This window comes from Notamacropus eugenii, chromosome 1 (genome assembly GCF_028372415.1).
Source record: "Notamacropus eugenii isolate mMacEug1 chromosome 1, mMacEug1.pri_v2, whole genome shotgun sequence".
In the NCBI taxonomy this organism is placed as follows: domain Eukaryota; kingdom Metazoa; phylum Chordata; class Mammalia; order Diprotodontia; family Macropodidae; genus Notamacropus; species Notamacropus eugenii.
This window is the reverse complement of record NC_092872.1, coordinates 193,609,095-193,681,183: the sequence shown is the minus strand read 5'-3', so window position 1 is coordinate 193,681,183 and position 72,089 is coordinate 193,609,095. Positions and strand designations below refer to the sequence as shown.

Sequence of the window (72,089 nt, the reverse complement as noted above, 5' to 3'; positions counted from 1 at the left end):
AACATCTGCTCTTCAAATTAATAGCTATTTATTGATCATCTACCATAAGCCAGATGCTATACCTAAAGAGAATCTCACTATTCTACAAGGAATGTTTTCATTATTATAATATATATACCGTATTGATTTTTCTTCTATTTTATAACTTAGTGGGGGAGGGGAGGAGACCAAGTATTTATGAAATGTCTACTGTGTGCCAGCACTGTGGTAAATGCTTTAAATACAATCTCCTTTGATCTTCACAACACCTTTCTGAGGGAGGGGCTATTTCTTATCTTCAATTTACAGCTGAGGAAACCGAGATAGGCATAGGACAGTGTCACACAGCTAGTAGGTGTCTGGGGCTTGAATTTTATCTCAGGTCTTCCTGAATACAGGGTCCATGCTTTATTCCCTGTACCACCTAGTTATCATGCTCTTGTCTCCCTGTTTATATTCTCTCACTGTGGACACAAACTTTCTCACAGGATTATAGACCTAGAGTAGGAAGGATCTCAGAGGTCATCCAGTTCATCCTTTTCTTCTTACAGATATGGAAACTTAAGGAAACTAAGGTCCAGAGGTGGTAGCAAGAGTGGAATTCAAACTCAGTTCTTCTCATTTCAAATCCAGTGTTACTTCTATTATGCCATACTGTTGTGTTACAGATTCATAAAAATGCCAGAGTGGAAAGAGCTAAAAGGCACCTGAACACTTAAGTCATCACAGAGATGAGAGAGAGAGAGGGAGAGAGAGAGGGGGGGGGATAGAGAGAGAGAGAGAGAGAGAAACTTCCTGTAGGACCCCCAGTTCTTAAAAAAAGTTATTATTCAGCATCCTGGAGAAAAAGCCCTAGGCTTCTGACTTTTGGAAGGGAAATAAACAAAAGTGGCCACCCAACTTGGAAAAGCCTTGCTATCTCTTCAAAGTCAACATGGCTCCGGCTAGATTCCTGCCAAGTGCCTTCTGAGAGCCCTGTGCTATAGCTCCAAAAGTCAACCTTTTAAGGAGGTTAAAGACTAATGACTAAAGAAGGAAGCCAATATATTCATAGCAGTGCTTTGTTACAAAATTACAGAATTAAGGAATTGGAAGGGTCTTTAACAGCCATTCTAGTCCAACCTATATTCCAAAGTAATCCTCACTATAACATAGATTAGAAATAGTCATCTAGTCTCTGCTTGAAGACCTCCAATGTAGGAGCATGGGGAAGGAAGGAACCCTACCCCCAACTCTGAAGATAGCCCATTCTGCTTTGGGCATATCTAATTATTAAGAACTTTTTCTTGACAGAAAGCTTACCTTTTTTTCTTTTCAATTTGCACACATTATTCATGGTTTTGCCCTCTGGGGCCAAACAGAGTAAGCCTAATCCATTTTTTCACATAATAGCTCTTCAAATAATTGATTATGGCTATCAGGGTCCAATCATTCTTCTCCTCTCCAGACTAAAAATCCCCAGTTTCTTTAACTGCTCCTAAGATGAACTCAAAACCCATCACCATCCTTATATTCTTCTCTGAAATCTTTCAGCAAATCAGTGTCCTTGAACTGTATCACCCAGAGCTGAAGGAAGGAGCTCCTGATGAAGGCAGAGAGTATAGAGAAATTGTTTCATTACTGGAAAATCATATTGCTGAGGCAAACCCTTCTAACACTCCTGATCTCATTCTATCCCATCTTCTCGAAATTGCCCTCTCCACCATCCCCAGTCTCTCTCAAGCCTTCAGTGTCTCCATAATTACTGTTGACTTCATGTTTATGAACCATATCTGCCCTATCCTTTAAAAAAAAAGACCTGCCCAACAATTGGGGAATGGCTGAACAAGTTGTAGTATATGAATGTAATCACTATTACTATTGTGCTATAACACACACTATTAACTATTGTGCTGTGAGAAACGATGAACAGAAAGACTTCAGAGAGGCCTGAAAAGACTTATGTGAACTGATGCTGAGTGAAAGGAGCAGAACCAGGAGAACTTTGTACACAGCAACAACCACAGTGTGTGAGGAATTTTTCTGGTAGACTTAGTACTTCATTGCAATGCAAGGACTTAAAAAATTTCCAATGGACTCAAGGCAAAAATGCCTTCCACATCCAGAGAGAGAACTATGGAATTGGATTGCAGATAAAAGCAGATCATTTTCTTTTGTATTATGTTTTGTTTTGTTTTATGGTTTCTCCCACTCATTTTAATTCTTCTGTGCAACATGTATTTAATAGGAATGTATGTGTAGAACCTATATAAGATTGTATGCCCTCAGGGAGGGAGTGGGGAGGGAGGGGGGAATGAAGGAGAGAGAGAGGGAAAAAATCGAAGACATATGGAACTGAAAACAAATAAAATAATTTAATATATAATAAAAAAAAAAGGCCTTACTTGATCCCACCATTTATCCAATATCTTTTTTTCTTTTGTGGCTAAACTCCTTGAGAAAGTCATCAACAATGGGTGCTTCCCCCTTTCCTCTCACTTGCTTTTAAACTCTTATCATTCTATCTTATAATCTTATGATTCAGCTAAAACTCTTTCCAAAGTTAAGTGATTCTTTAATTGCTAAATGCAATGACCTTTTCTCAGTTCTCTTCCTCTTGACCTCTTTGAAGCCTTTGACACTCCCAATACTCTCCTTGTAGGGGTTTTTCTCCTCCTCTTCCTCTTCCTCCTTCCTCCTCCTATCTGCTCCTTCTCTGGTTACTTTGCTGCATCTTCATATAGCTCACTTCTCCTAACTGTGGGTATTCCCTAAGGGTCTTTTCTGAACCCACTCCTCTTTTCCCTCCATATTATCTTTCTTGTTGACCTCATTGACTTCATGCATTCACCCATCATCTCTATACAGATGCATCCCAGATCTACATATCCAGACCTAACTTCCCTCCTGAACTCCAATCTTGAATCGCCTCTTGTACATCTCAAATGGGATGTTCTGTTAACATCTCAAACTCAAAATTACATTCTAATAAGAGTTAATAAAATAGAAGAGTAGCAGCCAGTTTGGAAATTAAATTGAGTTAGGTGGAGGAGTAGATTGGCAACCCCTTTCAAGTAGCACTGCCAGTATCAATTTGATTATGGTTCTAGAACTGGAGAACAAGGGGAGCTGGCAGAGAGGAAAGAGAAAAGGACTAGGAGAGTATGAGGCAAGGCAATTGGCAAAAAGATGGTCAGGGAGGAAAGTGAAGGTTGGCTGGAACCGGTCTGGATGTAGGATATATCAGACCACCTGAGGCACTCCCCAATTAGAACAATGAAAGCAGGAGTTCAGACACTCAACACTCCAATGTATGATCTCTGGTCTAGGCAGCAGAAAGATTTCTGGTGAGTAAGTACTCTAACCATGCACAGTAGTAGCTACACCTTGGGCTCCCCTTGGGTACTTGGTCCTTCCCTTATCCCTTCACAACTTAACTGAATTCGCCCCCAGTGTTAGAATTCCTAGGTATATTTCAGAAAAGCCTTCCCTTGGCTAAACAAGTTTGTGGTATATGATTATGATGGAATCCTATTGTACTATAAGAAATGATGAGCAGGATGCTCTCAGAAAAACCTGGAAAGACTTGTTTGGATTGGTACGAAGTGAAATGTAATGGATACAAAGTAACAGGACTATTGTAAGATGATCAGCCATGAATGACTTAGCTCTTCTCAGCAATCCAACGATCTAAGACAACTCTGAAGGGTTTATGGTGAAAAATGCTATCTCTCTCCAGAGAAAGAACTAATGGTACCTGAATACAGCATACTTTTTAAAACTTTCTCCTTTTTTGAGGCTTTTTTGTCTATATTTTCTTTCACAGCATGACTATTTTGAATACGTTTTGCATGACTATGCATGTATAACCTGTATCAAATTGCTTACCTTCTCAATGAGGGGAAGTGAGGAGGGAGGAAGGGAGAGAGTTTGGAATTAAGTTTTAAAAAACAAAAGTTTAAAGTTGTTTTTATACGGAACCAGGGAAAAATTTAAAATAAATAAATGAAAAAGAAAACACCTTCCCCCTCTGATTTCTCCTAGAACTTTATTTTCCACTTTCTAGTGAACTTCTTGTGTATTTTTTTTAACGGATATCTGTGATTGTCTTATCTCCCTACTAGGCAGGATATTATGTCCTTCTTAAACTTTTACTAGTGCCTAGTGCAGTGCCATGAACAGAATAAAAGCCTAAAAACTGTTGGTTGATATATTGTATCATGTAGTGTGATACCACCCCTTTAAGAGATTTAGCCATTTGGGGTCTGAAGGAGACTGCTCTGCCTTTTAGAGAGAGTCATCCATTCGATCCAGGGACACGGACCCAAGCGTTCTTTTCTGAGATTTTTTGTATTTCAGGGAAGCGAACCCTGACAGGTTTTATTAAATAGCTAACATTCAACAGGATAATTGCTAATTACAATGTTACACTAATTCGAGACTAAGTTTTTAAGTAGTCAATCTTCTAACAGTAAATAAATAACAACTTTCATAAACAGCCATACAATTTGGCTAATTCATGGTATGGCATCAATACAGGACTTTGTAGTTATAAGACCTGTATTTGACTCCTGGCCTAAATACTTAGCTAGGTGAATGAACTTGAACAAGGAGCACTTTAAATAGCCTTGAATCTCAATTTCCTAGCTGAAGTAATAGTAGTTGGAAGTTGATAGTGGAAAGAAAACTGGATTTAGAATCAAAGACACTGGATTTGAATTCTAATTACCTTACTTATTACTTTTTATTTATTACTTACATGACCTTGGACAAATCACTTAGCCCCTCTAACCTCGGTTTCTCAAATCTGTTAAGTGAATAGGCCAGAAAAAGTGTTGGATTTACTGCCAGAGGATCTATGTTCAAATCCTAACTCATTAAGCAATTCATTTAACCTGTCTAAGCATCAATATCCTCATTGGTAACATGATCTCTAAGGTCCTTTATAATGCTAATTTTGCAGCCTCACTCTCAGGAATGTTCCATTTTTCACCAGGAATCTTATCCTTGCAAGAAGGTGTCAATCCTTTCCTTGCCAATTCTCCTTTATATTTTTTCTTCATCTATTAGAGGAATGTAAGTTCTTTGAAGTAGGGGTCATCCTATTTTAATTGCATCCCATGTTTAGCATAGTGCCTAGAACTTAGTATGTGCTTGATAAATGCTTTATCTACCTAAATCTGATGACACTATAATGAGATAGTCTCTAAACTTCTTTTAGCTCTAAAATCCTATATTAGTATAAAAATTTGATTGTTGCAAATTGTTATGATTTCATTTAATATTCATTACCTTCAATGACAACCGTTAATATCTGACTCTTGGATCCAATAAATCACTACATTGTTTATTCTTCTTTAGAAATGGCTCTTATATTCATCTCTTTCCATTACTACCCATACTCTCCTATTTTAGGGTTTATCACCTCATGATGATTACTTCATTAATCTCCTGCATCTGGACACTCCCTTCGTCAATCTATATGACATATCACTTCAAGTTATACTTTCTAAAATGCCACTTCCATCACTTTGCTTTTTGTTGTTTAGTCATTTCATTCATGTCTAACTCTTCATTATCCCATTTTGGGTTTTCTTGGCAAAGATACCGGAGTGGTTTGCCATTTTCTTCTCCAGCTTTTAAAAAGTTTTTAAGATGAGGAAACTGAGGCCAACAGGATCAAGTGACTTGCCCAAGGTCATGCAGCTGGTAAGTGTCTGAGACCACATTTGAACTCAGGAAGATCAGGTCCAGCATTCATATCTACTATACCACCTCAGTTGTAGAGTATATAGGTATGTAAAGTCCCCAATTACATTGTAAGCAATTTGATATCAGGACCCTTTTAATTTTACTAGACCTAGAATAATTATTTGTATTTTGTAGGTACTTAATAACCATTTGATTGCAATATCTGAATCTGAATATCTGAAGAAAACAACCATTTGTACCACTTTCATGAGCTGTGACAATAAGAACTTGGAATATCTGAGATCCAATCTTGGCTCTGCTAATACTTTGCTCAGATTTTCTACGCTTGAATTTCCTTATCTAAATGCTGAATTTTTTTTTTAAATAAGCTTTTACATTTATTAGCTTGGCTGCAGCATTTTCTTAGCCTGAAAAACTAAATGTACTTGACCAGTTCAAATGAATCAACTGAATTTATCTACCATAACTACTTTTTTTTTTTAATGAAATAATCTTTAGGAAAGGAGTCTAAGTTAGAACATGGCAGCTAAATGGTGCAGACAGTAGAGTTCAGTAACTGGAGTCAGTAAGACTCTGAGTTTGAATTTTCCATCAGAAATTTACCAGTTGCGTGACCCTGGGCAAGTCACTAAACTGTACTATGCCCTTTTCTTCATCAGTAAAATGCGGATAATAATAGCACCTATAAAAATAACTCACAGGGTTGTAGATCAAATAAGTTAAGATATATATAAGATATATATAACATATAAAGCTCTTTGCAAACCTAAAAGAGCTATATAAATGGTAGCTATTATTATTACAACATCTGATTAGATATCCCTAGATGTCTCTGAATGATGTTTTCCAGTGGGATGCTTCTGATATACCTTCTTCTCAGGATATTTGGCACTTAGTGGAGACAAAGAGGGAGATGGAAAGAAAGTCTAACATGGCTGTGAACATGTGCCTCCCCCTCCGGGGCCAGGGTGCAATTGGCAGGAATCTCTGCAGTACTGCAAGGCACGACATTCAGGAAGAGCTTCATTCTCATCCTTCTGAGCCAGAGCAATCAATGATCAGTGTAGCATGAGGAGTCAGCATATCCTGGGAGCTGCTGCCAGCTTCCCTAGCCACTTCCGGAAGAGACTCAACTATTATTCCCTTTTCCTGCTGTGGTGGCAGACAAGCAAATTTAAGAGGTAAAGAAATTGCCTGCCCTCCACTCCCGTGGATGCATGAAGCAGAGGTAGGGGGAAATGAGACTCTAGTCTAAGGGGTGGGTGAGATCATATTGGATTGAAATGAAAACATTACGTTATCATTGTTTGATGCTTTTTGACATTACCACACTTCCTCTAACCTAATTAAACTGTGCTGCTTTATTATGATATGAGATTTGTTAGTTTCAAAAGCTGAATCTAATTAGGAGTTTCCAGTGAGTGGGTACTGAACTGAGAACAGAATCAGCTCACACACACTTACCAATTACACAACCTGCTGCAATTAAAAATCTTCAACTTAAAAAAAAAATAAAATGTCAATTTCCACTATTTCAAGTGACATCTAGGAATTATTTGTTTTTAAGTAATTTAACTCAGAAAATTAAAATGTGGTTCACCAAGTACGCTTATTGTTAGCAAGGCAAACTGGATCTACCATTAAAACCTAACTTAAAAGTAGCTTCAGGACAACCCTATTAAACTATAGTCATTATAATAATTTCAGTATATAAAACCCTTATCTGTTATGATATTCTTTTGAAATTGTTCAGTTATAGGTCTGACTTTTCACAACCTTGTATGAGGTTTTCTTGGCAAAGGCACTGGAGTTTGCCATTTCCTCCTTCAGCTCATTTTACAGATGAAGAAACTAAGACAAACAGGGTTAAGTGACTTGGCCAGGGTCACATGGCTAGGAAGTGCCTCAGGCCAGATTTGAACTCAGGAAGATGAATCCTCCTGACTCCAGGCCTGGAACTCTTATCCCCTGCACCACCTAGCAGCCCTGACTTGACCAGAAGACAAAAGGCATGGTATGCCTGAAATAAAGTATCTTTTACCTTGTAGTGACTCATTCATTACTGTTCCATCTGGCTCAAAACGTATGTTTATCTGAATAGAAAATTCAAGATTATACCCTAAATTCTCACTAATTCAGATAGAGAAGTGATATGAATTAGTGGAAAAAATCTAAATTGAAAAATAAATGTTAAAGAAATGAAAGTATAATTATTTATGCAAACTCACTACAACTAGGCTAACAAACTGTTGTCCAAAATCCCTAGAAGGTAGCTAATAAATAGATCAGAAAGATTTGTCATTGGTACACTAATATAAAAATGGATATTTCTGAAGTCTTTAACAAGGGGTAGTCTCTTAGGCATTTTAAATACCCTTCCTCCAAGTCTCATGGCACAAACGATACAAGATTATAAGCAAACTTCTCTTGACGGGTATCATGGACCTGGAGAATAGATTAGTCAGGGAGGATATAGTTGTCTTTAAATATTTGAAAACTATCACAAGAGAAAAGGATTAGACTTGGCCCCAGAGTGCAGAACCAGGAACACTGGGCTGCAACACTGGGTTGCAAGGAGGCAAACAGGCTTGATGTCAGGAAAAGATTCCTAACAACTAAAGTTACCCCAGAGTGGAATGGGATGCCTGAAGGGATGATGGGTTCTCCATTGTACACAGTAACAGCAACATTGTACAATGATCAACTAAGAATGGTTAGCTCTTCTCAGATATACAGTAATCCAAGGCAGTCTCAAAGAACTGATGATGGAAAATGCTATCCACATCCAGAGAAAGGTGAGAGTCTGAACACAGATCAAAGCATACTACTTCCACTCTAGTTTTTTCATGTTTTCCCCCATTAGTTTGTTTTTTCTTTCACAACATAACTAATAAGGAATTGTTTTACATGACTGAACACATATAACATATCAAATTGCTTACTATTTTAGGGAGAGAGGAGGGAGAATGAAAAATTTGGAACTCAAAACTTTTTTAAATGAATGTTAAAATTTATCTTTATATGTAATTGGAAAAAATAAAATACTATTTTTTAAAAAAGAGGTGAGGAATTCTAAGTCTTCATGAAAATGCTATATAGTGGGGGTTCATTTTGTGTTTAGGTTGAATTAGATGGCCACTCTGACCTTTTCTATGTGATTGATTTCACTTGTATTTAACTGCTTTCTTATGAATATATGCAACAAGGTATTGGTGTAGATAGATCAAGGCAAGCTCTTCACATTAGGAAAGAAGGATAATCTAATTATTGTCAACCAATGACATCAAAGCTTCATTTATTAATTGGCCCCATGAAGAAAGGCCTCTAGAACCTAGTGAAACAAGGTCACATGGGATAGTTAATTCCCTAAGCAACAACATAAATAGAAGATTTGAAGTTGGTCAAAATTCAGACCACAGAAATTTTAAATGTCTTTATAGAAGCCTGAAAATAGAATCATGGATAGAGGGCTGGGCTAGGCTATGCTGCTTAGTGAAAGGCCAACTCAAGTTTAGCAATTATTTATGCAAACAGATAAACCCCAAAGTATTGCCCACAGATGAGTAAAGTACATAGACATGCAAAGGAATAGAGCAAAAGAAAAATACTGGGCCCTCATGCAATGTGAATGACAATTATTGACTAGACCTGAAATCTAGGAGTTCAGAAGTCAAATTTCACTGTTTTCCTTATGTTCAATTCAATAAAAATATATTAAGCATCTAACAATATGTTCAAGGTATTATGGTAGGTGCCAGAGATGCAAGAACAAATTGAAAAGACTAGGGTTAGAAATTCAATAGGCAGTGACTTTGAACTTAAAGAAGTTGGGCTTTTGTTTCCCCCAGTCTCTTTTCCCTTATCTTAGAGAAGCAGCTTAGTTGCATTAAAGAACTTGGTATCTTAGTTAAGATATCTTTGTAATAGATAAGGTAAATTATCCTTTTGGTATGAAGTACTAACCATCTCCATGATATTCACAACCCAAATGGAGAACAGACAACTTCAAGGGTAACCCTGTTATAAAACTTTGCCCACTTTGGGATATGCCCGTAGTAAATAACAATAAAATTTTAGCCCCACTTTCTCTTAAAATAATTTGGCACAACTTCAGTAAACTTTGGATTTCTTCAGGTATCCTCTATTAGGGGGCTCCTTAAAGACAGAGACAGTTTCATTTTTGTCCCTGTATCCCCAGCACTTTACAAACAGTGGACATTAAATGTTAGTTAAATTGAGTTTTAAATGAAGGAAGTAAAAAATTGTTGAAGTTTTACTATATAATCAATCTGAAACATGAGTATAGATTCCTTGGCATCACTTTTTATAATTCTCAAAACAAAGTGAGACAAACTTTTTAGGAAGGGAAGAAATTAAAAATGCAAAAATAAAATGATGTGAGATTTTTCCTTTAGGAATGTATTTGGAAAAACATTACATATAGTAGTAAATGGAGGAATTTGCTGAAGGAGATTTCAAGTTTAAGGAAAACCTTAATAAACACTTATCTAAAAATGAAAAGGACTGAGTTCAAGGGAATGCTGGATGGCCATTCGAGGGAATGTCCAGAATGTTGTAGCAGGTAGTCCGACTCACAACACAGTGACTAAATGACCTCTGAGATCCCTTTTTCAGCTTTAAGAGTCTATGGATATAAGGTAAATATAAAAGAATCCTTTACCATTTTTACTCAGCATAAATTTAAAATCTTTTTTTAAAGGACAAAGTTGAAAATATATTACTGAAATATATACAGGAAATTCAAACTACTGAATTAATGTTGGTTCACTTTTGCAAATTAACCAGAAGAATATAAAACAATTAAATATCATTTTGTACACTAGAATTTAGAAAATATAAGTGCTCAATTACCTGTTACCTCGGCATCAGGAAAAAAAACAATTTGAACTGTCAGTCACTACATGAATTGACACTACAATGTCGTTAAAATATATACTTCTACTAGTTTTCACAAGTTGTAGGGTATTAAATTAAATTCAAATTACAAACTTTTAATTTTGAAGTTCAAAAATTATTTTTCTATTACAATTAAAGCACCATTAAAAATCACTTCTTTGTGATTGTGTATGTCCCATCAAGTAGTAATAAAAACTTCTCATTAACTCTGATCAATTCAATGATCAAGATTCCTGGAGACCAATGATAAGGAATGCTACCCACCTGTTGACAAAAAGGAGAAGACTAAATATGTAGAATGAGACACAATTTTCCAACACAGCCTAAGTGAGAAATGTTTTTGACTATGCATACTCATTTAAAAAGGGTTTGTTTGCTTGTTTCTCTTGTGGAGAGTGGGGAGGGAAAAGAAAGGCTTAACTGAAAAAAATTTTAAAAGCTTCTAATTAAATGTATTATATTACACTCTGCATATCTTGATATAGTCTCTACCAAAACAATGATGTCTATTTTGTAGCAGATGTTAGATTACCTAAAATTAAAGTCAATTTATTTTGTATTTTTTAATGTGGAATTGTAATCAAATGTTTTAGAGGACAAAACTTAAAATTATTATTTCAAGAAATTTTTAATGGTCTTGCTTTTGAACTATAAGAATCTGAGAGACTATATTAAAGACAGAATAATAAATTACTTTCCTATAAAATAAAATATGAAGCCCCTAGAACCCACAAATTTGATTAATGGTTAGTGACTGTACTTTCTAAATTATGCAATTGGCATGGTACAAAGAGTTGGGGGCTTTCAGTATAACTCAATGAAGAAAGCATTATAATCAAGACATTATTTAAAGCAGAAGTCTATCTAGAATGTAATGAAGCCATTTTGGTCAAAACCAGTAAGCATCACCTGAAACAATAACTGGTTTAAAAAAATGTCAAGAGTAGGGATAAAGTTATTTTGTTGTTTTTTTAAGAAAAAGATAAATATTTTAGGGAAAAAAAAAGACCAATCTTCCCTATTCCTGGACCCAAATTCCCAATGTAAAAGGAAAATATGAAAGGAATGTTACATTAGGTAATGACTTGGAGCAGGTCAAAAGTCTACTGTATCACTGATCTTGCATTGATTAATACAAGAGTCCCTTTGCTACCTACCAATTAATAAGTCTTAATTGCTTTATCTTTTATTTTCATGGAGCAATCATCTGAGTTGATAAATATAAAGACTAAATTATAGATTTTAATCCTATTAATGAGGGCAATAAGTAATTATAATTAGAGTTCATTTACAGATATTTACTGCATCTGGTTGGTCCCTAGCCTTAAACTAACAAATGTATTGCTAGGTAGATACAGTCTTATCTAAGCTATGTTTCTTTAAGCAAATGAGTTACATAAAGGACCTTTTAAAGTTCTGTTGAAAAAATAATTCAGCATGATATTGTCTTCAGTGGATTATCAACAAAATTTCTCAGGGTGGTCCAATAAATAAATCTGAATTTCTGAAAAAGTACAATAACCAATTTTCTTTTCATTAGACTAGAAAATGCATTTAATTTATTTACTGGAGTAGGTTCTGATGAGTGACTAAATTCAGAAAATTAAGTTTTCTGAAATTTTGACTTCAAATTTTTATTGTCAACATGGTAACACAAAAACATTCTAAAAGATCATTTAAAGATACAGCAAAGAATTTAGATTACTGACAAACCCACTTATAATGCAATGTATCAGATGAACAGCATGTTGTAGAAATAAGAAATTATGGACTTTTTCTCCATGCAGAGAGAGAGAGAGAGAGAGAGAGAGTGAAGAAAGAATTCTTTCTTTTCTTTTTTTTAAACAAGGCAGCTTGTCATTTTGCACATTAAAGATTATAAATTTAACCAGGAAAACATAACAATCCCAGTCCAATCTTAAGATGTTCCTTCTTTTTCCTTAACCTGACTTATTTTTTTGTCTTCAGAGCTCACAGCTTGTACTTTAGAATCTTCCGTTTTTAATTTTTTAACAGAAGGTTCTACTGAGAGAAGAGGCATGCAATGCTCTAGGGATTGTGCTATTCCATCAATTGTCCATTTGTCTTCACGAAGGGCGTGTTCCTCTAGTGTAAATGGCCCCTGTTTAGTCCGGGTCAGTTCTTGCACAGTGGCACAGGAAGAAAGTTCTACAGCAGAAAAAAGGGAAAAAAACAATCCATAAGACAAGTTTCTTGTTTCACATTTTATAGTTTCCTATAAAACGTAAAAATAAAAATGGAACAAACCAGAAAAACAAATCACAACAAAATCACTTGGGATTAAAAAATAACATTTTCTTTCTCAGGGATAAAAGTCTTTCCCCCCTTCATTGGAGAAAGCGAGAATATAAATATTTTTTCTGCTTGTACAGAAGATTTTGATTTTATACCTTTTAAAAATGGATCCAAACAACAACTTTTTAAAGGATAATTTCATACTTACACACATTTATATGCACATGTACACATGTATATATTTGTGTATTTATGTGTGAGCGTGTGTATGTTTATTTCCCCCACTGAACCTTAACTGTAGTCAGGTACTCTTAATTCACATCTTAAAAACTGTTTGCAGCCTGGTCTTGACTAAAGAATTAGCCTGGCTCCCAAGTGTGAGCCTTGAGTTTTGGATCACAGCTGACTCATTAAGGATTCAGTTGAGTTCAAATCACCCAGGTGTACTGGGTTGTGTAAAAATAAAAAAAATAAAAAAGCAAAATCACTGCCGATTTTCATCTATTCTGGACAATAAAAATGAATTGAAAATTACTATTAAAAAAACTGTTTACCCTCATATTTTCTATTCCCTTCTTTACTTCTGTGTTCACTTTTTATCTTCCTCTCCTTATCTTATCACAAGCATTTCAATGCCACTGTTGATGTTTAGAAATTGCAGGCCATAAATGTAACAGTACTGTGATAGAAGCAAGCAAGGGAGTCCAGAACATAGGGCTGGTACTCAGAAACGTAGAAAAATTGAATACTGAAAAAAGAATATAGCTCCCCAAGTAGTAATTCTTTTTCATCCATCCTTACCTTTGCCAATGTCACTGACCAAGCTTCTGATATAAAAACCTCCTCCACATTCAACATCTGGAATGTTAACAGTGACATGGTAAATTGCAAACGCCCCATGAAATCTACTTTACATAGAAATGATGCCTCTAAACAAATGTAAAAAATGCACTATGCAAACAATCAAGTGATGAAATATTTATAGGATACAAGATAAATTATTCATCCTGAAGCATATGTGTGTAAGAGATTGCAAAGTCAGAGTACTGGGAAAGCAAACAGAGGCAACCCAAAAAACACATTTTAAATTAACTAGCAAGTCAAGGCATTTTAATAAACGTTGCAGCCTAATTCATTTAAAAGGTTTTAAAAGGTTAAATATCTTACTTTGCAGTGCTGAAAGTGGGCATTTTTTAATGCAAATATTTCAGACTTATAGACTCCAAACACGTCAAGATGTTTTCCCAAATGATCATGGTTATATTCTGGACAACACACTATAGCTAAAGAAATGACATTTTAAAAGTTTCTTTTTGTGACTAGCTGATAATTGTTTAACAAGTAATCATAAAATAACCAATCAAATCAGAGAAACCCTGAGACTCAAGCACAGACCCAAACTTTTTTTCCTAAACACTGATGGCCTTATGGGTTGAAGAGAAGGCTAGAGATCAATCAGTATCTGATTATGGAGTTCACAATTATTCTTGTAAGTTTCATCTGTCAACAGAGCTTATCTTGTAAATGGTCCCTATGTTTCAAATAGAAAAGGTTACTTATTTTGTTTCTGCTAGGCAATCAGGGTTAAATGACTTGCCCAGGGTCACACAGCTAGTAAGCTTCAAGTATCTGAGGTCATACTGAACTTGGTTCCTCCTGAATCCAGGGCCAGTGCTCTACCCACTGTACCACCCAGCTGCCCAAAAGTTACTTTCTTTTCTAGTCTTAAACATACAATATTCCTGTCATGTGAAGAGTAAATCAAAACAATTTTAATATTTTTGTTTTACAATAAATTGTTAATATGTTCTAGAGTCATAAAAGGTCATTTATTTCCATACAACTATTAACTTTAGTACTCCTAGGACCAAAAATGATCCTGAAGACCAAAGAAAAGTGATGGAATTCTAAAATCGCATTTGTACTCTCATAGGCAGTCAGTCTGGTTATATCTTTTCTTCTATAAAAATCATTAAAACAAACGCAAGTAACAAAAAAAATCTAGGTTTTCAATCATGTTCAAATACGTCATTTTCAAAGATAATATCCTTTCCTCCAGTCATATCTGTTGCATTTCCATGGAATAATTATTTTAAAACTATTCATATTTGTGTTTCTAATGTATTTCTCAAATAGTTTAGGATCAGAGCTTCTTAAAGACAAAAGAAATTTCTGTTAGGTACAGCACCCTGTAAAGCACACAGGTTATATAATAATGCTAATGGGAAAGGAAATGAAATTTAGAAACCAAAACCAATTAGGAAAACATTTCTTACAGCATCTTTTCGAATATGCCCTGTGAACTGACTTAATAAAATTAAAGAGGGCCTAGAGACTAACTAAATCCTTGGCTCTCTGAAAATCAAGTATGTTTCAAGTTTCATACATTAATTTTATTGTAAGCAGGAAGATTATGAAATGTGCATAAATTTCTCAGGAAAAAAATAAATATTATCCTTCCCCCCCCAAAAAATCTAAAGTCTAGATCAGGGGTGGCCTCAGTCAAGGGGTCACACGTGAGGACTTAGAGAGTGACATGAGGCCATAGGTTCTCCACCCCTAGTCTAGACAACACAAATTTTATGAATTATTATTTTTCAGGGAGAGGCAAACATGGTAAGGAAAAGCTAAAAAATGTCATAACCTAAATACAAATCAGGTATGTTCCTACGTAGATATACTCCTTTCCATTTACTTCCAGATTACCAAGGATCTTCAATTGTAAATTATCTTCATTCTGCCGAATTACCCATAGGATCATAGATTCAGAGCAAAAAAGGATGTTCTAGGTCAATTAATCCAATCCCCTTATTTTCTTGATGAGACAACTCAAGCTCAGAGAGGTGCCAAAGGTCACATGGGTAGTATGTGGCAGAGCCAGGACTCAAACCCAGTTTTTCAGATTCCAAAACCAGCAAATATTACACTGTACCATTCTCAGAAAGTCTTTTGCCCCCAAGAGAAATTTCATACCAATTAACTATAACACTGGTACAGAACTAGTTGGTACAAATAAAAAGAGGAGAGGGTTATAAAATACTGTTATATGAAAATAAAATATATGACCAATAATTCCAACTTTTTATGTTCATACTCTGACACATGAAAATCACAGCCTATTTAGAAAAGCAGTTAGGAGTCTCCACGTAATTGTGGTCACCTCTTAGACTGTGTTATCAAGAGAGCAAAGAAATTAGGAAATTTTTGCCTAGTAAAAATTTTCTAATAATCACACACATACATCTTCACTGTATTCCACAGATCATTTTGAACTGCATCTAAACAATAAAATAAAATGCATGAAAACTGAATCACTAGCATTTTAAGCTTCTTCCCTTACCTAATGTAAATAAAGGTGGCTGGAATTTTTGAAGAGAGAGGCTATACACTGTGACTGGTCTGGCAGGTTTTGCCTCTACTACTTCACCTTTCTTCATCAAAGTTGAAAGTCTTTGTCCATCTTTCTTTAAAGCAGAATAGCTAACCAAAGTTGAAAAAAATCCATCAGATATTAACATAGTACACAAATAACTGATTGCCCTGAATTAAATCTATCATTAACTGAAGCAAATCATTCCAGCCTGTCAAAACTAAATTTCACCATTGATAAAATGGATTAATATTTTCTGTGTGACAATGATATCAGAGATAATGAAAATTCCTTAAACATCTTTGAAGCTAATGTATCTTATCCTGACATTTGGCAATGGTGCCAATTCCAATCTTCAGTCAATTCCCCTGGAAGATTCGGTTCAGTTCTCTACAGTCCCTGGCACCACCACCCCAAACTTCAGAATTCTGCAGAATGAAATGAAGGAGAATGGGGTAGACTGGAGGGAAAGAATGAGGTAAGATTTCTCAGGGAATCATGACCAAATTCTACTAAAATTATGTGATTATTCTTGATTTCTCAAATAACGAAAAGGCTTCATTTTCATGTGAAAGAAGTTTTCATGTTTTAGGATTTCTGACTGAATGTCATTAAAAAACAAATAAATGAAATCTTGTGTGGTCAAGCATTATGATTATAACAGGAAAGCTTTGAAGCAACTACTATAAATATTAAAAACAAACTTAAGTAAATTTTAAAAAATAAATATTTAATTATTGGGCTAAACTACAATTCACAGTGCTCTTGTCTATTAAAGCCATTTATATTTCAGCCAACTTTTACTATTTTTCAAGTCAAATGTGACTCCCAACATTACAGTATAGCAGATCATAGTTTTCTTCCCTTCCAAATAAGGGAAACCAATTTAATTAGTGTCTATTTCAGGACTAAACCCTGTTCGGGTACATTTTTATTTTGTTACTTATGAACATTTTAATGATCTAAATGAAATAAAATACTGTTAAGTTATTGTGAATTTAGTGTTTAAAAATATTCAGAATACTTCTCACAGGAATTCAATTGTCCTTCTGAAAACTAGCCAACACAAGAATGAGTAACGTGCCCAAACTTATGCTAGTAAACAGAATAATTAATCAATGTCCATTCAATCTCATCCCTCTATGTCCATATATCCAACAAATATATTTAACAAATATGGAAACATCTCTGTGCCTGCCAGAAGACACATCCCTGGTCTTTTTTGTTTTAGCAATACGAGGAAATGCAAGCTGCTCATCCCTGAAAGCCAAGTCCATAGTCTGTTACTCAGTCACACTAGCGCATATCAGGTTCTCAGATACCTCTGACACATATCACTGAATCAGTGCAGATTAGACAAGAACAGCAAGCTCTGAGGAAGTTCTTTGCTGACAAGATGATCTGATGTTAGAAAAGAGGCCTAGGTAATAGTAAATATTGTCAATATAATCTCAAAGCTTAGTGTTCACTCATATAACATGCTATGGTGACACCTAGGCCTGGATGATACTGCTGTGTCCTCTACGACATGACAGCATTTCTTAGAGATTATCAGAATGTTCACAGAATCCTGTCTACATTAATATCATATACATCTGATCATTCACTGTCACATTTAAGGGATGCTTCGCTGAACTGTATTGCATAAAAATGGAACAAGTGATTTTTTTTTACTACAGAAGGCATTAAAAGTTTACTATTATTAATTATTAACTTACAGAGGGGGAACTTGCATTATATTTCCTGTGAATTTCTGAAGAATACCTTCAATATCTTCTTGCTTTATCTGATCTGCCAAATGTGAAAAAAAACAAATATTAACTATACATGACAAAAGAAATATGTCATTTTCATAACACTGACACAGCTCTAAAAATGTATTCATTTTATTTATAAAGGGGAACTGTAATGTACACACTACCCACCAATATCTTACTTCTGGAAACAGGAAATAGCTAAAATAAATCTTGCTGTGAGAAACAGGAAGCAAAAGGTACAATATATCTTTTTTTAAAGATTAGATTTCTTTTGTCCTAGTTTCCATGAAAAAAACAAATGGGCCAATGACCTTCTATGTGCTTACTTACTAAGGGTTTGGAAAAAGATCCTGCAATTTGTCTCACAGTGATCAATATCTTAAAAATAAAAAAGGTAAACACACTGCAACATAAATCAGGAAATGTGGCATTAAAAACTGTTAGGGGCCAAATATTTCATGTCTCACTGAAATGATTATGCTGTACCTTACGTCAACTGTCACCTGCCAGGTTGAGAAAACTACTAACATGGCATAAACTTTCTATTCTTAGATTTAGTTTTGTTTAAACAAATAAGTACAGTCTTTGTTCTTCCTTACCTCACCTTCTCCAAACTGCCTCAAAAAAACAACAACAAAATCTATCTGGTGGGGAAGCAGGGAGAGGAATACAGTCATCATTAGATAATTTACACTTTGAGACAGAGAATATACAACTTCTAAAACCTTTGACGTTGGCTTTCAGTTCTTTTTGGTTCTATCCTTTTTCTTCTAAAATAGTACAGATTATATTTCTGTATCTAAAGAGCTTCAAAAGTTCAATATAAACTGTAGTTTAATAGTTACTGTTATTAATTTTGGAGATCTTCATAATGGCTGAGATCTGAGGTTTTGGAACTAGTTAATTAGTTGATTAGCAATCAAAATCACAGAAAGATTATGTAATTTGTGAGCACAGTCAGCAACATCACATGTTCACAATACTCCAACTAATCTCCTTTCCTACTTTTTCTTCTACCTTGTGGGAATCATATCTGAATAATTTTTATTCTAGTACAGATTTTTTACAACAGACATTATATGGCAAATGGCAAACAAAAATCTTATGATTAATCTCTAAGTTGTATGCAAGCCTTTGTCATACCAAGGGCTCCACAGACTGATTAAATTAAAAAGAAAAAAAAGAAAAAGAAAAACAGGACATCCCATCTTCAAACTTTTAATATTAACATATCAAGAAACAGACTGACCTTAGTTTGACCTCAGTCCTTGAAAGCTACACAGGAAGGAGTAGCTAAAGTTTACTAAATTCAAATAAGAACAGAAAAAATGCAAAGCCCAAGACATACTAACACCAAGTACTTTGGCGACATTCAAGTGCTTTCAAATAGTTCTATGTCTATAATCTCTTCTATTAGGGGAGTCCAAGAATAGTAGATCACTTAATATGGGAGTTATGAATTGCAGCAGGGCTAAAACAGATTAGGTGGCCACCCTAAGTCTAGACCAATATGGTGAGTCCGTAAGGGTATAAGGCCTTTAGGCTGCCTAAAACTGGGCAAACCAACCCAAATTCTAAAATTGGAACAGGGTTAGATCTTCCATAATGATCAGTATCTCGACTGGGTCCAGAAGTGGTCACTGTACTTCCAGCCTAAGCAAGACAGGGAGATCCAATCTCAAAAATGAAAAAAGGAAAGTTTCATATCATCATCATATAAAGGCAAGTTTCACTAGAAATAAATTTTTATTGAGCAGGCTTTATTCTATGTTCTTTAAGTGTTCCCTCTCTTGATTCTAATTCTTCTCTGACATCTCATAGTACAAAAGAGAATTTATTCCATGAAGAAAAATTTTACCTCCACTGCAACATCCGATCCTAATTACTACTGATACCTTAAGTTATACCAAAGGTATATTTCTAAAACACAGATGGCAAATGCTTACCACAATGCCCAGCAGCTGTTTAAAGAAGTGCCATTAATGGTAACGCTGCAATGACTCATAAATCAGTCAAGGCCACAAGAAAAAAATGCACATTGGAGGTTTTTATGTCAAAACCTTTTCATGGGAAGTATAAAATAATAAAAGAACTCAATTAAAGGGAACTTTTAAGTAAGCCTATGTTATCAGAAACCTTCTGATATGTTCTGTACTCTTCACTGTTGCTTCAAGCCCAATATTATTGACCTTGTATTCAAAGTCTTGCATAGTCTCCCACTCCTTAACTATATTAATGTATATCCCGCTACTACCTATTATAAACTATGTTACATAAATACAAATTACAATAAGAAATATTTTGGGGACAGGGACAGGTGAATTAAATATAAATATTCTAGTTAACCAAGAACTGATTTTACTTATTTTCTGAAACCTTCTGAAAAATTTTCAAATAAATATTACTGTTATTATTGCCTAAGTAAAGCATAGGCTGTAGTACTTTATGATCATAATAATGAATATCTGTATATCAACTCTCATTACAGTTATTATAGATGTCTATGAAGGAGACTGTGTTGAATGTTCATGGAAGCAGAGCATAGTAGGAAATTAATTTTCTTTTTAAGAAATTCTTGAGATGAGCATATTTACATGGCATTCACCCTTTCCACCTGGAAAAAAAAAGATTTCTAATTGGGTTTCAATTAATTGGAACTTTTTCATATTTTCAAAATATATGTACAAAATAACTTTTTAAATACTTGAATTGCAATATAATTCAAAAGCTCTGTTTTAAAAGAAAGCCTAAGAAAACATATATGCATTTTAAATTTTGCTGATTGATTAAACAAGGTACAAAAGAAACTGCAGAACTGAAGTTCTGCTAGCTAGGATGGATGGTAAATGAGTTCCAGCAGCTACCTAAACTCTCTCCTACTGGGACAATGTTGTAACTCAACACAAGAACACAGGAAGACTAGGTAAGCATTCATCTCCTGCAATTGAGTCAAGTGGGAAAAATATCAACCACAGGCAAGAGTTAAAAAAAAAAAAAGAAACCCTACAAATAATTCACACTTTGTGACAGAATAATGGGGGTGAACTTACTGTATAAACCTACTGTTGTTATAAATAGAATGAGCACTGTGCAGGTTGCTAGGAGACCATTTCATTTATCTTTTTTTTTAGAGTAGTGAAAAAAAGGGAATGGTAGATAAATTAAGATGGGCCCCAATTAGTTCTGTTTTACTTCCAAGAGAAAACACTCTTTCTCTGCCTTATATTTACATGTTCCAAAAGCAAGCGGAAAGAATTAGTTTTAAAACAGTGGCCTTATATACAAAAACTAATGGGTCCTCTTATTTAAATAGTACAAAGCAGTCTGTAAAACAGAGATTGTAAGGCAGATAAAAAGTGAAAAAAATTTCAAAACTAACTACAAAAGCATTTGGGGTAAGAAGTTGGAATGAAGGAGGAAAGGAAAGTAGAGGAGTCGTTTTAAAATCTTCTCCCTCAGGATTTGTTTCAAATGAAGCAATTATAATGAAAAATGCTAATGAATGTAATCCAATCCAATTCGTTCATTAAAATATTTATTAAGGGCCTAGATATATTTTAACAATAGCTGAAATTTATGTAGTACATGGTTTAAAAAGATCTATATGTGTTATTTCATCTGATTATTAAATACAAAGGCACTGAGCTTAGCACTGGAGATAAAAACATGTTTCTCTGTTCTCAAGAAATTAGCAATCTAAAATGTAGCAAACATCCACTGACACGCTAATTTCAAACTTCTTTCTTTTATGTACGTTGTTTATAAAACTGAAATCACTAAGATTGGTTTTAAATTTAAAACAGAGTTCAGAGTAGCCTTTCCTCCTCTTCTACTTATTAAAACCAAAGCAATTTAGATTTTACTATTATAAAGCTCAGTTCTTACCGTAAGGTTTTTCTTCTGTAATTTTCCCTGTTGAATCCAGTGTATCAGTAGCTTTCCCCAATTCTCCAGTAGCAATATACTTCTATAGGAAGAGGAAACAAGCAAACCATATAATGAAAAGTACTCATGAGCATGTCAGGGTTCATACAAAATTGTATTTCGGTTTAAACTGATATGATTAATCTGATACAAAATTAGAGTAATAATAACTTCCCACTATTTGGCTGGGCTTTTTTTTTTTTAAATGCACTTTGACACATTAAAAATACTTGTGAAAATTTTCTGACTCCTAATATTATAAAAACTGAGTCATTTTTAAAATTAAGGTCTAAAAATACACAATGAAACGTACAATACAAAAAAAAATAACAGCAGGCAACTTTTAAAATCATTTTCTGATGCCTAACTATGGCAAGGCACTAGCCACTGTATTCTGGAAAACAATATACTAGGTAAGTGCAATATAATTCATTAAGCATTTAATAAGTGCAAGGCCCTATGCCAGCCACAAAACCAAAACTGTCCCCACATTAAAAAACATACTAAACTTTACTAGAAGAAAATCACACACACATAGGTAAGAAAAGATCATTTTTTTGTAGTCTGCATCTGTGGTTTCAATGGTCTAGGAAGTCTTAGTGTAAACACTAGTGTTGGTATCTTCTCTGTAACTTCTACTGTTACCAAACTGTTCAGGAGCACTGACAGGGTGACTTGCCCACAATCACACAGCTAGTTACCTTTCAAAAGCAGGATCTGAATGAAGCCCTGTCTTTCTTACTTGAAGGTCAACTCTCCCTCTACTCTGCTAGGCTTCCTCTTGAATGAAAATTACATGCAAAGTAATTTGAGGTGTGGGGTGGAAAAAGAAGTAACAACTGGAGTAACCAAGATAAAACTTTTATAGCAAGTGGCAAAAGAGCAGAAAGGTCTTAGCTAGTTATAAAAACTTTTGAGTAGAGGTCTGATGACAAACTAAGGTATATAGCTTTCATCTGTAAGCCTAATTATCTTGAGAGGGGTTCAACACCAGAGAGGGATGACCATCAGGTAACACACCTTTTTGACCATGGTAATTCATTAAAGTATTTACAGTGTGTGAAAGGGCTGGCATCTTCGTTGGCCAGGGAATGCCCACAGTGATGAAATGAAACTTGAAAGATGAAATGAAAGTTATAAATGAAAGGTATCATAGATAACTTGCAGAACTGTAGGGTTTTTTAAATACAAGAACAATTAATTCACCTATCCTAATGAGAGGTAATATAAAGCCTAAACAACTTGAAAACATGAATAAAAAGCTAAAACTACACAGAAAAGCCACCTTAATTTCACGAACATTATATCTGTTGTTGTTCAGTTGTGTCTGATTCTTTGTGACTCCATTTGGGGTTCTCTTGGCAAAGATACTAGAGTGCTTTGCCATTTCCTTCTCCAGCTCATTTTATAGATGAGGAAACTGAGGCAAACAGGGTTAAGTGACTTATCCAGCATCACACAACTGGAAAGTGTCAGGTCAGATTTGAGCTCAGGAAGATGAGTCTTCCTAACTCTAGGAGCAGCACTCTATACACTGCTATATATCCTCAAAATAAAGATTATATTTTCAGATCTCTGAAGGGGGAAAGTGAGTCTGCTCCATCTCTACTAAATTTCATTTTTATCAAAATTACTAATTATGTTACTATCAGTGAAGAATCAGCTCATCCCCAGTCCATTATTAACCAAAGACTCTGTTTATCATGCCAGAATAACTATAGTACATTGTCCACTCTTCTACTTGCCTATATTTGAAGTATGTTTTGTTTAATACACTGAAGGTGCATTATAAAAAACCTAATGAAAATAAGTTTCTATTTTTAAAAAGGAGGGCATTCATTGCATTTCTCAGAAATATCTTATTAATCCCACTATGATGGCAAATTTATAGCCAATGCAAGACAATGAGAAAAAATTTATATATACATATAGATAGATGTTATGTATGTAGAAGTTATGTATGTATGTACACACATACATACATATATGTGTATGTATTTATATATGTGATCCTCAAGCTCATTTCATCCAACTCTTAGAGATAAGGAAACCAAGTTTCCTTAAGTGACTTTTTTCCCCAAGGTCACTCAGGTTGTAAATATACAGTGTGAGATTTGAGCCCTAGTACTCTGACCTCAAGTCTAGCAATCATTCTGGTGGAATAAAAATGTCTACTTTTTTTTATATAGTCTATAAGAAAATCCATGCCCTGCCCCCATCCTTGAAAGTGTTACTACCTTCATTTAATTAAATTCATCAAATACGTAGTACTATGTATGCAAGGCACTTTGTTTGCACAGTACATATTACAGAATAACTCAAGATTTTCTTCTCGTACATACCATGCAGAAAGATTTGATTAAGGTTGTAATTTTAAACAGCCAATATTAGCGACAAAAGTAAGCTATTGATAACTGTCCTTAGTCATACCATGTTGGCTGTCCATTTTCTGCTAACTATGATTCTGCTATATTGCCTCCTATAATATAGAATACAAGTACAAAGAAGATGTACAACAAAATTATTTCCATATTACAAATGGCCCAAGTAATAGTCATCAGAATGATTTCTGTGATTAGAAAGAATTTCTAAGAGAAATGACCCTGAACAAAGGTTTCCATATTTTATCTCATCCTACCAGACTAGAAACTACATGAAGGTCAAGGTCATATCTGATTCATCTTTATATTTCTCCTACTTAGCATTTAAAGTCTTACATATAATATATTAGATAGTGAATGATAAATGCTAAAATGAATTCATGATGACTAGGCCCTAATTTTGTAGCACTTTCTATAACTGCATAAGATAAATACAACATGAATTCCTTTACTTTCCCTCTAATTAACCCGAGACATTTTACTTAGCAAACTTCAACTCTTTTTAGAAGGAAAAAATTAACCAGCATTTCTCCTAAATATGCTTGACTTACTATCTCATTTTCCCTGTTGCCTATTATCCATTTGGCAATTATGGGATATCACTTATTACTATCTATTTTAGTTGTGCTAGCACTAGCTTTGGAATAAGAAAACTTGGACTCAAAGACCATTATTTACTACCCATGTGACCTTAGGCAAGTCAACTAACCTAACCTCTATGGGTCTCAGATTCCTCATATGTAAAATGAGGGGGAGGAATTAGATGGTTTCTAAGGTCCCTTTCAGCTCGAAATCTATGATCCTATGAAATAAACTATAGTTCTTGAGGGCCAGGATCATGCCTGATACACATGATTTTTGTACATTCTCCACAAAGCCTTATAGATACAAGGTGTTTAACAGTCTACCATAAAATTATATGCATGCTGAAGAGTTTCTAATTTACAAAGAAAACCGTCTATTTAGCCTCCTCCAATGAAAGGAAAGGATGCTAAGATAATTCTCTAACTTAGATACATTTCTATATAATAACAGTTGATATTCATATAAAACTTAAAGTTTGTAAAGAATATGTGTATGTATGTGTGTATACACACATACATATACACACGCACACATACATACATATATATACAAATACATATTCTCATTTGATCTTCACAATAATCCTATGAAATAAGTGCTATTATTAAATCCATATTATAGATAAGGAAACTGAGACTTAAGTTAAATAGCTTGTGCAGGTTCACAGAACTAAGTGTCTAAGGCAGGGTTTGAACTCTGACTTTCCTGACTCCAAGTTCAACACTACTGATTATTGTGCCACCTAGCCACATCTAAATCATGACTGTTCATCAGTTAATCAGATATCATATTTAATTTTGTTTTATATCCATCAAATGTGAAGATAAGAAATTAATCACAGAATCTGATGATTAGAAGAACCTTCAGTAACCACATAGGCCAACTCCTACCTGAAAAAAATAAGCACTGTAATATACAGTTATTAGGGGTTCTTATATTATCTATTACATTACATTACATTGTATTATATTATTAGCTACTTATTAGGAAATTTTTCTGATATCAAGTCTAAATTTGCCTCTTTTTACACTATCTACCCATTGCTCCTACTTCTGCACTGCAGGGCCAAAAAAAAAAAGTCTAATCATTCTTCCACATGCTATTTTTCTAACAATACTTAAAAGAAAGCTGTCAAGTCCCATCCTGCTCTCTCCTTAGTCCCCCAAATCTTTCATTCTCAGGTGAAACATTCCCAGTTATTTGAATTACTTCTTATTATGGCACCGATAAGAGGCCCTCCATCTCAATAATGCCTTTCCCAAACTAATACCCAGAACTGAACACAACACCTACATCAGAGCTGAGTACAGATATACTAATGCCTGCTCATTCCCAGAAGTTTTACTTCTCTTGATGTAGCCCAAGATCTCAATAGCTTTTTGCTAATTTATCATAATGTTGATTCAAAGCAACTTACTGTAAGTCACTCATTAGAATCCTCAAGATCTCTTTCAGAAAAACAAATCATTTTCTTATGAAATAGTTCCTTTGAACCCAAGTTTAAGAAATTACATTCATGGGGGTGGAGCCAAGACGGTGAAGTGAAAGCAAAGACTCACCTAAGCTCTTCCACAAATTCCTTCAGATACCTCTAACAAATTTTAGAATGGCAGAATTCACTAGGAGACAGAGTGTGGAAGATTTCCAGCCCAGAACAGCCCAAAAAATCGACAGGAAGAATGTTACACCCCGTTGGAGAAGTACACCAGTGCAGACTTGGCCACAGCGGAGCGGGAATGGCCTGGGTGAACTGAATCACCAGCAGCAGTGCCCATTCCCGAACCTCTCAGGACAGGATGGGAGTTTCACAGAGCTGGGTGAGAGAGGAGTGCAGGGCCCAGGGCAACAACAGCAGCCACTCCTGGGGCTATCAGTCCACAGACCAAATGTTTGAAAGTCACCTACTTGAACTTCCAGGAGTCAAGATGTTGGAGTAAGCTGTAAGTGCTCTCACCCTTCTTGTTGACCTTGAAAAACCCAGAGAATACTGCCCCAGGAAAAAATCTGGAAATAGTGGAGCCAACAGAAGGGGTACATCAGTCTTTTACTTCAGAAGGCTACGGAGATTGACAAGAAGGGTCCCTCTTGCTATGGCTGAAAGGGACCAGTGCAGGACAAGATGCATTCCAGCAAGCCCCACCTCAGTGGACCAGCAGGAGATTCTGATGCCCAGGAGAATGGAACCAGTAAGTGCCAACACCAGGACCCCAGGAATGCCTTAGCACAGCCAGGGGAAATGGGCAGATACCAGCACAGACAGGGTTCACCAGCCACTTGGCCTGCCTATGCTCTAACTCAAACCTAGGGAAGGAGGAGACCTCCAGCGGTTAGACCAACCCTCCCCCACACCTGATTCTCTTAGCTTCAATGTCTCAAATAGTCTTTACCTGGCCTTGGCCTTGGTACACACCAGCCAGTTCAGCACCAGATAAGCTGCAGCTTTATATAGCTTCTAGCTGAAACAATCAGAGGCCACAGCATATAAAGCCAATAACCAGGCCCCTAGCTTCCAGCACAAGAAAGGGGTGGTTGGAAAGGAGGGAAAAGTAGTAAGGGAAAGAAAAGGGAGGGGGCCTGATAGAAGGGATGGAAGAGTGAGAGAGGTGGTAGTCAAAAGTAAAACTTTTCAGGAGGGGAAGGGAGAAGGGAGAAATAAAAGCACAAAGGGGATGGGAGGAGAAATAGGATGGAGAGAAAGACACAGATAGTAATCAAAATTGTGAATGTGAATGGGATGAACTCTCCATGGTTGCTGTCCTTCCTTTTTGAAGAGGACCAAAATGACATCACCATGATAAAGTGAAGTTTCAGTGTGTCCGACTGTGGCTAATCAGACCAATACAAGCTTGGAATGCTCTACCACAGGTTGGGCACAGATAAGCCATGTTGAATTTTTGGGGTGGATACTCCAAATTTGCACATCCTATGTTTACTTTGTGCTGTCTCAATTCTGCGTTGCTCATAGAGTACAGCACCCTTCCTGATGTGGGCACGCCATGCCGAGTGGTCCTGTGCCAGTGTCTCCCATGTTGCAGTCAAATCCCAAGCTCTAGACAGAGATGACAGTGGCCTTATATCATTTCTTCTGGCCACCACGTGATCACCTGCCCCATGTGAGCTCTCCAAAAAATAGTCTTTTTGGCAAACATACATTTTGCATTCAAATGTGGCCAGCCCATCGGAGTTGTGCTCTCTGAAGTATAGTTTGAATGCTATAGCAAGGATTTCAGTGTCTGGTACCTTATCCTGCCAGGTGATCCTCAGAATTTTCCTAAGACAGTTCAAATGGAAGTAATTCAGTTTCCTGGCATGGTGCTTGGTCAACTGCCCATGCTTCACAGGCATACAACAATGAGGTTAACACAATGGCTCTGTACACCTTCAGTTTGGTAGTCAGTCTAATACCTCTTCTCTCCCAAACTTTTCTTCAGAGCCTCCCAAACACTCATCTAGCTCTGGCAATGCATGCATCAACCTCATTGTCAATGTGTACATCCCTGGAAAGTACACTACCAAGATAAGTGAACTTATCCACACCATTCAAAACTTCATTTGTTGTAATCTATGGTTCCATGTATGGATGGTGTGGTGGTGGCTGATGGAGCACCTGTGTTTTCTTGGTGTTAATTATCAGGCCAAAATTAGCACAGGCAACAGAGAACTGATCCACATTTTGTTGCATTTGAGCTTCAGAGGTTGCATTGAGTGCACAGTCATCTGCAAACAGAAAATCATGCAACAACACTCCCTCCACTTTGGTCTTGGCTTGTAGTCTTTTCAAACTGAAGAACTTACCATCAATACAGTAGCTGACCTTGATGCTGTGTTCATCCTCATTGAGAACATCTGACAAAATGGTTGAAAACATCATGCTAAAAAGCATGGGAGCAAGCACACAGTCCTGTGCACATAGCCCTGTTTCACTCCACTGGTGACTGGGAAAGCACGAGAGCATTGTCCACTAATCAAAACCCAGGCAAATATGCCATCATGAAATTGAAGCACAATACTGATGAACTTTTCTCCAGGCAGCCAAATTTTGACATAATTTTCCATAAGCCCTCACGACTAACAGTATCAAAGGCCTTGGTCAGATCTATAAACATTGTGTACAGACCTCTCTCTGTTCTGCTCCTGGCACTTTTCCTAATCTTGTCAGGCAGCAAACATCACATCAACTGTTCAGCCCTTTCTGAAGTCACATTGGCTCTCAAGTATATGACTATCTTCCATGTGAAGGATCAGCCTATTAAGGAGGACTCTAGCAAGGATTATGCCAGCACTGAGAGAGCAGAGAGCACTAAAAGAAAGGACGTCCCCCCCAGCAGTGACTGTCACAGGACAATCTATTCCCTTTACCCTTACAGAGATGGAGAATGGAGGCATCCTTGAACTCCTGCAATATAACTTCCTCTTGCCATATAACCTGGAAAATTTCAGTCAGCTTTTGTATGAGCAATGATCCCCCTACTTTGTAAATCTCAGCTGGAATAGAATCAGCACCAGGTGCTTTGCCACATGAAAGGAGCCTAATGACCCTCAAAACCTCTTCTTCAGTTGGAAATTGAGCTAAGGAGGGATTGACTTCAACCTGAGGTAAATGGTCAATGGCCTCAGCATTGATTGATGATGGTCTGTTGAGAACACTGTGGAAGTGTTCAGCCCATCTCTCTAGCATCATGTCCTTATCCCTAATCAATGTGGCTCCATCAGCACTGAATAGTGGTGATGCACCATAGGTTTTTGGTCCATAAATAGCTTTCAGGGAATCATAAAAGCACTTTAGATTGTTACTATCAGCATAAAACTGAATTTCATCTGCCTTTTCTCTCAGCCAGGAATCCTTCATCTCTCTAAGCTTTGCTTGTAGTTTGTTTTTGATGGGCTTAAATGCTGCCTTCTTACAGGTGGATGAACTATCCTGCTGGTATATCTCATGGAGTTCTCATTTTTTGTTTAGTAGCTTCTGAATTTCTGACCCAGAGGAGCAAATGCAGTGCTGTACACCAAATCTCTGAAAGCTGCCCCACTCCTTTTCTGCTCCACTGTTGCCAACTATGTGTTGGCTCAACTTTCACTCCAAGTTAGCAACAAACTACTCAGAGAAGAGCTCTAATTTGTTGACACTGATTCTTCTGGAAGTCATTTTGCCTTGGGGGCGGCACTTTTGATGAATACAAATATTTAGCTTGGAAAGGATAAATCTATGATCAGTCCAGCACTCTGCATTACACATTGCCTTTGTCACTCACATCTTTCTGTCTCTTCTCCTTACATTCACATAGTCTATTAGTTGTCAATGTTTGCCATGAGGATGCATCCATGAAGTTTTATTGCATTTAGGTAAACGGAAAACAGTGTTGATAAGAAGGTCATGCGATGTAGAAGTCTTCAGCAGCAAATGACCACTGTCTTTGCAATTTACAACTCCATTCCTCCCTAGGACTCCCTGCCAAGTCTGGTAGTCTGAGCCTACTCTAACATTAAAGTCACCCCAAATTATAAGCTTGTTCTCTTTTGGCTAAGATTGTGGGGGGATCAAGCAGCTGAGAATACACCTCTACTCCCACTAGAAGCAGAGAACTACCTTGACAAAGAGCCTAAAAGTCAAGTAAATGGCTGGAGAAATGAGCAAAAATTAAAAAAAAAAAACGAATCAGACAATAGAATCTTACATTGGTAACAAGGAAGACCAAAGTATACAAACAGAAGACAACAAAGTCAAAGTTCCTGCATCCAAAGCCTCCAAGAAAAATGTGAATTGGTCTTAGGCCATGTAAGAGCTCAAAAAGGATTTTGAAAATCAAGAAAGAGAAGTAGAGCAAAAATTGGGAAGAGAAATGAGTGATGCAAGAAAATCATGAAAAATCAACTGCTTGCTAAAGGAGGCACAAAAAAAAAAATGCTGAGGAAAATAACAGTTTAAAAAATAGACTAACCCAAATGACAAAAGAGATACAAAAAGCCAATGAGGAGAAGAATGTCCTAAAAAGCAGAACTGGACAGATGGAAAAGGAGGTCCAAAAGCTCACTGAAGAAAATAATTCCTTACAGATTAGAATGGGGCTGATAGAAGCTAATGACTTTATGAAAAGTCAAGAAATTATGAAACAAAGTCAAAGGAATGAAAAAATAGCAGACAATGTGAAATATCTCAATGGAAAAACAACTGACCTGGAAAACAGATCCAGAAGAGACAATTTAAAAATTATGGGACCACCTAAAAGCCATGATCAAAAGAAGAGCCTAGACATCATCTTTCAAGAAATTACGAAGGAAAATTACCCTGATATTGTAGAACCAGAGGATAAAATAGACATTGAAAGAATCCAATGCTCACCTCCTGAAAGACATATCAAAAGAAAAACTCCTAGGAATATTGTAGCAAATTCCAGAACTCCCAGGTCATGTAGAAAATATTACAAGCAGCCAGCAAGAAACAATTCAAGTATTGTGTAAATACAATCAGGATAACACAAAATCTAGCAGCTTCTACATTAAGGGATCATGGAGCTTAGAATATGATATTCCAGAGGTCAAAGAAGCTAGGATTAAAACCAAGAATCACCTACCCAGCAAAACTGAGTATAGTATGATACTTCAGGGGAAAAAAATGCTCATTCAATTAAATAAAGAATTTTCAAGCATTCTTGATGAAAGGACCGGAGTTAAGCAGAAAACTTGACTTTCAAACACAAGAATCAAGAGAAGCATGAAAAGGTAAACAGGAAAGAGAAATCATAAGGGTCTTACTAAAGTTGAACTGTTTACATTTCCTACATAGAAAGATCATATTTGTAACTCTTGAGACTTTTCTCAGTATTAGGGTAGTTGAAGGGATTATATACATATTGGCAGAGGGCACAGGGTTAGTTGAATAGGCAGGGATGATATCTGAAAAAATAAAATTTAGGGGTAAGAGAGGAATATATTGGGAGGAGAAAGGGAGAAAAAGAATGGGGCAAATTATCTCATATAAAAGAGGCAAGAAAAAGCTTTTTCAATGGAGAAGAGGGAGGAGGTAAGAGAGATTTGGCTTCAGGAGGGAATAACATGCACACTCAATTTGGTATGAAAATCTACCTTACACTATAGGAAACTGAAGGGGAAAAGGATAAGCAGCAGGTGGGAGGATGGTCTTTTTAGGCAAAATGCCTCCCACATCCAGAGAAAGAACTATGGAATTCAACTGCAGAATGCAGCAGATCATTTTCTTTTGTATTACACGTTTTGGTTTGTTTTATGATTTCTCCTATTCATTTTAATTTTTTCACCATTACTATGGTGAAAATGTATTTAATAGGAATGTATGTGTAGAACCTATATAAAACTGTATGCTTTCTCAGGGAGGGAGGAGATAGGGAGGGGGGAAAAATCCAAGTTATATGTAAGTGATTGTAGAACACTGAAAATAAATAAAATTAAATTTAAAAAAAATGTTTTTAAATGCATAAAATAAGATGCATAGGATTAAAAAAGAAACCAATTATATTGAAATGTAGTTATCAATTTTTTTTTAAAGTTCACAGACTCCAAGTTAATCACACCTGAACTAAAGTATTTAAAGTACCTTTCCATCTATAAAATATAAAAAAATAGAACTATTAAAGAAATGAAATGAAATTAAAAAGTACTATTAAAATAAAGAAAATGAAAAAATTTTATTATCTAACCAAGTTCTAACAAAATAGATTTCAATTGTTGACGAAATGTATCTCTAATATATTTAAAGTAAAAAAAAATTTTTACCAAACTCCAGTGAGAGTTTAATTACCAGAAATAAAGTTCTATTTTATAATAACTATTTAGAAATATTAACTATTTTCAAAATGTACAGATTTCTTTAACTAGTTGCAGCTGTGCTTTTGGACATATGCCATTCATATTTGAGGACCAGTGTCCCCTCAAACCACCCTCCAGACCACCTGCCCAATACACTGTATTCTAAGGACTCCAGTCCTTACCCCCTATCTTGCAATGGTACCCTGAAGACTTTTCTATCTGCCTTGTAGCAAACCCTCCTAAATTGCTGTCTCCTACTACTAGAATGAGAACTTCTTAAGAGCAAGGTTTTAGGGGGAAGAGTGGGAAAAAATTGGAAAATCAAAAATTTTAAAAACCAGTATCAAAATTTTTCTACATGTAATTGGAAAAAAATAAAATATTTGGGGGGAAAAAAAGGAAGCTTTCTTCTCACTTTTCTATTTATATCCTTCAGTAGGATGCTTTACATAAAGTGACTAAAATGCCTTTTCAAGCATGCAATCATTTATTCAGCATCCAGAATGTCAGTCTTGATACATTTTTATAATTAAAAATTACCAACAAAGATCATTAAAGGGAATTAATAAAATTCATTCTTCTTACCTTAGAACCTGATAACATACTGGTTAACATTTTTGTTCCTTTTCCAATTCCAACCACTGCAAATTAAAGAAAAAATATGATGACATTCTCTTATAGCAACTGAATTTTAAAATCTATATATTTGTTATTGTTATTGTCATGCATTATACTAAGATAAAAGAGCACTATTTCAGCACAATTTTGGTGCAGCTTCTATTATCCCAATCAGTTAAACTTGTCATCCAATTAAAAAAAGGGGGAGAGAAAGAGACTATTTCTAGAAGATGTTTGCAATTTTTTTTCATCTTTATTTACATCAAAATGGTGGAGGCTTAAATTTAGATAGATATATTTTACAAAAATAAAAATTTTGATAAAAATTTTCCAACACGTGGTAGAATTTCTTATGAATATCAATGAAGAATACACAGAGCAATTAACATCCTGGGGTCTGGTTTGATCATGTCTTTTACAGAGGTCATTATTAAGCATGCAAAACCATCATTATGGTTAATGGACCATTTAAAAATTGTTAGGGCCCAGAAGTACATTATCAAGAAAAAAGACAACATTCTGAGGAATCAACTTTACACGGAGAAAAATACAGCAGAGTCTATATGCTAAATAAATCATTGGTCCTCAGACTTTTTTTGTCTCAGAACCACTTTTACATTCTAATATCTATCAACATTTACCTTCTTAGAAATTAAATATTTATGAATTAATTTTAAAATAACAATAAGCCCATTACATGTTAATATAAAAAAGTTTTATGAAAATAACTGTTTTCCAAAACAAAAAAAAATTACAAGGTTTAGTAGAAGACATCTGGATTCTCATCTGTTTCTGTATTAGATCTATTATGTTATGTTGATTTGGTTGAGGTATGTATCAAAAGAAAATTTGGTCCCACACAGATATGTAATTGGAAAAAGGAGTATTTTAATAGAAAAAAAAAATCTAAGTATTGTTATGAAAAGAGTTCTGACCTCTTGGACAAGGGTCCTTTGCAAAAGGGTCTCAGGGATCCCCAGGATTCACAGACTAAACTTTGGGAACCACTGTGCGAAATAATAACAATAATAATAATGATAGCTAGCATTTATATAGCATTTTAAAATTTGCAAAGTCCTTTCCAAATATTATCTCATTTAATCCTTAAAATAACACTGGGAGGTAGGTTTCACTACTATCCCCACTTTACAGATGAGGAAACCAAAACAAAGTTTATGACTTTCCCAGAGTCACAAAACTAGTCCGCCTCCAAAGTCAAATTTGAACTCATGTCTTCCTGATTCCAGGCCCAGCACACTATTCACTGCACCATTTAGCTGCCATACTTAAATAAACCACATGTAAAAGTATGCTAGAGTTCACTTAGCTTTCAATTTGAAGCAACAACTCACTTTATGCCAGCACATTCCACTGGTCAAGTTAGATAGGATTAGGAAAGAAACTCTGGCAATTTCTACATGTAATAACCCAAGTATTTTTTGTTATTAATTCAACAAAACTATAATGTGTTGGGAATGGTTATGACTGTACCCAAGAATGAAAAAGGATGGAAAGGGATATAGACAAGCAATGTACAACATATTTATAAGAAACTTAAGGAGAAACAAGTGCCATGAGAGAATAGTCTTGCAATTTTTAACACGTAAGATTCAACAAGATATATACCTATGGGTTTAAAGACAAAGACATCTAGGGCATGCAACACCAACTTGCTTGACAGAGAAGACAAACAGAGGGAAATCGCTCTGGCCTCCCCTTTTATTTCTGACAACAATATCTATCACCATTTTTCTAGACATAGATTTGAAGCTATAGAATAATCAGTAATTCCTCCATTCTTCCCTCAGTGAACTTTAGATGACTGATTAATAGCTAAGAACCTTAATCACTGAAACTAATCGTCATAGATCAGATTTGGATTTAATTGTGTAGGCCTCAAAAGCAGAATTTGTAAGAGTTTAGGTTCCCTAATTTTATGAGCTACAACCTGGTCCTATCTCAAGAAGGATGATAAATGGAAGACTAGTGAAGCTGGTCAGGAGATGTTTTGCAAAGCACCAGGTCTCTCTCTGGTGTTAGGTGGCATCTAGCACGAGACTTTCCAGAGGATGTTGTTCAACTCTGCTTTTTCCCTGTTGCTACAGATTCTGGCGATTCCCTATTACAAGTCAGTGTGAGATAGTAAAATGTAAGCCTACCCTCCATTTTTACTGTAAATCAATTACAGTCTTAATTACCAGACCTTAAATAAAGAACTGTATAAAAAACTGCCCCATCAGATGAGTCTTTGGCTACTGATTAAGGAAGTGCCAACTGAAGACTAGCAAGTAGATTTACAGTATCTGATTAGTTACTTTGCAGCCACTAGTATTACCATGAAAAAAGGTATTAAAGAGGAATGTATTTCTTTTACAATTCAAGTAAATTAAAGTTAATTCTGTTTCTTTGAAAATGAGATTTTTTTGCAACTTTAGACAACTTCAAAATTAAATCAGGATTCAGAATCATCATCATAAATTCTTAGCTCAATTTTAATTACATCTTTGCTTTTGCCCCTGCAATAAAGTCAGCAAAAGTAATCCATAAATGTTTTAAAGTGAAATTCCCATTGCTCCATACATATTCAAAACTCCCTCCTACCAAAAAAGTAATTCAAACATTAGTCTGTCTTTTTGTTTTGTTGCAATACTCCCTCTTGAACTATAAAATGCCAGACTTCAAAATCAATAGTTATGCTGATCATGAATACCATCACCTTAGCATAATGTCTGATCTTCAATTGCAATTACAGGCATTAGGAAAATGGTTGATATATTAGCATGTTAAATCACCATAAAAATCACTATGATGTCATTTACAAATCAATTTTTTATTTTTTTCTCTCACAAGAATACTCCTTATACTTGACACTACAGGATAAAAAAAAATTATTAGCAATATGCTGTTACCATTGACATCAGATATACCCCTTCCCTAAAGACACTTAAATTTCGTCAGACAAGACTTAATCAATCAGCAAACATTTATTAAGCACCTACAGTATTGTGCAAATCAACTAAGGCAAAGTAAGTAATTACATTTAACACAATAAACCTTACAACTTCCTACAACTTTAAAAAATTCAACATGCAATATGTCCTCCCTTGGCTACAATTACTTATGTTACATAACTTGGCACTTAGTTCACAAGACCTTGACATAAATGCTTTAATTCTCCATGAAACCTAACATATCATACTGGACACTAAGCTTTTGATAAAATCCATTTTTCCCAGTCAGCCTCTGAATATAGCCATTAAGTTTTCGATAAGGTTTAAATCAGGTAAGCTCTTAAGCTACTGAAGCACATTGCTTTCTATCTCTTAGATAAATCTTTACCCTTTTGTGACATGTTACATGATGAAACACTATGAAACCACTATCTATCAGTCTAAGCATTTAGTAAGCACCTATTATGTGCCAAGAATTGTGATAAGCATGGGGGATACCAAAAAATAGGAAAAAAAAAGGTAAAAGACAATCCCTACTCTCAAGGAACTCACAGTCTAACAGAGAAGAAAACATGCAAACTATGAATGAACAAGCTATACGAAGGATGAATTGGAAATAATAAAGCAAAGGTACAAGCATCAAGGGAGAAAAGGAAGAAGCTAGAATTTTAGCTAGGACTTAAAAGAAGCCAGAGAAACCAAGAGATAGAGATAAGGAAGGAGAGAATTCCAGGCAGGGAATCAGCTTCCAAAAACGCCAAGTTATGGGCAGGAGCGTCTACTGGGAAGAACACCAATGAGGTCAGTTACACTTGGGGGTAAGGTGTAAGAAGACTGGGGAGGTAAGAGAAGACCAGATTATAAAGGGCTTTAAACAAAACAGATGATTTTATACTTCATTCTGATGGTGTCTGGGAACCACTAGAGATTACTTAAAGAGGATGGGTGGAGACAGGGTTGATATGGTCAAATCTACTCTTTAGTAAGATTAATCTGACAGATAAGGGTGAACTGCAGTGGGAAGAGGAGTCAACCAAAAGGCTATTTACAGGTGTGATGAGGGAAATCCTGTAGTTATGACACAATTCACCTTCACTGATTATCAATATATTTACCAGAGTTCATTTGCTCCCTAGGTACAAGACTCCCAAGGCCCCTATTTTGGGGGTGGGGGGGATATGTTTTAGGGTCTGATACAGCTATCTAAATCTTATAGGTTTAGCTAGACTGCTCCTGACAATGAGTCTGGCATAGTCTTGAACAAAAAAGTGAGTGTCATCAGTAAAAATCACCTTTTTCCAATCTTCAGGACTGCAGCCTTTGTATTATCTTGCCCATTAAAAACTTTTTAATTTAAATCACAGCAATAGTTAGCAGCTAGTTTTTTTAACTGGTCTTCTCATCGTTCTTCCAGTTGCAGGAACTCCATCCTGCAAAAGAGAAGAATCAGTAGCAACCTTCCCCATTGCCAGGTCCCCCTAAAAGTCTTTGCTTGTTTTCTGAGGAAAATGAGACATAAGAAACGTTCTAGGACATACTCAAGGTCACAAAACCTGAACTCAGATCTTTCTGACTCCAAGTCAGCCAAAGATACCTTTACCATGCCAGCAAAGATACCTATCAACTACGGTATGGCTAAACAAATTATGGTGCATAAATGAAGCAGAATATAGCTGTGGTAACAACTGATGAGCATGATGAATACAGAGAAGCAAGGAAAGACTTACATGAACAAATGCCAAAATAAAGCAGATTAAGTAAGTAAACGCTGGAATAAGTAAGCAAATGCCAAAGTAAGAAGATTCAGGAAAACAATGCACAAAAAAACTGCCACAATGTAAATGGAAAGACCAACAATAGTCATGAAACAACTGGAACTGAATGTTGCAAAATTATAAACAACAAGCTTAGCTCCAAAGAAGAAATATTAGAAGATTAGTTTCCTGCTTCCCCTTGGGCAGAGTCCATAGGTGTAAAACAACATATATAATGCCAGACATTTTCAAAGTGGTGATCAATTTTACAGAATTTTTTCTTTTCTTCCACTTTTTTTTTTTATAAGTCTTTGTTGCTGGGTGTAGTGGTGTATACCTCTAACCCCAACTGCTGGGAAGACTGAGGATGGTGGATCCATTATGCTCAGAGGTTCAGAGGTTCAGTGTCCTATACTGAACACGCATCTCCACCCAAAGGGGAAGCAAGAACAGGTCAAATAGGCTACCTGGGAAGATTCCATTGTTTTCTCATTTTCCCAGACTATTACTTGACTTTTAACTTTTTGTCACAGTAGGGCTCTGCTTCCAGGGTGGAGGGTGCACTGTCCCAAGCTTCAGGGGTTCTATGCAGCTGTTTTCAGAGATACTTCTAGGGACCTGTAAGTTTTCAGTTCTTCCAAGGTGGTATGATCTAAGGAAAGGTGTTTGCTACTCTCCTGGCCTGTGCTCTGGTCTGTGAGTGACCACAAGCACTCTTTTCTGCCCTAGAACTGTGAGGAGAGTCCCCCCTCCACTGTAGCCACAAGTTCTGCTATGCTAGTGCTTGGTCCTCCTCACCCTGGGACTGCCACCCAGAACTGAGACCAGGATCCAGGTAAAGGCAAAGCAACAAAGCCTTGTCTCAGTGCTAGCAAAAAGACCCCTGTAATCTCCTTCTGAGCAGTAGTTCGACCCCTCCTTACCGTCTGTGGGTTGAGAGCTCCAGAAGCTGCCACTGCCGATTCAGTCACTCTCAAGGCCTGTTCCTGGTTTGCTGGGACCGGGACTGTGCTGACGCAGCCTGTGCTGGACTGTGTTCCACTCTCACCCAGGTGTGACAGACCCTTCCTGCTGACCTTCCAAGTTGTCTTTGGTGTCTACATGCTGAGAGGTCTGGAAACTGCCACAGCTGCCAGTTATTCAGTCATTTGAAGCTTGATGGGGCCAGGCCTGTGCTGGCATGGCCTGTACTGGACTGTATTCCTCTCTCAACCCGGTGCAACAGACCTTTCCTACTGACCCTCCAAGTGTCTTGGGTTGTAAACCTGCTTTACTCCATCTTTTTGTGGATTCTGCTGCTCCAGAATTTGTTAAGATTCACTTTTTAAAAGTATTTGTAGAGGTTTGAGGGCAAGTTCAGGTGAGTCTTTCCTTTAATTCTGCCATCTTCACTCTGCCTAAGAAGATTCAAACTGGCTCAAGTTGAAAATAGAGCATGTGAAAGCTCCTGTGCTGGGATCAGACCCAAGAGCAGTCACTGCATTTCCAGCTGGTCAAAAGAGGGATATTCAGTCTCAAAAAAATTACTATCATAAAACAAATTTTAAAAATAAAAAATCTTTGTGATAAGAGATGGCACTGTGGGAGGGTAAAAGGGAGTAATGTGGGAAGAATCTAGGCAATGTAAAAACAAAGGCTATCAATAAAATACATTTTTTTAAAAGATGAAAAAAAGTTAGGCACTTAAGGGAACTTGTATGCTTAATGTAAAACATTCTGATGTGGCCAAAAAAGTCAATGTCATCTTAAAACTACAAATGAATAGTATCTAGAACAAGAGATATTTAAGTCATGTTATACTAAACCTTAGTCAGTCACCAGGCTATAAAAATCCATGAGAACAGAGGCTGTGGCTTCTCTGGATGTTGTGCACAGAGCAGATGTAATTAAACTTATTGAATTAAACTGCCTTAATTAAACTGCATCAACCATATAGTACTCCTTTCTGGGAACCACATTTTTGTGGGGAACACTAACAAGTTTCACACAAGCCCTACTCTGATGCCTCATCATGGTCATGAAGCAATCCTGGGTTCAAGGTTCAACCAAACTGAAAGGCTTCAAGTAAGTTTATAGAAATGGATTATGCTGTCTAATTAAATACAGAGGGGTTTATCTCTAATAGTTGACTACTGGATGATAAATTCTTTGGTACTATGCATCTGGAGATGCAAAGAAAAGTAAAAACAGTCTCTGCCCTTTAGAAGCTTACATTCTATATGTGTTTTATATTTATTATTTACATGTGTTCTCTATGTTTTGCACGTTAACATATAAATAGCTAGGTACACACCAATATACAGAGAGTAGTTGGCAATATGCAGCAGGAAGAAGTTCAGAAGAAAGACTAGAAGCATATAGACATCTGGGAGTCATCTGTATAGAAACAATCATTTAACCAATGGAAATTGATAAGAACACCAACAAAGTCAGGAGAGAGAAAAGAGAGCCCAGAATGGAGCTTTAGGGACATTTATACTTTATGGGTAAAAGAAGGATAATGGTCCAAGTAAGGAGGTAGAGGAATGAGCAAAAGACAGGAGCAAGACCCAGGAAGAGTGGTATCACAAGTCAGATGAGAAAGTATCCAGAAGGAGGGGGTAGTTGGCAGTGTCAAAATGCAAGGGAGGCCCAAAAGAATGAGGAATGAGATGCAGAAACTCAGCAAGCAAGAGTCTGTTGATCACTCCATAGGGATATATGACCTAGATATAAAAGGTCACATCATAAACAAATTTGAGGAGCATGGATGAAATTAGCTTTTGAATCTATGGATAGGGGATGAGTTCATAATCAAAGGATGAAGGGAATCACGGGAGATTACAGGACAATTCCGATTACATAAAATTGTGTTAAGCCTCACACAAACAAATCCAATGCAGCTAAGATTAGAAAGGAAAGTATTAAATGGGGGTGGGGGGAGGGAGGGAATTTTTGCACTGAGTTTCTCTGATAAGTCTTACTTCCAAGATATTCAGGGAACTGACTCAAAATGTCTAAGAATTAAGAGCTATCCCTCAATTGATAAATGGTCAAAAAATATAAATAGGCAGTTCTCAAGGGAAGAAAACTATACTTATAGTCAATATTTTTTAAATGCTCTAAGTCATTAACAGAGAAATGCAAATTAAAGCAACTCTGAGGTTCCATCTAACACCCTTCAGATTGGCAAAGCTGACCAAAAAAACCAAACTGACAAATGTTGGAGGGACTTTGGAAAACCAGGATTAGTAATGCACTGTTGGTGGAGCTATGAATTAATACAGCCATTCTGGAAATCAATTTGTAGCTAGGCTCAAAAAACTATTAAGTTGTGCATATTCTTTGACCCACTATGAGATGAAAGAAAGAGGAAAATGAACCACATATACAAATATTTACAGCGGCTGTTTTTGTGGTGACAAAGTACTGGACACTAAGAAAGAGACCATCAGTTGAGAATACCATGGTGCTGGAAGAAAAGACAAAGAAGACAGTTACAGGGAAATTTAGGAATACTTCTATGAACCAATATAGAGTGAAGTGAGCAAAACGGGACACCCATTTATACCACACAACATTGCAATACATAACAATTCTGAAATTCTTAAGAATTCTGATCAACATAGCAATAAACTACGATTCCAGAGGACTAAGTATGAAGAATGCTACCCCACATCCTGACAGAAAGTTAGGTGATAGAGTAAATGTACACAGACATTTTTTTTTTGACACAGCCAATACGGAAATTTGATTTGCTTGACTATGTATGTTTGTTACAAGGGTTTTTGCCTTCCTTTTTCCCTAGTAGGAATGGGAGTAGGAATGGAAGAAAAGTAAGTGCTTATTAAAATTGAAAAAAGAATTTTAAGGTCTTGTGGATCACTTGCTTTGGAGAAGGAAATGGCAAGCCACTCCAATATTATTGCCAAGAAAAACACAAATGGGGTCATAAAGAGTCAAATGCTACTGAACAACAAAAAAAAGGATAACTTGTTGGAAATTTAATAAAGGAAATTCCTCTTCAGGTATGAGTTAAACTAGATGATATCTGAACTCCCTTCCAACTCTAAGATTTTATAGCTCAAGACTTCTAAAGGATAATTATTTTAAAGTAATTTCTATCACAGCTACAGTCTTTGCCAGATGTATTCCAAACCCTACCACCTCACAGTATTAAAGATAAAATTTAAGAGTGAAAATTTCTCAACTTTCATACAATATGTGCTTTGGGATTTTGGAATTGTAACATGGGAGACACTGATACAGGACTCCACAGCACAACATACCCTCTTCAGAAAAGGCAGTGGTGATCAATAAGCAAAGCAGAATTGAAGCAGCAAAAGAAATGTAAGATGTGCAAATTTAGAGAATCCACCCCAAATGTTCACATGGACTATTTGTGCCCAGCCTGTGGTATAGCATTCCAAGCTTACAGTGGTCTGATCAACCAGTCAGATACACTGTCACTTAACTCTAGCATACAGATGTCATTTTAGTCCTCTTCAAGAACTAAGGACAACAACCAAAAAAACCAACCAACCAACCAACTTTGAGACTGATTTTGTCTTTCTTTGTAACCCCTAGACCTAAGAACAAACCTTGACACATGCTAAGAGCTTACTAATTCCTTTTTTAAATGACTGAAATAAACTGAATCATATCTGTCACAATTTTCTGCACAAGAGAAGGTACTATAAGTGCAAATAATTCATCAAAACTAAATAGAAAGTGCATTTTATCCACTGTTGTCTTTTAAGTCCTTATAGTATGACATGATAGTAAAATAAAAATCAATGATTTTTAACTGGTCAAAATAAATCAATCAAGATTATCTAATTCATTTAATAGATTTTCACCTTGATTAGTTTCCTAAATTATTTTTCCTAAGATTTGTAAAGGTCCAAAAATGAAGACTCTACTTCATACCTTTTTTTTGGTGAGGCAATTGGGGTTTGTCCAGGGTCACACAGCTAATAAGCATTGGGCCTGAGGTTGCATTTGAATTCAGGTCCTCCTGACTCCAGGGTCAGTACTCTATCTACTGACGGATCTAGCTGCTCCCTTCACTCTTTTCAATCGCCATCCTAGAAATGCCTTCATGTGACTGATGATTTTAGTAAATTGTTTTACTAAATAGAATTACATTTGAAATACATGTATACTCTAAAAGGTAAATTTCGAAGTGGAGGAAATTGAAAATAACTAACTAGCGTAGGGTAGTTTAAAATGAAAACAAAATTTTCTATTTCAATAAAAAGTTTTTTTCACCATATCTAGAATTTTTTGAAAGTATAAAATCATGTTTTTAATCTGTTTGAAAAGTGCGTTTTTGTCACCAAATTTTTTTTCATTTTTCTGAATAGTATACATTTGCTTTATTTCTTATGTTAACTTCATTTGGCACTGAACTTATAAGGTTTTTTGTTTTTGGTTTTAATTGCTACAGCACACATACACATGCTGTGTCAAGCCACTGACATGCACTGCAAAGCCTAACAAATGCCAATAAACAAAATAGGAAATAAAAAAGCATTAAGGATTTTCCCTCTTCAATCAATTCGACTGATTTCTCTAAAACAATAATGTTCTCAACGGGAACATATCTGTAAAAGAAAGTAGTTCTTGCTACAGAGTGACATCTAATTGAAGACAACAAACTTTACTATTCAAAACTGGATATAAGTAGGAAGAAAGGTTACACTATTCTTTAAAGGTCCAGTTGTACAAACAAGTGGCTAGTTTTTATTTCTTTTCATTCTGTTTTATTTACTGCTTTTAAGCAAAACAGGCAACGAGTCCTAAGTAACAACAAAACAGTTAAGATTCTAAAATAAATCATAAATTAATCTATACATTATATCTTAAATTAAACTACTTTAAGCAATTTTCTCTCTTAACAACCTAGGAAAACAACTATAAAAAAGAAACTATATTAAAATGCTGCTTATATCTATTACCCAGAACTCCTGTGGCAGCACTGTCCAAAGTTCCTCCATGACCAATTTTTAATGCCTGTTTCTTCCTCTTGTTCCCATCCTGAGGAGGCATACCAGCTTCTATTAAAGAAAAATGAATGAAAAAAATAATCACCCACTGTGTCTTCAAATAAAGCCAGAGAGCCCCCCAATTAATGCAAACAAGTTATTTAAAAAGCACACACACATACAATTAACTTATGATAACAAGAATATAGTTATCACTACTAACAAAAGATTATGACAAATAAAATTGAAAGTCTACCAAATTAAAATGAGTTGTATCCCAAAAACTTTTACGTAAAATCAGTTGTCTGAACCTAGGAATACATTTTTTTCCAAAGAAACAATGTTCTAAAGAGTTACTGAGTCTCCAGATTACTCTACAAGTTTTTTTAACATAATATTCAACTATGAACATATCCGAAGTTGAACTTCATTGCTCTCTGAAATAACATGGTTAATGCATCCCAACAAAAGGTCACAAAAAACTGTTATAATATCATTGGGGCAAAAGTCAATTTATAACTGCCCCTATTACATGTATTTGCCTGGTCAAGTTCTGCTAGAAATAGCTGAGTCTGGAGTTCTGAGATTAAGGAGGGGGTCATCATACCCCAAAGGGAAAAGCAAGACTTTTTTGTCAGTCCTAGGAGAAAAATCTGTCAAAATTTGAATTTGGTAGCCTCCAGCTACATATCCTTCTCTACAAACTTCTAAGTGCCTAGTATCTTTATGAAGACCTATGTCCTCCACCTACTTCTCCTCTGAGCCCAAAGTATTCCAGACTCCCACTTCATCCTGGGCCATCTCCAGTTGTCCATCAGGCCACTGGACTCAGATGGCTCAGGAGAAGAAAGTGAGGTTGGTGATTTAAATCAAAGTCAACTGCAAGTCATGTCATCATCATGATGTCATGGTCCTCTTCGAGAACAAAGGACAAACACAACAATTCCAGACTCCCAAGGATCTGCCTCCCTTCCTAAGTAACCAATAAATTAATCTCAGTGCAAAGTATTTGGTTATATAAGAAAAATATGACTGGTCTAATTCACATTCACATGGCCTTCCTAACTACATGTTTTCTTAAATGTGTGTCTTCAGACATACTGGCTTCACCAGTAAAACATAATCTTGAGGACAAATACTGGTTTTTGCCTCTGTATCCCCAATGCTTAGCACAGTGTCTGACACATAGGAGCTTAATTAATGCTAAATGATTGTTCAACCATTCCCCTGTTGACAGACATCTATTTTGTTTCTAGTTTTTTGCTCTCACAAAAAGTCCTGTCATAAATATTTTGGCATATATGAGAACTTCCTGATTTTGACCTCCATGAGGCATAAATCCAGGAGTAGGATGTCTAAAATAAAGGATATGAACAGTTTAGTGATTTTTCTTAATGAATTCCAAAATGTTTTCTAGAATATTTGGCCCAAGTTCTAAGTCCACCTATAGTATATTAGCGTGGTAGGCCTTTTGTAGTCCTTCCAACACTATTTCTCTCGTTTACTATCTTCACCAATTTGATGCATATACAGTGAAAGGTCCCATATACCAGAATACTTACAACACTTTTTACAGCACCCAAAAACAGTAAACAAAGTAGGCACTTATCAACTGAAGAATGATAAACAATCTGGGGTATATAAATGTAACGGAACATTACTGCCCTATAATAAATCATTTAGAGACACAATGGAACACTTACATGAACTGACAAAAAACGAAGCAAGCAAAACCAGGAAAACCATATATACAATAACTCTAACAATATAAAAGGAAAGTATAACAACAAAGTAAGTGAAACAAATTCTGTGCAATTTATGACTTAAACTTTTAATCCCAGAGGTGAAAACACACCTCCCTCCTTTCTTTGCAAGGGAAAAAACTATGGGTGTAGAACTCTCTATTTAACTTCAAATGTGGCTGTTAGTTTTGCTTGCTGAACTTTTTTTCCCTCATTTTTATTTTTTATAAAGGAGGGTTGACTAGATGGCTTCTGAGGCTCCTTCCTGCTCTAGATCAATAATCTTATTAATTGGATGGCTACCCAGGAGAATGAATATATTGGGAAAGGTAGATAATCTAAAAACAAATAGATATCAGTAAGAAATGTTTAAAAAAACAAAAAGCATTGGTGAGAGAATTCTTAATCAAATATGATTCTGGAGAGCACTAAAGAGTACAATTTTAACTTCATAAGATAAATTAAGCAGAAGCATTGCAGAGTGGATAGCAAACAAGACTTGAAACCAGGAAGACTTGTGTTCAAGTTCCACCTCTGACACTACTGGCTGAGACCCTAAGGAATTCATGTCCAACAGGCATTTAGTAGACTGAGATATCATTGTGAACAAGGGTTGGTTCACTTAAGATTCCATAAGGAAGGAGTAAGTACACTGATAAGAACACTGGACTGGGAGTCAGGATATCTTAAATTCTTTCTAATCCTGTAAACTCTCTCTTTACTGCTTTCAAAATCCTTCAATTGTTTTTTCACTGCCTAAAGTATCAGTCTGAAGTTCCTGGCCTGGCATTTAAGGACCTCCAGTTGGCCACTGGGGCAGCCAGATGATGAAGTGGATACCACTTAGAACTGCCTATGAAGAGCGCTGGGCCTAGAGTCAGGAAGTCTCATCTTCCTGAGTTCAAATGTACCCTCAAAAACTTACTAGCTTCTTGAGCAAGTCGCTTAACCCTGTTTGCCTCAGTTTCCTCATCTGCAAAATGAGCTGGAGAAGGAACTGGCAAACCACTCTAGTATCTCTGCCAAGAAACCCCAAATGGGGTCACAAAGAGTGACACAACTGAAACACCAAACAAAAACAGCAGCAACCTCATCAACAGCTGATCAGCACCTGCCTTCAAATAACCTTTCCTGGCTGGCCTCTCAATATTCCTCTTTCCCTAAAAAACATAATTTCTATAGCTCTTTAAAGTTTATAAATTGCTTTCCTCACCACATAAGGTAGTTAAGTAGTACAAGTATTATTTACTCCCATTTTTCAGAGGAGTTAGCTGAGGATCAATGAAATCTATTAATTTGCCTAAAATCTCACATACCTAGTAAAGGTTGGAACCTGGCTATCACATCAGATTTTCCACCACACCCTCTAGTTCAGACAAACCAAATGTTTTCCAAGTTCTTTGTCGTTATTCATATCATTTCCTGCCCCCCTCCCCCTAGAATGCTTTATTTCCCCTTCCCATTAATCACTCTAATCATTCATATCCATCCTTCATGGCTCAGCTTAAAAGAACTACCTAGGTTCACACTGGCTGTTCCACTTACCACCTGTCTGACCTAAGACAAGTTACTTAATGTTTGTTCCTTGGCTTCCTCATCTATAAAATGAAGAAGTTAGAGTAGACGACCTCTAAGATCCTTTAGAGTTCTAAATTTATTATCCTATGAAGTATCATCTCTTTCCCAAAGATTTCCCTAATCCCTTTAACCCAGTCAGAAGTAATCTTTCTGAACCATTTTTTTTATACCTTTCATACACTTATCACATTCTAGTTTGATCTGGACCTGTGGTTTGAAATATGTGAGAAACTTCCAGTCCTGAACCTCCCTTCACTGATGCAGAATGGCAACTCATCTGGAACTTAACAGTTTTAGATTACTGAATGAAGCACTGATGGGTTAAGTCACTTGTTTATAGTTAAGACAGCTAATATATATATAATATGTATATATATCTATATATATCTCAGAGGCAGGACTTGAACCCAGCTCTTTCTGATTCCAAAGGTCATTTGCTAGCCACCATAAGATGCCCTATTTTGCGTTATAGGTCCATAAACATTAAATGAACACATAGTGCGTACAAGGCACTGTGCTAGGTGCTCAAGAGCATGAAAATGAATAATATGTGCCTCTGGCTCTCACAAAACTTATCACCTAACAGGGGAACAATGGGGTTTTTTAGGAGATATTGAGTCACCTCTTACTAGAAATCTTCAAGCAAAGGCTAGATGTCCCACTTGTCAGAGACACTAGAGAGGGGATTGTTGGTCAGATGTGGGTTGACCTAAATTGACCTCTTAAGTGTTTCAATTCAAAGATCCTGCAATTCTGATTCTAAAGCTGCATGCAAATATGCATGTAAATAAATCTATCACAAAGCAGAGTACAAAAGTGCATAAAAGATCCAAAGTGCTGCAATAATATCCATGACTTATCTCCACCGTAGCTTATAAAAACCTTCAGGACAAGGACTGCCTTAAAATTTCTTGAATCTCTCTCCATACTTAGCATACAGAAATGTATTAAGTTAGCATCCACTAATCTTTGATAAGACTAGAATGGTACTTCAGAGGCAGGGTCTCCTGCCTGGACAAACAACGTTACCCTTAGAGGTTGCATAAGTGATATGAGCCATAATACACTATTAAAATGCGTGTGAAATACCACTTAGAACTGCCTATGAAAAGAGTGCTGGCACCTGGAGTCAGGAAGACCTAGGTTCACATCTGTCTGAACCTGGGCAGGTCACAGTAACCTGTCTCAAGATCACTTACAAAATAGGAATAGTACCTGGCTCTCAGGATTGTGGGGTTCAAATTCTACATAGATATCTCTCTCTAGATCTCTCTATGTAGATATAATCCATGTCTACATCTCTCTAGATAGATAGATAAGAGTGCTTGGAAGACCTTCAAGCACCATATAAATGCCAGCTATTATTGTAGGGATAATCCCAAGGAGAGCAATCAGTATTACCTCCCAAAGTGCTTTGTAAATAAACCACGCAGGGATATGGTTAATATTACTACACTGTGCAACAGGGGACCATGAGTTTGAAACATTACGGTACTGATGACGTTTTGAGGGTGTTTATGAGGCCAGACAGAAACAGGTTCCATGAAAAACAATGGCAGAGGTACAGAGCTACGAACAATATTGTACAACATGGGTCCCTAACTTCGACCCACGTAAGAGTATTTGTCAAGTTTTTATAGGGTTTATGAGGTCAGGAAAAGAGACAAAGAAGTTCTATGAAAAACACCAGACGCACAAGACTAAAGTCTGCCCACTTCTCGGGAACTGGGCTTCCTGGAGCACGTGGCAACGCTAACTACCAAAAGCCACCGGCTCCCGGCTAGGTGAGGAAGGGCCAGGTGTGAGGGGGGGGACAAGCAACTACAGGTTCTCGGGCCCGGGCTGGGATACAAGGGGGCTAGGATCCCCGGCCCAGGGGCTCGTCCTGCCTGGCGGCCCTCGCTGCCGGCTCCATCCTCTCGAGGTCCTTCTCCTTTCACGTTTTGTTGGGCTGGTTTTGTCTTTGTCTCAGCGCCAGGCCCGCCAGCGGCTGGCCCCGAGAGCGGCTCCCCGAGGCCGCTGGAAGAAAGGGCGGGATGAGGGACCCGGGACCCGGGCCCCGGCTCCCGGCTCCCGCCTCCGCCTGCCCCTCGCGCCGCCGCTGCCGCCGCCGCCGCCGCGCTGCCGCCTCGCCTCTCCTCGCCCGAGCCCCGGCTGCGCTACCTGCCAGCAGCTTCTCCTTCAGCTGGTTCAGCAGCTCGGCCGACGTGGGGCCCTTGGGCTTGTACACGGCGAACACGCCGCTCAGGGACAGCAGCTTGGCGGCCGCCGCCGATCGGGCGGCCCCCGCTCCTCCCGCCGCGGCCGTGGTGGCGGCCGCCGTCGTCGTCTTCCCTCCAGCGGCCGGCACCGCGGCCTTGGCTGACCCCGCCGCCGACGCGGCCGTCCCCGTGGTGGCTGCTTTCTTCGCCTCTTCGGCCCTTTCTGTCGCTCTCGCCGATGCTACCACCGCCTCGCAGGCGGCCATCATGCTCTAACCGAAACCTTTTCCTCCTTAAGTGAGAAGCGCAGGCTGATGACGCCACCCAGAGAGCGACACGCCCCCTTTCCCTACTCCGCCCCGACCGCCAACTGAATACTGAGGCTTCGACCAAATTGTAGTCCTTGGCCTTCCCGGGGAGGATCGCAGGCGCAGAGGATGCTGGAAGTTGTAGTGCGTATTCGCGAGGCCTCGCTGCTCGCAGGCTGAGGTGGCTCCCGTCGGCCTCCACGAACGCCGGGGGGTGTTGGGAATTGCAGTTCTTGGTGGGCGTCGAAAGCTCTCTCCCCACCACATGGCTCCATGGGGCGGGAAAGTGCACAGAGCAGCCTTTGGGATCCCTGAAGGTGCTCTGTTTTTCACTTGGTAAACATGCTTCGCACGTCAGTCCATTCATTATTCCTGCAGAGCTTCCAGACTTTTTATATAACATAGTCACAGTGATAAACGAACTAAAAATCAGGCAGACAACAATAAATCGTATAATTAATAATGACTACTCATAAAATAAAAATAGCTTTCTCCCCAGAACAAATGAGATTGGTATATCTATTTTGGGTTTTTTTTAAGTTTAATTTTGGGCGGCTTTAAATTTTTTTTTTTTCACACTTCAGTAGTATATTTATTGGTTCATAGGTTCATATAACAAGCCTTTTAATCATGTACTTTGATGCTGTGGCCAGAGTTGAATTCAACAGAAAAATTCTATCCATCAAGATGGCTAATTACTAAGTAGGCACAGCGATTCATATCATGTTGAGTTTCCTCGGAATATTACAGGTCTTTCAGGTCTTTTTGGATGTCCCACAAGGTATCTGCACTCTTCTTGAGTTGAGCTACCTCATCATCTTTCAGCTTCTGGTTGATAACGCTGGTCAGTCCTCGGGCATTCAGAATGCATGAAGGCTAAGGAAGACTTCATTCTCGATGCCATACATCCCCTTCACCATAGTGGATACAGGATGAATCTTGGAGAGATTTTTTAACATGGTCTCAATTAGATCAGCAACACTTAGTCCAATAGCCCAGTTAGTGTATCCTTTGAGTTTGATCACCTTGTAGGCACTTTCAATCACCAGCTTATGAACCTCCTTCCAGTTTTCACTGTCATTGTCAGTTCCCATTTCTGGATTCAGGTCTTGGAGGGAAACACCTGCCACATTCACTCCACTCCATACAGCCACACTTGAGTCTCCATGCTCTCCAAGGATCCAGCCATGGCAGCTGCTTGGATGGATGCCAAGTTTTTCAGACATAAGATAGCGGAATCTAGCAGAATCCAGATTGCATCCACTCCCAATCACCCGGTGCTTTGGCAGGCCACTCAGTTTCCAGGTGACATATGTAAGGATATCCACTGGGTTGGAAACCACAATTATGATACAGTCTGGGCTATACTTTACAATCTGGGGGATAATAAACTTGAAGACATTCACATTCCTTTGTACCAGATTGAGGTGACTCTCTCCCTCTTGCTGGCGGACTCCAGCAGTGACTACAATAATCTTGGAACCAGCGGTGACAGAGTAATCTTTATCAGCCACAATTTTAGGAGTTTGAAGAAACAAGCTCCCATGCTGTAGATCCACCATTTCTCCTTTGAGTTTGTCTTCCAAAACATCAACAAGGGCAAGTTCATCAGCAAGACTCTTTGCAAGTATGCTGATAGCACAGGCCATACCAACTTGTCCAACGCCCACAACAGTAATCTTATTGTTTGGGGCTGCTGCCTCCTCTTCTGCAACTGGAACAATCAGTTTTTCTTTAAGAGTAGCCATTTTGTTCTGCCTAAAGAATAGGTGACTGCCTGGCATGAAGTTTGTCCCGAAGAGAGAAGAGAAGCAGCTACGTCTTCCTCCAGCCGTGCCCTAGCTACAAGGCCGGCTTTAAATTTTAACTGGAATGTTTTCATATGTATAACTGATATACTGCTTGCCTTCTCAGTGACTGGGGATGGGGCTGGGGCTGGAGGAAGGGAAAGAATTTAGAACTCCAAAAAAAAAAACATTAAGAATGTTGAAAATAAATATTTTTTTAAAACAAAAAAAATTGACTCAAAATGTAAAGACTGGATCAATGAAAGTGACAGGCTGCCTAAGTATTTTGGAGACAAATATTCCCCCAAAGTTCTGCATACCCTTACGATTCTGTGCATTTGTGGTCCAAAAGTCTTAGAGCAGTTTTCTTTTATAAGCATTAAATGTGTAGACCAAGTGCTAGGCGCTAGGAATAACACAGGGAAAGAGAAAATCAAAGAGCTCAGTCAAAGAGCTCACAGGCTTAATGAAGGTGCTAACATCAATCAATAAACATTTATCAGCTACTATGGACAGGCGCTGTTATAAGAGCTGGCAGTACAAAAGAGGCAAAAGACAATTCCCTGCCCTCAAGAATCTTAGAATCAAATGGGGAAGACAAGGCACCAACCATAATCTATAAAGAGAATAAATTGGAAATCACACCGGGAAAGCACTAGAATTAAGGGGGATCCCCAGGGGATTGCTGTAGAAAGATATTTTACCTGGCACTTGAGAAAGTTATTAAAGTTTAAAACTGCATAAAGATTTGGGGAACACTATAACTGTTTTTTAAATGAATTTTTATTCTTGTCTTTGGGAGGCCTAGGGTTTTTTGGTTGTTGTTTTTAGATCACCAATATTTCTCCCAATATCTCTCTCTTGTTGCCTCTCAGAGAGCTATCCCATATATAACTCATTGTTACATCAAGTTTCTGATCAACAAAGGGAACTATGTAGGGAGGTTAGAGTATTTTGACATATATGATATCCAAATAAAAAGACCTTTCTTTTCTTAATCCTTTTTTCTTTTTTCTTTGTTTGGTTGAAATTGGCATCAGCCATAATGGCTCCCCAACAGAGACATATATTAAAAAAAAAAAATCTTCTTTCATTCTCTGTGAGATTGGAGCTAGAAATTGGGGCTGATGTAGAGTTTTACCTCTAGTAATACATCAGACACTAGCTGTGTGACTCTGGGAACTCAGTTTTCCTCAATTTCCTCAAATGTCAAATGGGGACCCTGGAGAAGGAAATGGCAAACCACTCTAGCATCTTTGCCAAGAAAACTCCATAAAAATGGAGTCACAAAGAGTCAGACATGACTAAACAACTTAACAACAACAATGTTTAAGATTGCTAATATGTACACCTTATATAAAGGGGAAAACAAAAATAAAGCTCAGACGTTCTGGTTAGAAAGGGATCTGTCCTCAACAGTTAGATCTTATAATACTGTAACCTAGGATTGATTGCAATTGCTTAAAATGTTATTTCATTTAAGGGATTAATTGAAACAGAATTGGAAGGGACATCAGGGAAGGAATCAAAATTAAAAGATTAATTTTTAATGTATAAAATTTGCCACAGAGTCAATCTATAGAGCCAACACACTATAAGTTAGTAAATCAATTGTCATTGATATTTTCCTAATATGAATGTGATTCCTATTAATCCTAGCAGTTATATATACTTTGCAATAATGGTGATTTTTTCTCTTTTTTTTGAAATTTACTTTCACTCAGTATAAGTACAAAAGTCAAAAGAGATTGTTGTAATATTTAAATAAAGGGATATCGTCCCTATGACTGAATCAGCCTAGCTATTCCCATTTCATCAGTGCTCTCTTCCCCTCTGACTGCATCCTCTCCGTTTAAGAAAGGGTCCCAGCACAGTCTTCTCATTTCCCACTGCAGTTGCTCTGCTCTTGGCCTTCTTTGGCTTTCATTCCTCTTTCTTGGTATTTTCCATTCCTTCCCCTCCACCTTTTCAGCTTCCTTTTGTGTATTGCCTTTCCTCACTAGATTGTAAGCACCTTGAAGGCTGAGACTGTCTTACTTTTTATTCATCTTTGTATCCCCAGCTAAGTAGGAGCTTAATCTTCTTGTTATTTGTCTTTCATTTTTGAAGAGGACCAGTGATATCATAGGTGATGTCTTGACTGGCATGTGAATTGGATTTAAGTGAGGCAGAGTTGCACAAAATTGTCAGCCTTACTTTTCCAGAGTCACTGAAGTCCAATAGCAGGACAAAAGCCAAGACTGCTGACTATGGCCCCTAATACAGTGGATGACCTAGGCATCTTGATGTCTGAGCAAGCTCTAAGCACTCCATAGCACCTGCTTCAGTTGCCTTCATGGCCATTGGAACAAACTGTTCTTATCTGCCCATTCCTGCAGGGGAGTCTTCACATGCTTGGGGTAGATATCCCTCTAACTGAGTGATGGCTTGAGTCCTGTCAGTTACCCTCAATCTGGTTTAGTCCATCTACCAAGACAGTTTAACCAGGGTATGGTTGCTGCACATGCTATAGCTTCTTGGAGCCACATGTAGAAAACTTCCATGTGAGGAATCTCCCATTCTCAAGTCAAGTAGGCACCTTTTCTGAAACATAAAGTGTTAGAGCATTGCCTAGAGCATTGAGAAGGGACATAAAGCCATTATGTCCTTCTGAGAGGTTTCACAAGTGATATTAGCAGGACTTGGATTCAGATTTTCCTGGCTCAGAAGCCCCTTCTATCTACTATATTATGCTGCCTCTTATATAAATAAAAATCATTTTTTTATTTTACAAGAAGTTATATTAAACATGGACAGCTAATGGTGTGGTGGATAGAGTGCCAGAGTCAGACATCTATCTAAGTTGAAATCTGACCTCAGACACTTATTAATTGTGTGACACTGGACAAATCACTTAACCCTGTTTATCTCAGTTTCCTCAACTATCAAATGAACTGGAGAAGAAAATGGCAAATCACCCCACTATCTTTGCCCAGAAAACCCCAAATGGGGTGACAAAGAGGTGGACATCACTGAATAACACCAGGATTAAACATTAAATCTTGTTGAATGAATACATAGGCTGTATTTGCTTTTCAGTGATAGCCTTTTTCTTCTAGACAATTGTTCCATAACCTCTATTTACCCATATATCAAATGCTGCTGAAATTTAAAATTAAAGAAAACACACCATTTCCCAGACTTTTATGAACTGCCTTTTTTAAGAATGGCAGAGTCAATCACAAACTGAATTTACAATGTTTTTAATAGCTTTTGGTATTATAACAAAACATGATAAAAATGAAACACTTTCTGATGTTATCAAAGAACAAAGAAACAAAGAGTAACCGATGTAGAAAAGAAACCTAATTTATTTTGTTGCTGGACATGGGTCCATAAAGAAGTAAATGTGATTACATCCTTATTTCAAGACCTAAAGGATTTGTATTCTACAGAGGACTCTGGCATGTATACAAAGGATATAATATGATGGCAGTGGGAGAGATGCTTTTGAGCAAGGGCAGTCTTCTGGCACCTCTCAAACCACATCATGTAGAAAAGTACCTATTCACTTTTGCCTAACACTAGCCCTAACAGCAGAGATTCCAAGTTCACCACCACCCCCATTCACTTCTAGCAGAAGACAAAGAGGAATAATTTCTAAAAATTCTCCTTCCTTAACAGCAATATAGAATTCCTTTGCAGAAGGCAAAACAGTTCTTTTTCTTTAACAAAACAAAAATAAAGATTACATGAAATCACAAATCACTATTACTTTTATAATATATGAATAGATGTACATATATTCACACATGTACATATACACACATATACGCATAATTCAACCTGTTGTTTTCAGTGTTATCATACTGATCTAGAACTCTGAAATTCCTTCTGTACATTTTTAAAGATGCTTCAATGACTCTCTCCGTCTCCCTCTATCTCTCTCTCTGTCTCTGTCTCTCTCTGTCTGTGTCTCTCTCTGTCTCTCGGTCTCTCTCTCTCTCCCCCTCTCTCAACAAATTCATACATTTACCACTTGCAAAAATCTACACCTGTCTGTCCTCTGATATCATGATTGATCATTGTACTGATCCCAGTTCTTAACTGTTTCCAAATTGTTTCTCTTTACATTGTTGTGGTTACTATATAAACTGTTCCTCTGATTCTGATCACTTCAGTTGATCAGCCCTTCCCTAATCAATGGATACCCCTTGTTTCCACTTCTTTTTGCTACAACAAAAGGAGCAACAGAATAATTCTTAAAGTTACACATTTTCCCAAGTTTAACATGAATGAAAAGCTTTCTCAAAAGGATCAATCGATCCCTGCTCTGTAGTATTACATTAACCACAAGCCTTTATCGATTGCCTAGAGCAGAGATTCTTTTTTTTTCTTTTTGGCAAGGTTAATTGGGGTTAAGTGACTTGCCTAGGATCACACATCTAGTAAATGTCAAGTGTCTGAGACCAAATTTGAACTCAGGTCCTCCTGACTCCATGGCCAGTGTTCTATTCATAGAACAGAGATTCTTAACCTGAAGTTGACGAATGTTTTTGTTTAATACTTCAAGAACTATTTCAGTATATTTCTTTTCTAATACCTATGTATTTTGTCATATATTTAAAATCATTATTCTGAGAAGAGGTCCATTGTCTTTACCAGACCTTCAAAGGGCTCTATGACACACAAAAAAGGTTGAGCTCCTGGAAAGAAGGAAATAAGCATTTATTAAGTGCCTACCATGTTCCAGGTACTGTGCTAAGTACATTATAATTGTTACCTCATTTAATCTTCCCAACAACCTTGGGAGACAGATGCTATTACTTTCCCCATTTCACAGTTGAGAAAATTCAGGCAGACAGAGATTGGTTTGCCCAAAGGCACACAGATAGTAAGTATTTGAGGCCAGATTCAAACTCAGTTTTTCCCAACCCCAGAATGAGTGTTCTAACCACTGCATCACCTAGCTGCCTTGGCCTAAAGTGTCATTACCATGATACAAAGAACATTCAGAACACTGTTTCTCAAACCCAATGGAATCTTTCACCAAACTCTACTTTCATTGATTACCTCTTAATCACCACATGCCATGACCTGTTCTACTTCTTAAACTTCTTGACCTTTCAGTATTATTTGATACTGTTGACTACCCTTTCTTCCTAATGCAACCTTCTCTCCTGGCTTCTACAATACTACATTCTCCTCACATTATATACAGTAACAGCCACAGTGTGCACTGTTTTTGATATTCTTAGCCCTTCACAACAATGCAAGGACCAAAAATATTTCCAAAGGATTTATGATGCAAAATGCCATCCATATCAAGAGAAAAAACTATGGAGTTGGAACACAGAATGCAGCAGATTATTTTCTCCTTTGTTATGTTTGTTTTCATGGTTTCTCCCATTTGTTTTCATTCTTCTATGCAACATGACTAATTTGAAAATGTGTTTAATAGGAAAGTATGTGTAGAACCCATATCAGATTGCGTGCTGTCTTGGGAAGGGAGTGGGGATTGAAGGGGAGAAAATTTGGAACTTGTGGAAGTGATTGTTAAAAACTGAAAACAAATAAATTAATTAATATGGGGAAAAATAATATATTTTCCTCCAATTTCTTTGACTCTTCCTCTATCTCCTCTTCTACTTTCCAATCCCTACATGTAGGCATTCTCCAACATTTCATCTTGGTGAGAAAAACACCTTTATCTTGGGGATGAGGTGGAAAGAACCATCCTATGGGGTGAGGCAGAGACCCAATATTTCTTGAGATTGCTGAAACTTGACTCTAGCATGGCGATGTCATTTTGGTTCTCTGATAATAAAGGACGATAACCAGCTGAGGGCAATCTACTTTTTCCCTTCAAATAAAAAGCGACCTTTTGGAAACTTCCTATTTTAAGTATTTTATTTTTTCTAATTGGGTATTATGTCAGTTGTGGGCCAATTATGGGTGGCAGATTGCCTCCCAGACTGACACTGGTTCCCAGACAGCTGTTCTGCCCCTTCCTGAATGGAGGGAGTGTGACAAGGAATCCCTTGAAGGCCGCTGCTCTTGACACAGAAGAACCACTTTCTGGGTCTTCCTCCCCTCCCTTACACTGAACCAGAGCATGTGTCCTGCCAACTTCATATTCTATCCTTGATGCTCCCCAACTCAAAAAATTTGTCAAGACAGCCAAGCTGCTGTCACCTCCCCCTCCACTCTAACCTTCCTGTTACCTGCACCCTTAGGGGCAGTGGGTCCCTCCAACCCCACGATCAGTCTCTGACCCTGCCTTCTTCCTTAGAGAAGTACAGCCATACTGCCTTCACTCTGCTTTGGATATCCCCTCCAGGAAATTCATCATTGGGAAATCTCATTATCCTGCATGGTTGAATCTGGATGGTACTCATATCTCATCAGTACTCTCTGCTCCTCTGGATTGGATCTTTTGACTAAAGGGAAGGACCATGGGCTCCAGAGCCTCCATTTAAAGAGGAAACTCAATACAGTCTTCTTCCCATTTCCCACTAGTTATACTGCCTTTGGAACTTTTATTATCATGCCCCTATTGAGCACTTTTTCCCCTCCCCTCCCTTCCAGTTTCTTTTTATGTGTTGTCTTCCTCCATTAGATTATAAACTCCTTGAGGGCTGGAACTATTTCATTTTTATTTGTATTTGTATATTCAACATTTAACACAATGTCTGGTACACTGAAGGTATTTAATAAATATTTCTTGATGGTGTAAATGTAAATGAGGTCAACTGTCTTTTAAATGTCCTACCCTTGGACAAGTCTCTTGCCTTGTGACAACATCCCTTTAAAAATCTGTCTTTGACTCTTCCCCTTTCCTTGCTCTCCTATATCACTAAATCCCATAAAACAGTCTTTTCATTCCATCCTTTCCACCCTGTCACAACACAAAATATTATCTTAGCTACTTGAATTCTTCAAGCTTATACCACAAAAAACTACTTTTCTATACATGTTTTCTCTTGAACTACTCCGAGACTATCTTGAACTTCCTCTATAGTGTTCTTTTATCCAGTCAGCTAAAAAGTAACCTCTCCTGCTGTTTTCCTATAATACTTTGTATGTCATTTATAGTTTTTATCTCTTTCTATATTCTAATACAATATAATAGCATAGTGTGCCACACAAGCACCTCTTTTTACGTTAAAGAGTATTGTAGAGACATGTCTTAGATCTCTTACTGTTGAAGAGAGAGATGGGAGAGCTGGTTTAAAATGTGAATGAATTCACTTAGACTTTCTCGGTAGCCATTGGGAGCTTTATTGATGCAAAAGCAGTGGGCCTGAGATTTAGCAAGGAGCTAAACAAAGTCAAATATATGGGATGATTTTATTGTTTTCTTATGGGAGTTGGAGTTCTAGGGTAAATCTTGCAAGATAAAAAAGTCTTACAAAATAAAGACTCAGGATGAGGACTATGAAAACCAAGTATGCCAAAGCAGTTATTTTGCCTAGTTATTTTTTAGCTGTATTAGACTAACTATGTGATGATCTGACTGATTAGGCACCATTACTGCAGTTATTCATATTGTTAAAGGAAAAAGAAACAAACCTCAAATCCATTATAAAATAATAGGATTTCATGGCCATGGATTGAAAAAGCCTAGGAGAAAGCATTACTTGCTTTGATTTTTAAGGTAGCAGAGATAAAGAATTATTTGAAAACAATCCTATGATCGCTTTCCACAGGTAAAGAAAATGCTTTATTTCTTTAGTAATGTGTGTTGTCATCAATAGAATTTTATTACTCATAATAAAAAAGAAAGATCTGATAGGAAATATATACATACACACATATATGCATATATTTATACACATATATACAATTCCCTTCAAGCTTTTAATAAAATATAACATTTAAAATTTTAAAGGCACTATCCAAAACTGCAAAAACAATTTATATTTGTATTATGCAATTGGTTGGAAAGTTTCTTATTTAACATGGACTCTGCTTAGGGGACAGAAAGCAGAGAAATGATTATTTGATGTCTCAGAACTACTGCAGGCTTCAAACTTTTCAATGGATCATTATTTAATTGAATTTTTAAAAGACCTTCTTCTTTCTGTAAACTTAACTGTTAACTTATAGAATTGAGAGTTGCCTGGGGGTAATTTAGATTCTTTTTTTTATTCTGCTTTGTATTTTATGTTTGTTCAGCAATTTTAAAAACATATGAATGTTTTGTTCAGCTTGAGAATATTTTTTTTATTTGAGCTGAAGATTCTCTGTGATTTTATTGTTTCTTGTGGCTTTGTCTATTTCTGGAAAAGGATTTTTGAAGCAAAGTAAATCTTGGACAAGAAATGCTAAAATTGTTTTATTATTATTATTTTACATTCTGATTACATGCTTATTACTATATAGAACCTAGAATTAGAAAGGACTAAGAAGTGTTGATCTTTCCCTCAAAATATTATTTTTCCTTATGAAGGGATGGTAGTCAACATGGACCAGGGGTTCTTAATCTTTTTTTAAAGATGCCCAGGCATCTTAGCTGATGCTATTGTCAGGTAAGAACACATTTCATTTGAATCAATTGGAAGTGTAACCATTTCTAAACAAGGCCTGAACAATAATCAGTCAAGAAAAGGAATTTCAGATAAATAGGACAAGAAGTCTGTTGAGATTGGTTGAAATACTTGGTCAAGTCCTGATGATTTTCTTTAAATAGCAGACTGGTTCAGAATCCAAGAGATTTGAATGGTTGGCTTTGGAGAGGAGAGAGCATTCTAGCTAAATCCCTGGGAAGGAATCAAGTAGGAAGGGCACAAGGAGCAGAGTTCCAGAACTTCCTCTCCCCATCCTAACCTTGGTTGGAGGACTTTGTAAATAAACTTTAGAGCCCTGGAGTGTTTGGTCATAAACATTTGAGCAGTGTCCCCAGAATATCAACATTTGGTGGCAGTATCTGTATCTGGAACTAGGCAGATTCAAGCCCCTACAAGAAGCCCCCCCCCAAAAGCTGAGAATTTCGGCAAATTTCTGAAGCATCTTTTGACAGATGACTCTCTAAGAATCAAACCAGTTTCCTGCTGGAGACTGCATGGGGTTTGGGGAGATATTTTATGTTAACTATGCTGCAGTAGTAAATATTCCTTTCTAGAAGCTAATTAAGTATGGCTGATTAATTGATATCAACTAAAAATAATGGAGGGAAACACATTGGTAGAGGCTCATGAACCATATATAAAATTAAAAACACCCTTCCTCCTTCCTATTAAGACATCTCAAAGTTCTCTAAAATCAGTAATTAATCCTGAGGACCTAACCTGCCATTGCAAATGGAGAATGGGAGAGTAGCTCTAGAGTCTATATGTACTACCTTTTTTTTCCATTCTGTTCACCCTGGCCTCACAATTTCTCAACTTCTATGTTAATGACCTCTTTCTCATTTTATCTTATAGACTCTCTCTAAAGTTCATGGTCACTTAAAACTGCTTCATCTCCACAATCTTTAACCTTGAAATTTCCCTCTTTGGGCCATATTTTCCTTACCTTTTCTTCTTTTCTATTCACTTACTTCCCATGAATCTACTCTTTACCCTCAAGCTGACCGCAGATTTCTTGAGTTCAACATTTTTGTCTGGATGACCAACCTTGTTCTTAGATTCCTTTCCTTCCTTCTAGTCTTGACCCAATAGACAGTTATTTGGACAGTGTTCACTCTCACTTTTTTGCATAGGGTCTGCTCTTCTGACTCTACTGGGCAGCCTTCTCCAAAGGTAGATAATCCACACCATCTGCCTTCTCAGTTCTTACTCAAAAGTCACCAAGCCCTATTGGAAGAAGTCATAAAAGAGACCCAACTGGGTCTACTTACCTCTCAAATCCTTACACTCTGACTTCTTTGCTTACCAGTCTATGGAAAGGGGACTAAAGTTGCTAATAATATTTTTGCTGCTGAATTAAATGGAAATTAATTAAATGGAAATTGTAAACAACAAATTCAGTTCTCATCCTCCTAGACCTCACTGAAGCATGATGCTATTGACTACAGGATTGTTGTGAAGAAAAACATTTTATGAAACTTAGAAAGGTATATAAATGTAAGGTGCCTAAAAGTCTGAGAGGCTTGTTGCAGACCTCATATATGTAATAAAAGCATAAATTCAGCCCAACAGAAGGGAGGCAATAACTTTGTTTTCTTTGTTTATGCAAATATATGTACACGGCCAGACCCAAGGAATTTAGGGGTTCTGGTGGAGGGGGTAGGAACAAAACATAGTGTCTCAGACACACAACTCTGTTGGTTTCTTTGGCAGTCACATCAAATGAGTTTAGGGATGCAGGATTCTCATAAGTGAATTAAGTTAGAAGCATAAAGACTTTCTAATTGCATGTCAAACATAGACTTGTGTCAAAGACATGAATCCTCCCAATAGGAAGAAGAAAGTTCAGAATTCAGACTGAAAATTATTATAATGGTACTCTGTCTGCCTTTTGACTCTTTCCAGAGTGTGATTTTCATAGCTAACCTTGGCTATAAATAATGAACTGTTAGGCCACCCTTATCAAGAAGAGACTTTCTATTTTCTGTACCCTAGAAAATGGGAGAATAGATGACCTAAAGCATAAAGAGATAAAGCTTAGATTTAATGAGAAGCTAAAACAACCTTAAGACCAGTGCCTGTCAATGTTGACCTGAGCAACAGACACTATACATCATAATCATATGCCCAGCAGAGATTATATATCTAACAGAGATTGCATGCATGAGACCATCAGGGAGCAGATATTATTATATCTGCTATGTTGTAGGTGTGTGAGTTGCTAATGAGGTTCAGACTCAGGGAACTTCCTTGAGCTCCCCTGGAATCTCCTCACTTTACCTGGCTTTTCATACTCAAATTGAGCTCCCCTAGTATCTCTCAACAGAACCTGGCTTTTCATACTCAAATCTGTGACCATTGTCTGTCATCTCTTGATTGCCCCATCTGCTTCCCACCCAAAACCCTCCATTGTCTGCTATCTCCTGATAGCCTCCATCTGTTTCCAGCCTTTGACCCAGCCTTGGACTTCTCCTCAAGACCCTTCCCAAACCCCTCCTCCCATCACCCTGGACCTCCAGACCCCCCCTCCCCCCCAGATCCCTTCTATCCTCTTTTCTGTATTTAAGTTCCATCTTGCCTCCATGAAGGTGCTCAGATTCAATCCAGCTCAGACTCTGTGTAGCTCAGATTCTGTCTGGCCCGCTTGTGAATACAAGCGTTACAAATGCTTAGGCTCCTTAAGAGGCAACCCAATTAGGCAAATCCTTAATAAACTTTGTTTTCTTTGGCTTTAAGAAGGCTTGAGTCGAATTCATTCGAGCACAACCCAGACCGTTGGTATTTTGGAGTCCCACCTCACCCCTTAACCTCATCATTGCTACCTCCATTTGTGTACACTGGCCCCACATATTCCCTTATGATGGAGTTCAGACTCTGGGAACCTCCTTGAACTCTCCTTGAATCTTCCCACTTATTCTGATCTTTCATATTCAAATCAAACCTAGTCTGACCCTCCATTAATCTTCCCACTTAATCTCTGGATGGTCCCACCAGCTTCCCACCCAAGCCTTCCATTGTCTGATACTCTCAATTGCCTCCAGTTGTTTCCCACTGTTGATTACATCACTAGTTACCTGAGTCTCATCAAGACCACCTCTAGATCTTTCCCAAGGATTTTCTGTATAAATTCCATTTTGCCTCCATGAAGGCACTTAGATTCAATCCAGCTCAGACTCTTGTCTAGCTGATATTCTGTCTGGCCCGCTAGTTAATACAAGCATTACAAATGATTAGGCTCCTTAAAAGTCAACCCAGTATGGCCAATCTTTAGTAAACATTGTTTTTCTTTGACTTTAAGAAAGCTTGCATTGAATTCATTTGAGCAGGACCTGGCGTGTTGGTATTTTGGGGTCCCCACACCATCCCAAACCTCAATACTTATATATATGCCTCTCCACATATGTTCCCTAATTCTACCTTCTCTTCCTGTGAATGGTAAGCATGTTTATGGGATCATATACCCCACACAGTTTGGGCAGAAGAGGGGCCAAGAATGGACATTCTACCACTTTCTTTAATATTCTATTTCATTAAGTGCCTTTATTTCAACTAATGATGCCCTTTTCCTGACCAGGAAAAATAAACACATTGGTGGTTGCTCATAATCTCTTAGGTTTTTTGAGTGAATGTGGAGCTACAAAGTTCTATGAAAATAGAGTAGGAAAGAGAGTCTGTAAGTTAGAGACTATATAATAGTCTACATGTTATAGACTACTCTTATCAGGTTTTATAGATCAGGAATTTGAGAGCCCAAAAGGAAAAATGATTTGTCCAAGATGATATATCTAGTTTGTAGTATGGCTGGGACTAAAATTCACTCATTTATACTCATGCTCCAACATTCTTTTCATTATACTATGAGAAATCAATTATTTCTCCCTCATATTTAATAACTACTTCCTTATCCAGAAATCAAATAGTGCAGGAAATCTCTCTTAAAAGATTTACCAAGGCTAAGATTCAAATAGATAGTGAAAGAAATTTTCATTTTAGGCTAATGGGCTCTGGCAGGTCAAGGAAGTGTTGATTGTCCCTTTTTGTCATATGGGAGATGAAGAAATTTGTAAGTCTCCTTACATCAAGATGCGGGTGATCCAAGTCACAAACCCCAAGACCCTCAATTTAATATATAGTCCACTTACCATTGTAATAGGCCCTCTCTTGTTGAACAGTCAGAGTTGATTTTCACCTTCAGGTGCACTCCTTTTTCAAAAGACTGTAATACCAAAGACTCAAGAAATTTACTCTCTTTGGCTACTGAGGGTACAATGAGCCTGTTTTTGTTGACTGCTTTCTAGATACAGTCAACAAAACTAATTGCAACTTACCTTAACTCTGTCTCTCAGAATTTTTTAATTGTCACAATACCATGACTTCTCAAGCCAAAGGTGGTAATATCTATTTTCAACAAATCCCCCCACCATGGGGGATTTATTTATTTCAGAAAGAAAAAAAATCTATCCTTTTTGACAATAACTATGAATATTTGTTAACTGATTTCATAAATTAGATGGGGAAGGGCAGAGCCAAAATGGCAAAGTAATAGCACAGGCTTTCTAGAGCGCTCCTGCCAAGCCCAACCAAATACCTCTAAAAAATGGCTTTAAACAAATTTTGGAGCTGCAGAACCAATAGAATGATGGAGTGAAGCAAATCTCCAGCCCAACACAGCCTGGAAGGTCACAGGGAGGTGTTTATCACACCACCTGGGCAGGGCACATTCCATCGTAGGCTGCACTCACACAGACAGGACCTGAGTAGACCTTGGAGAAACTGAATTTCTCACACCTGTGGCAGTTTCCAGTCTTCAGGACCCCAAAATGCCGAGGACAAATTGGAAGGTCAGTGGAAAAAGTCTGTAGGACCGGTGTGGGAGAGTGGAGTGGTCTGGCTACATCCTCGGGGCAACAGAGGGGGGAGGGCTGGAGGAGCCTGTGCAGCCACTATTTCTAAAGCTCTAAACTCACAGATTGTGGGGGGATTAAGCAGCTAACAGTACACCCCCTACCCCCACTGGAAGAAGAGAACTACCTTGACAAAGAACTCAAAGGTCAAATAAATGGCTAGGTAAATGAGCAAAAACCAGAAAAAGAATCAGACTATAGAATCTTACTTTGGTGACAAGGAAGACCAAACCATGCAAACAGAAGACAACAAAGTCAAAGCTCCTCCATCCAAAGCCTCCAAGAAAAATATGAATTTGTCTCAGGCCATGGAAGAGCTCAAAAAGGATTTTGAAAATCAAATAAGAGAAGTAGGGCAAAAATTGGGAAGAGAAATGAGATCAATGCTAGAAAATCATGAAAAATGACTCAACTGCTTGCTAAAGGAAGAACAAAAAAATGCTGAAGAAAATAACACTTTAAAAAATAGACTAACCCAAATGGCAAAAAGAGGTCCAAAAAGTCAATGAGGAGAAGAATGCCCTAAAAAGCAAAATTGGCCAGATGGAAAAGGAAGTCCAAAAGCTCACTAAAGAAAACAATTCCTTAAAGATTAGAATGGAGCAGATGGAAACTAATGACTTTATGAAAAATCAAGAAATTATGAAACAAAACCAAAGGAATGAAAAAATAGCAGACAATGTGAAATATCTCATTGGAAAAACAACTGACCTGGAAAATAGATGCAGGAGAGACAATTTAAAAATTATAGGACTACCTGATAGCCATGATCAAAAAAAGAGCCTATACATCATCTTTCATGAAATTATCAAGGAAAATTGCCCTGATATTCTAGAACCAGAGGGCAAAATAAATATTGAAAGAATCCACTGATCAACTCCTGAAAGAGATCCAGAAAGAATAACTCCTAGGAATATTGTAGCCAAATTCCAGAGGTTCCCAGGTCAAGGAGAAAATATTGCAAGCAACCAGAAAGAAACAATTCAAGTATTATGGAAATACAATCAGGATAACACAAGATCTAGCAGCTTCTATGTTAAGGGATCACAGGGCTTGGAATATGATATTCCAGAAGTCAAAGGAGCTAGGATTAAAACCAAGAATCACCTACCCAGCAAAAGTGAGTATAGTATAATACTCTAGGGGGAAAAATGATCATTCAATGAAATAAAGGACTTTGAAGCATTCTTGATGAAAAGGCCAGAGTTGAATAAAAAATTTGACTTTCAAACACAAGAATCAAAAGAAGTTTGAAAAAGTAAACAGGAAAGAGAAATCATAAGGGACTTACTAAAGTTGAACTGTTTATTTTCCTACATGGAAAGATAATATTTGTAACTCTTGAGACTTTTCTCAGTATTTGGTTAGTTGGAAGGATTATATACATATAGACAGAGGGCACTGGGTAAGTTGAATAGGAAGGGATCATATCTAAAATAAAATAAAATTAAGGGGTGAGAGAGGAATATATTGGGAGGAGAAAGGGAGAAGTGGAATGGGGCAAATTATCTCTCATAAAAGAGGCAAGAAAAAACTTTTTCAATGGAGGGGAAAGGGGGAGGTAAGAGGGAAAAAGTGAAGCTTACTCTCATCACATTTGGCTTAAGGAGAGAATAACATGCACACTCAATTTGGTATGAAAATTTATCTTATACTACAGGAAAGTAGGGGAGAAAGGAAGAAGTAGGGTGAGGGGGGAATGATAGAAGGGAGGGCAATTAGGAGGAGGGAGTAATTAGAAGTAAACAATTTTGGGGAAAGACAAGGTCAAAAGAGAAAATAGAATAAATGGGGGGTCAGGATAGGATGGAGGGAAATATAGTTAGTTTTTCATAAATTAGGTGGGAAGTGCTATAATTTACCAGAACTATGGGATACAGAGAATGCTACCTATGGTATTCATAGTGTTGCAAATCTATGCAATTATTCACAAATAAGAGCAGGTCTGGATTTGAGCTTTTTAGCCTGGATTCATTTCAGAGTATAGCCAACCTGTTGTTGAGCATCTTATTTATATGGTTTTTACATATTTCCTGAATATAAATTATATTTTCCAGTTATTGTAAAAATGTGCTGAGCTTATTCTCTATCACCTAGCAGGTATAGTTGTCAGATAAGCATTTTTAGATATTATATCATTTTCCTGGAAGATAGATTATTTTCTGATAAATGACTTGAAAGGCAACTATAAAGTCTTTCTCTTCCCTCCTTTCCTACACAGCACAGTATTAATCATTGTATCTTTGTTACCTGCCTTAAAAGAATTATAGTCCACTATGTTGCTTCTCGGTCCATTAATCATTCTTCTGTGACAGTTTCCTGAAAAAAGATACATATAGGGTATGTTTTTCTATTCTGGTCATCCTATTAGTTTCTTCGGTCACTCATTTTAAAAAGTTATGGCCCTCACCATCATCACTCCCTCCAAACTACTGCCAGGCCTAGAGGCCTGTGTGGGCTACCCAAGTCTTCTTACCTCACCTCCGAGGTCTTCGGTTGGCCAAAACCGGATGCTCATATGAGAGAAAGGACGTTCCAGAGTCGAACAAGGGTTGAACTTTATTTCAGGGTCTAGTTACAAGTGCAGGGAGATCTTCCTTAGGAGGAAGAGGGGGTGATTTCCTAAGGAGGCTAGGATCTTAAGGGATTGGAAGTAGAAGTACAAGCGGGGAGAGAGGGGGAGGGGAGAGAGGAAAGAAGAGAAGCGGAGCCTACTGTCCTCTTGGCTCCTCACGTGCTAAGAGAGCTTTCAGGCTTCCTCAATCCTACTTAACCTTCAGCCACACAGTTTGCATCTGAATACCGTGCTGTTAGATAACAATAGTGTGCCCAGATCCGGGACGACCTCGAGGGCAGGGAGACTCCACCCATCACGTATCTCCCGGGGAGAGGCGGAAATACCCGAGCTAGCCGAGCTAGCTCAGTCTGACCTTCTCGAATCCCCTCTGTTTATGGAGGGCCTCCTAAGACTCTAAGATTTAGAAGTCCCACTTTTACCCGCCCGAGACCGTCCACACGGATTTGAGCTTCCAATCCCAACACCTCCACCTTCCAGGCTCCCTGCTGATGCTTGGAAAAAGAGTTAGATAGATAATTTGTCTCAGTATTCTTTCACGAAGTTGTGGTTACTACCAATTTATGGAAAATTTACTCTAGAGACTTTTGTTAAAACGTCACTACAAGGTGACAGTTATGTGGCACAGTGGATAAAGCATGTCAAGAGGGTGAGTTCAAATCTGGTCTCAGACACTTACTAGCTATGTGACCCTTGGCAAATCGCTTAACCCTGACTGCCTAAAAAAAAAAAAAATTCTTCCAGACAGAACACTTTTTTGATAAGAAAGAAACATTTTATCCTTTGGTTTTTGCAAGCATAAGGTAGTTCTTACCACAGGTCCCCATCTGGGATGATTAAGCTTTTTATAAATGCAAAATTTAGAGAAGTCTATTACAAACTGACTAAAAAGTATTATATGAAATTGACCTAAGTGGACAAGAAAGACCAGCATTGAGCCCCAGAAAGAGATACAATGACCTCATTAGTGCAAGGGTTTTCAATCTTTTGCATCATGGATCTCCATGGCAGTCTGTTGAAGCCTATAGACCCCTTCTTCAAATAATGTTTTTAAATACATAAAATAAAATACATGGGTTTAAAAAGGAAACAAATTAAATTGAAATAGTGATCAAAAAAATTTAAGTCCTTGGATTCCAGGTTAAGAAACCTTGCTTAGTGTGTCATTGTCTATTTCTGGTGCGGACTGCTTATTTCCATAGCTTAATGTAGAACAGCCTACAGGAGGTAGTAAGATACGATAGAGAAAGCACTGGATTTGGAATCATATGACCTCAGTTGAAATTCTAATTCTAACAGTTATTGACTTTGAGACCTTAGGCTAATCATTTCATTTCTCTGACTCTCAGTTTACTCACCTGTGAAGTTTGGACCATGTAATGTCTAAGGACCCTTTGAGACCTAAATCTATGGTGCTATTACACACACAGGCAGCTAGGTGGCACAGTGGATAGAATTCCTAGCCTAGAAGTCAGGAAGATTCATCTTCCTAAGTTCAAATCTGACCTCAGGCGCTTACTAGCTGTGTGACTCTGGGTAAGTCACTTAACCCTGTTTATCTCAGTTGCCTCATCTGTAAAATGAGCTGGACAAGGAAATGGCAAACCATTCCAGTATCTTTGCCAAGAAAACCCTAAACCAGGTAACAGAGTTGGACACAACTGAATGACTAAACAACAACAATCACACATATAAGTGAAATCTTAAATATATGATATTCATTCAGGATTTGGGGGAGGGCCCTTTAAAGAAATTCTACAAAGGAACATTTTCTGGCATTTTATCATGACTTGCCATGACGATTTCCCTATGGGCTGGTTGCCTTAAGTCATGAATAAGCAATTTCTGATTGCTAAGTACATAAAATGCTCAGGTGCTCCCCTATAAATAACAAATAATATAGTTATTTTTATATTCTTCATATGCAACAGCCCTGAGAAAATATTAAAAACATATCACAGAAACATTCCACTGTTAAATGGTCTACCAAGATATGATGAATTACAAAATTTTCAACAAATTTTATTGGGAACAAAGAAGTTCCCAACAATTAGAGATGCTTTAAAATGGCTTTGTAAGGTACTGAATTCTCCATCACTGACATTATCTGATAACCTCTTACTTGAGGATATTTTGGAAGGGATTCTTAGCATTGGAAAGAATTTGAAATAAACTAGATTTTCTGTTGTACCCTAAGAACTACTGGGCATTTCCATCTGACTTGCACTCAAAACCTTCCATGTGTATTATCTTTCCCATTTGAAAGTAAGCTCTTTGAGAGGAGAGGGTATCTTCCTTTTCTATCTGTTGCTCCAATATTTGGTGCTGAGGTTTGGGGTGCTGGGGACCCCAAAATACCAACACACCAAGTTGTACTCGAATCAATTTGACACAAGTCTTCTTCAAAGCCAAAGAAAAACAAAGTGTATTAAAGATTCGCTATATTGTGTTGACTCCTAAAGAGCCTAAGCACTTGTAACACAGGTGTTAACAAACAGACCAGAGAGAATCTGAGATACATTGAGTCTGAGCTGTATTGAATCTGAGTGCCGTCATGGAGACAAAAAGGATCTTATATACAGAAAGACTGTGGGAGGGATCTGAGGGTGGTCTAGTGGTCTGGGGGTTCCATTGATGGTCTTGATGGGAATGACCAGTAACCTGGGTGAGTAAAGATGGAATGTAGGGAGGATCTTGATGAGAGTGGCCAGTAACCTAGAGAATGGGATTTTGGTAGGATCAAGGGTGGGGAGTACAACAGAGATTTGGCCATAGTGATATGTGTGTGTTCGTCCCTTGTTGCCAAAGAAGACCATGACCTCAGAGAAATAATGACATGACTTGCACTTGACTTTGTTTTGAGTGAGGGAGGGCTGTGCAGGTCACCAGCCTCACTTCTCCTCCAAAGCCATCTGAATCCAGTGACCAGATATTCATCAGGATGACTGGAGATGACCCAGGATGAGGCAATTGGGGTTAAGTGACTTGCCCAAGGTCACGCAACTAGTGAGTGTCAAGTGTCTGAGGTGAGATTTGAACTCACTGGTGCTCTATCCCACTGCACCACCTAGCTATCACTAGACAGAAATAAGAAAATTTCATAGAAAACATTAAGTAACCTTCAAATAAAACTGAATCTCTGTATCACAATAAAGGGCACCTTTTACCAATAAAGGAAAACTGAAGTGGGGGGTGGGGTGGAGATGGACAATGAGGAATTTGCAATACATAGCTAATAAGGAATTGGAAGAAGAATAAAAAGATGTCATGAAGGAAATATACCATAGGAAGAGAAGAAGTCTTAGTTATATGCTGAGGGTGAGGGATAGCCAACATGCTCCAAGGGTGTCTAGGCACTGTCAGAAGAAAGCAATGAAGGCCTCTATTCCCATGAGTGAACTCCTGTAGAGAACTTACAGGAGCATACAAGTAAGGTTCATACAGGGCATAGTGATAATGAAAAGCCAGATCAAGTGGGAAGATTCAAGGAGAGTTCAAGGAGGTTCCCAGAGTCTGTCACTTAGCATAGTATTTTGTACCTAATAAGTGCTTGATAAATATTTCATTCAATCATTTATCTCCCTTCTAACCCTGACAGTCTATAATTTTATAAAAGTCATTAGTCATTCATGTTGGGAAAAGATATATGAACATGCCCAGTGCATTTCCAACAAATAAGGAAAATGATTTACAGTTAGAATCCTTATTTTTCCCCAAGTAAATCATTGTCCAAAAGTTAAAAGATTTGCATGTCCTTCAAATTGTGCCCTTCTAATCTAATATTCTTCCTCCATCCCCTTACATATTTTACCTCAAACATTTTGAAGTTCCTTCTAGCTATAACAGTCTGTAATTCTAAATCACCATTGATTATTCACATGGTAGGCTTAGAAAGAAAAGGGAAAAAAATCTTTTGTGCCTTCTCCCTCCACCCCAAGAAGTGGTGAAAGAAAAATGACAAATGAAGTTTTATTTGTTAATGGAGCTTAAAAAAGTATGTTCTTAAAATATGCAGAGAATTTGGATGAACCAGTCATAATAAATTACTTACTTAATTGCCAATGAGGGTTCAGAATCAGGTCACTCTCTTTTTCTTAAAATGCTGGAGACCTACTTATACTGATCTTAGCTGAAATCATTAAGCAATTGATCAACATTTATCGAGCATCTACTATTTCCCCTGCATCGTGTGGGACTCTGTACAAACATAAAGTAACTTTTCCTTTCAGATCAGAACTGCTTTGCTACTTCTTGAACCCTACTCAGCCTTAAATGATCTTGAAAAATAGACATTGGTAAAGCCATTGGTGAAGCATGCTTAGTTTGATTTATCCTAGGAAAAAAGAAGCAATGTCAGTGCTTTGAAACATGAAGTAGTTTGGTCCTAATAGAGCAGAGCTTACTATGAAGAGAGCAGTGCCAGTATAGGCTAAGTGGTGTTATTTATAACCCGCCACTCTATTCATGATTGCCTGTGGAGACTAGAGAGCTCTATGTCTTTTTTCAGGTGATGT

The 72,089-nt window shown here is 37.3% G+C and overlaps 1 protein-coding gene and 1 pseudogene across 2 annotated transcripts; both read right to left on the bottom strand.

Moving 5' to 3' along the window:
- Positions 1-12,195: 12,195 nt before the first annotated feature.
- TRUB1 (TruB pseudouridine synthase family member 1) lies at positions 12,196-49,828 on the bottom strand. 2 transcript variants are annotated; one of them, XM_072623347.1, is made up of 9 exons: positions 49,415-49,765; positions 43,905-44,003; positions 33,228-33,283; positions 21,856-21,937; positions 17,932-18,004; positions 16,184-16,323; positions 14,011-14,126; positions 13,645-13,701; positions 12,196-12,756 (listed from the first exon to the last, which is right to left on the bottom strand). In XM_072623347.1, exons 1-9 carry the CDS (start codon positions 49,719-49,721, stop codon positions 12,724-12,726), a joined length of 963 nt encoding a protein of 320 aa, XP_072479448.1. In that variant the 5' UTR covers positions 49,722-49,765; the 3' UTR covers positions 12,196-12,723. The 2 variants fall into 2 exon arrangements, with proteins under 2 accessions (XP_072479448.1, XP_072479437.1); XM_072623336.1 differs by lacking the exon at positions 14,011-14,126 and having other exon boundaries at positions 49,415-49,828.
- Positions 49,829-50,365: 537 nt separating this feature from the next.
- On the bottom strand, positions 50,366-51,559 carry LOC140513577 (L-lactate dehydrogenase B chain pseudogene; annotated as a pseudogene).
- Positions 51,560-72,089: the final 20,530 nt, after the last annotated feature.

What these genes read in the sequence shown, in the direction of transcription:
- TRUB1 (XM_072623336.1), bottom strand. Translation starts at nt 49,721, where the DNA reads ATGATGGCCGCCTGCGAGGCGGTGGTAGCATCGGCGAGAGCGACAGAA. An exon ending in TGCTGCCACAGGAGTTCTGG is followed by an intron (nt 33,284 to 43,904) that starts GTAATAGATATA and finishes TTTAATTTGCAG; the next exon opens with TGGTTGGAATTGGAAAAGGA. An exon ending in GGTCAGTGACATTGGCAAAG is followed by an intron (nt 12,757 to 13,644) that starts GTAAGGATGGAT and finishes TTTCTGCTGTAG; the next exon opens with AACTTTCTTCCTGTGCCACT.